The 72,089-nt window shown below is 34.9% G+C and overlaps 2 protein-coding genes and 3 pseudogenes across 4 annotated transcripts in view; 4 read left to right on the plus strand and 1 right to left on the minus strand.

The window, feature by feature from the left end:
- LOC120114376 overlaps positions 1–814 on the plus strand; it is a 1,628-nt gene extending 814 nt beyond the window's left edge. For all 3 annotated transcript variants that reach the window (XM_039135315.1, XM_039135316.1, XM_039135317.1), the window contains exon 2: positions 143–814. In XM_039135315.1, coding sequence (XP_038991246.1) covers positions 169–717 — 549 coding nt within the window. In that variant the 5' untranslated portion in view covers positions 143–168 and the 3' untranslated portion in view covers positions 718–814. The remainder of the gene's footprint in view (positions 1–142) is intronic.
- A 3,064-nt stretch (positions 815–3,878) lies between these two features.
- On the plus strand, positions 3,879–6,356 carry LOC120114405 (annotated as a pseudogene).
- Positions 6,357–27,751: 21,395 nt separating this feature from the next.
- Positions 27,752–30,555, plus strand: LOC120114408 (annotated as a pseudogene).
- Positions 30,556–31,047: 492 nt separating this feature from the next.
- On the minus strand, positions 31,048–45,755 carry LOC120114444 (annotated as a pseudogene).
- Positions 45,756–71,914: 26,159 nt separating this feature from the next.
- The window catches only part of LOC120114378, an 835-nt gene continuing 660 nt past the window's right edge, over positions 71,915–72,089 (plus strand). Inside the window, exons 1-2 of the mRNA XM_039135319.1 lie at positions 71,915–71,989; positions 72,081–72,089. The exon at positions 72,081–72,089 is cut by the window's right edge and continues 660 nt beyond it. Of these exons, the coding sequence (XP_038991250.1) occupies positions 71,930–71,989; positions 72,081–72,089 (69 nt within the window). The 5' untranslated portion in view covers positions 71,915–71,929. The remainder of the gene's footprint in view (positions 71,990–72,080) is intronic.

Consider the following 72,089-nt stretch of genomic DNA (forward strand, 5'->3'; position numbering starts at 1 on the left):
TAGGCACCCAATTGTTCGTTTTCCGTATTATGTTGTGACCTCGCAGATTTCATATTCTAATGCTTGTGGAAAGTATAGCATGATGAGAACTGGTGAGCTATGTTTCTAATCCATGGTTATGGTTCTTTATTGATATTATTAGGTATTTCAGCGTGGGTTGGTTGCAACATGGGTGATTTTTCAATCCAGATTAGCTCCAGTCTTATCAGCCGACTAGCTGAAGATGATGTGAAGCCGAAGAAAAGAACAAAGAAAACTAAAAGCCGGGTGCCACGAGAGCATCCACAGCCGGAAACTAAGGCAGATCAGAAGCAAATATCTGATGATTCTGAACAAAAGAAAGGGACTGCAGACACTAGATGGCCAGTTCCGCCTCCCTTATTTCTGCCCATAAACCAACCTCCTTACTCTGCCAGTGTAGAGTTAGATGCAATTAGATCTGTTGTTAAAGAGAGTGAGAACATCGTTGAAAAGCTGCGGAAGCAGGAAGAGAACATGGTGCAGGAAGTAACACAAAAGGCTAAGGATCTTCATGAGAAGGAGTTCAAGATTCCAGAACCGAAGCCTATGCCTTGCTTGGTTGAGAGTAATGCTTGGATGGCATGCTACAAGGAGAATGCTAATGACCTTACTAAATGTGCTTCTCTGGCCCAAAATTTTGCAGACTGTGCTCGCAAAGTTAGGCAGCTAGCAAAAACAGCTGTTAATAGACTTTGACAGGAACAAATTTCTAGTGATAGAAACGGTGCCAGTTTGAGTTGAATTTTGGCATTGCAAATAAACCAGCAACGGTGAAAACCTACTGATTTGTCTAGTACCCTTATAGGGTTACATTCTCTGTCATTTTGGCCTTTATCATCTGATATTTTTGGTTTGGGTATTTTGCTACCTGAACTTGGTTTCAAGGTACAATTTAGTACTTGAACATTTTTTGTTCCAATTAAGTACTTGAACATTGCTTCAATTTCACTTTGGTAGCTAAAGTATTTTTTTTTTCTAATTAGGTACTTGATGGTTCAAATAAGTATCCAAACTTTACTTTGATCTAAATTATACTTACAATAAATGACTTATTTAAATTATAAAGTTAAATATAAGTACTAATTTGATTGTTTGAACCTATTCAATTTCAAAGATAAGTTGAATTTGTTCTCTCCCCTTTGATTTAGGTCTAGCATCATTCCTGATTTTCAGTAGGCTTTTAGTCTTTTTGCCTTGGAGAAGCAAGCTTTGTTTCTGGTTCAGGGCTGTATGAAGTGTGCACATTTGACTGTCAATCACCGTACACGGTGATCGAGATGTAACTGAACGGAGAGAGAGAGAGATGAAGAGACGGTGAGAAAGAGAGATGAAGAAATGAATACCACTTCAATTAATATCCACAGATTCAAAAACTCAATACAACATGCCCATTTAGAACCCAACTTCTAGGCCCTAATGAGTAATGACTCATCCAGGACAAGTGGACAACTTACTGTTTCGACAACATGTCTTCCATTGTCACACTAAATCTATCATTTATTACTATTTTACTCAAAATTTTAACTTATTATAATTGGTAGAAGTAATTTTTATAGTCTGGACAAGTACATTGACTCTATTGTTGTAAAATGCCCTCCATCCACTATTGTCTCAGTAGATTTCTAGCAGTGGTCAATCCCCAACAATAATAAATTCCTGTTGGCGCGTGAGTTGGTCTGCCGAGTTGACTTGAGTCCCGGTGAGTCATGTTTCCTCTGTCTTCGATCGAGTTACTTCTGGTCTCTCTGAGCTGTTTTCCTTTGCTTTCATCTCTGCTCTTATATAGGTGGTGGTGCTTGAACGTCTCCTGGTAGATGCTTTATCTGCCACAAACAAGCACAACATACAATAATTTGTTTGTTCTTTTGTGCTTTTCATGCTTTGCCTACAAAATATCCGATTCAACCATGATCGATCTGTCCCTTTAATTGTTAATTACACAGTTACTTACTTAATTTTACTCTCTCTCCTATTTTGCTCACCTAACTTTTGATTTTTTTATTTTGCTCACTGAACTTTGGCATTGCTCCTATTTTGGTCACCCACCGTTAAATAATTAACGGCATTATAACATAGAAGACGATAGCAAAACGACGTCGTTTTTAAAAAACTAAATATATACCAAAAGTCGTTTTACATCTATATAAAAATTCAATTTTTCTTCATCTCTTTCATTTTTCTTCTTTCCTTCTCTTATTCTTCTTTGTATCTCTCCATTTTCTCTCAAAATGGTAGAATTACCATTCGTCGCATCCGACCATTCGGCGGCGTTGGCAGTGACCAATAAACCCAAAATTTCCCCACAAACTTTTTTTCTCTTGAATGCTAATATAATGTCCACGCAAATCCAGTCATCACTTTCCTTAAACTGGAAATACCATCTTTTATTTCTTGGGTAATTACACATATCATCACTACACTTTGTTTTATTTCTTATTTTACTTATTGTACTTTAAAACTAGTCAATTTCTTCACTAAACATAATATAATTGACAAATTCGGTCACTTAGCCATTTCCCCTACAAACTGCATTATAAATTTGTTCGGTCAAACTTGTCGGTGTCACCGCTGATGACATCAAAAGTGTCTTCGTGATCCGGTAAAACCTCTACTGACCTCGCTCCTTGAAGTGTCATTGTTCACCGTCGAGGACTGATCAAAGTTTCGTCAAAAACCCCTACCAATGATGGTGTTAACAGATGATTGACCCAAAAACTAATTTTATTAAGTTTAGTGACCAAAAACGCTAAATGTATAAAGTTTAGTGAGAAAATTGATCATTTTAAAGTATAGTGAGTAAAATAAAAAATAAGACAAAATACAGTGATTATCTGTGCAATTTACCCTATTTCAAAACTTATCGGTTTTGACCGCGATCTGCGCTCGTTATGGATAAAACTCGGAAAGCACAAGACCTCCTCTGACTATGTGAATGGTGAGATATATTTACACATAGGAAGAGAGAGTGAGTTTTGTTTTGAACTTGGAAAATGGAGTGGCACTTGAGGTGGGAGTCCTTGGAGGGGTGTTTTTTTTCTTTCTCTTTTCTTCTTTTGGAGGGTCAAAAAATGGGGAATAAATACTGTTGTGTTGTGATCACAACAAGACAACACCAATGTTCACAAACACACTCCATCCTATCTAGACAAATGTTCACCAAATACTGAAAAATGAAGAAAACATTTTCCGAAAAATATTTTATGTGAAACAAACGAACCCTAAGTTATAAGATATATACTACATGTAATTTTCTTTGAACCAAAGAATTAGCTTGGCCTAGTGGTCGAGTTTCCTTATTCTCTCCAAGTGTCTTAGGTTTGAGTTCCCCCCCTTTTGATGCTTTGATTTTATTTCCACCAGAGGGTGACACATGTCACCTTCTGACTGGTAAAAAATAAATATATTAAATTAAAATAAATTTAACTATCAAATTGAATGATGATATATGACATCATTCGATTGGAAGATTAATTTTATTTTAATTTTTTAAAATTAGGATTAAATTGATAGAATATATAAGTAAGAGTGACCAAATATATAATTTATCAATTTTACTAACTGCTACGTCAGCATTCCGTTAACCATTAACAACAAATGGCTTAATTGAATGCATTTAAATAATTGGGTAACTTGATTAACAAAAATTAAAAATGATGGTCAAAATAAAAAGAGACCACTCATATAATTTACTCTTTTTTTCCCCCTTAAATCTCCACCCCGTATGCAGTAGGGAAGAAGATCCGGTTTCCCATATTCCACCAAGCACCAACAGCTGACTTTTTGTCCGCAATAAAACCGATCAAATCATTTCCCTTGATATAAAAATACAACAAATATGCCACTCATTCACATTACTAACTCATTGTTTCTCTTCCATGGCGCTGTTTTTCACCCTTGTTTGTGCTTTTGCCATCTTCTGGTTTACATGGATGTACTTCAAATCCAAGGGGAATCCGGCATCGCCGCCGGGCCCTCGAGGCCTCCCCTTAGTGGGAAGCCTTCCCTTCCTCTGTCCAGACCTCCACTCATACTTCGCTGAACTGGCTCGCACCTACGGTCCAGTTGTCAAACTCCAGCTCGGGAGCAAGCATGGTTTTTAGAATCGGATCGGTTAGCGAACCGGTCATGTTATCGGTTCACTGGTTCAATCGGTCGAACCGGTCCGACCGGTCGGAAGAACCGGACGACGTCATAATTATTTAAAAAATTAAATAAAAATACCAAAAATATTTAATAAAAAATATTTTTTTATGTCACAAGTCATATTCAAAGCAAGTCATAACATATACAAGTTAAAAACCATAAAATCAAGTGAAATAAAATGATTCAAATTAACTACAACATAATATTTAATGTAAAATATATTAAATATTAAATATAATTATATAACTATAATTAAAAAATAAATTTGGGGTTAAAAAAATATAACAAAATTATATAATTATAATTATATAATTATTCTTTCACTTTAATCAAGCTCGAATTTTAGGCTTCAATTGAGCTTTTAATTTTTTTTTGAGTTCAAGCATTTTTCAGTTCAAATTTTAATATTATATTTCGAGTTTGAGTTAAACTTGATAATTTTTAGCTTGTGAGTTTGAGTTAAGTTGAACTTACTTTTAAAGTTTTAAAGTTCGAGTCGAGCTCAGCAATACTCGAGTTCAACTTGGCTCGTTTAACAAACGACGTTGTTTGGTTTAATTTTAAAAAAAAAAAACAAAAATCCCGGTTTTTTTCGGTTTTTTCCGGTTTTCTGTCGGTCCGGTTCGAAAGGTTCAGCGATTCTGGCCGGTTCACTAATAGAGGTTCAACCGATTTAGATTGAACCGGATAAAGCAACGGTTCCCGGTTGAACCGGTTGAATCGGCCGGTCCGGTCCGGTTTTCTAAACAGAGGGAGCAAGCTAGGGATCCTCGTGACCTCCCCATCGGCAGCACGAGAAGTGCTCAAAGACCAAGACATCGTCTTTGCCAACAGTGATGTGCCTATGACCGCCATGGTTTTAACCGGCGGCCGTGATATAGCTTGGAACCCCTACGGTCCTGAATGGAGGATGTTAAGGAAAGTATGCGTCATTAAGATGCTTAGCAATGCTACTTTGGACAAAGCGTATGAGTTTCGCCGTAGAGAAGTACGACAAACCGTGGGGTATTTGTATAGCAAGGCAGAAGAGCCGGTAAACGTGGGAGAGCAAATGTTTTTAACGATATTGAATGTGGTGACCAATATGTTATGGGGCGGCACCGTCGAGGGGGAGGCGAGGGCGAGCCTTGGTGCAGAGTTCAGGCAAGTCATCTCGGAAACAACTGAGCTTTTGGGTATGCCCAATATTTCAGATTTTTTCCCAGCGCTGGCCCCGCTTGATTTGCAAGGTGCAGTGAAACGTATGAAAAAGCCAATGGATAAGTTGAACGCCATCTTTGATAACATAATCGATCAAAGGTTGAAGAAGGAGTGGGAAAGTGGGAACAGTTCATCACTGGAATTCAAGGACTTTGTACAGTTTCTATTACAGTTGAAGGATGACGAAGATTCCAAGACCCCATTGACTATGGATCATATCAAAGCCTTGCTTCTGGTGAGTTTTCCTTCTTCTGTTAGATCAATTATTGTTATTGACATGTTTAAATAGCCATGGAAGAACGGAGTTACTCTCCAAGTGCTCTAACCAAATAAAAAAAATGGATCTTTAAACATAAATTTAATACTTGACAGGATATGGTGGTGGGAGGATCAGACACATCATCAAACTCAATTGAGTTCGTAATGGCCGAAATCATAAACAAACCAGAAGTGATGAGAAAAGCACAGCAAGAACTGGATGAAGTAATCGGCAAAGACAACTTTGTGGAAGAATCCCACATTCACAAATTGCCATATCTACTGGCAATAATGAAAGAGTCGTTGCGTTTGCACCCAGCTCTGCCGCTCCTGATCCCTCAGTGCCCCAGTGAATCCTGCACCGTCGGCGGTTACACTATCCCGAAGGGTTCGAGGGTGTTCGTCAATGCCAGGGCAATTCACAGGGACCCTCGATCTGGGAAAATCCATCGGATTTCAATCCTGACAGGTTCTTGAATAGTGAATGGGATTTCAGTGGGAACGATTTCAGCTATTTTCCTTTCGGGTCCGGCAGAAGAATCTGTGCTGGAATTGCGATGGCTGAGAGGATGGTGTTGTATTCGGTTGCCACACTGTTGCATTCTTTTGACTGGAAAGTGCATGAGGGTAACAACTTAGATCTTACTGAGAAGTTTGGGATCGTCTTGAAGTTGGAGAATCCACTTGTGGCAATTCTAACACCAAGATTATCAGATCCAACCTTTTATGAATAACTCATTTTAAGATTTGTTTACACCTACTCTATACACTTTCGTTTCTACTAATAAAACCTTCTTTTTATGACTAAACTATTTTCTTATTTATAAAAGATGAAATCGAAATATGGAGAAAGTTAATCTAGAAGACGACGAAGAAAATAAGCACGATCAGAAATCAAAGACAAAAAATACAATTTTTTACCCTAAATTATAGGTGATGACAACTTCCAAACTATAAAATTCTGGGTAAACAAAGTTTTTTTTTCTTCTTTCTTCTAAATATCCAAAGAGATTTGATTTTGTGTGATATGTGTTTTTTTATTGAATATTTTGTGTTATATAAGTCAGGCCAAAGAAGCTATCATATTTTAAATTTTGTGCAGTTATCCCTAGAAAGTAGGGTGCATAAACAGTATCAGAGTTTCGTGAGAGTAGGGAGTTGTAAAATGTTATTATTGAGCCGAAAAAAAGAAAGAACAAATTAGTGAATTTGTTAAAAAATCCATAGTGTGGAGCTAAGGTAGTGGATGTAGACTTAGTTGAAAAGTCGAACCACTATAAATCGTTGTACAATTTTCCTATTATTACTCTCCATACTCCCAAAATTTTTATTTGGTCAATTCACCCCCTCTTGGCGGTTTTTGATTAATTGATCTAGCCTAACAAACTCTAATTTTTTTCTTAAAATTTTTTTATGGCTTAATACAAAAATAAGTGCCTAAAAATGCCTCGAAAAAAATGTTTTAGTGCTAAAGAAATTTTTGTTAAAAATACGTGCCTAAAATTTTCTCTGTTATATTTTTAGGTGTTTACAGTTAAAAAATTCATTAAGTGACACGTGTCACATTTATATTTTTTCAAAAATAAAATATTATTTAAAAAAATTAAAAATCTAGACGTGATACATGTCACTTGACGATTTTTTAACGGTAGACACCCAAAAGTGTAACAGAAAAAGCTTTAGGCACATATTTTTAGCTAAAAAACTCTTTATGCACCAAAAGTTAATTTTGAGTATAATTTAGGCACTTATTTTTATATTAAGTTTTTTTTTATTAATCTAGGATAAGTACAAGGCAGTATTTGTTCAAAGATAAATTCTCAACCTTTTAGCATTAAATGCTCACACCCCTAGCAATTATGGTACTAAAACTCGGGTCCTCAAGGAATAACAACAATTCATTTACCACAGAGGCCACTTGTAATTCACACTCATCTTATTCATATACTTTTAAACTGATATGGGTGATTTTTTTAAATATCATATATATAAATTATTATCATAAGGATGATAATTACCGTTATTAACTATTTAGACTAGAGGTGTAACACCCTTAACCCACATTCTTACCCGAATACAAGTTAAAGATGTCACAAAGATTTTGTATAGAATTTCATGTTTGAAATCGATAAAACGTTTTTCTATTCAAATCTCCTAATTTAACATTTTTTATCAGACTATTTAACCATATGAAATCATAATATAATATTTTCATTTCCAATTTACATTCGATCTTGCACAATATCTGGACAATTTAATACTATTTCATATCATAATTTAAAATTGCCTAATTTAAAATTTAACCGATTAATCTTTATAATACAATATTTTACTACACCCATACATAACCACTTAGTATCGTATCATATTTTTCACATTTCTTTATTACATTTCTTATATTGTATTATCTCTCATTTGAGTCTAGTTTTTGAAATTATCTTTCTATAACATTATATATAAAATATTTGTAACATCTATAATCAAACTTATTTTAAAACATGTTTCTTTGGTTGTTGTCTACCGCCACACGACCATCCACTGACAACAACTTTTATTATATTATCCTCGTTATAGAGATATACATATCATTCATATGTAAATTTAGACCAATATAATTCATAGTCTATAAACCATTTAGTGTAATTTACACTATGTTTATAACCTTTAACTGTAAAATGTAATAATTAAACATGTACCGTTCTTTTCCATACTTGCTCTTTTCCTGTACCAATCCTTTCACTATATTATTCTTTTTCCCATATCGTTCTTTTCACTATACTGTTCCTTTTTTCTATACTGATTTCTTTATTGTATCCTTTCTTTTATTACACTATTTCTCTTATTGTAATTTAATTTTTTATTGTTCCGTATCTGATGGTGTACAGTTTCATATAATATGCCATGCACTGTACTATTTCTTTAATTTCATTTTATAGCCCAATAGATAATCACGAAAATGTATAATACTCGAGTCTCATTGAGTGTACACTTGTATGCTCTTAAAAGTGTCTCGTAGAATTGCACCATAGGTGTCATATAAACATGTATCATATAGTCACTCCACCTTATGCACCACAAAGGTACACAAGTCTTGTTGAGTGATCTTTGCAGTATTCAATAATCATTCCACCTCATACACCACAAAGGTACATGAGTCATATGAGTGATTTGTGCAGTATTTAATTATCATTCCATCTCATGCACCACAAAGGTACATGAGTCATATGAGTGATCTGTGTAGTATTCAATTATCACTCCAACTCATGCACCACAAAGATACATGAGTCAGAGTAATATGTGCAATATTCAATTATCACTCCACCTCATGCACCACAAAGGTACATAAGTCATATGAGTGATCTATACTGGTGTAGCTTGTAATCTTATACTTGTTCACTCCACCTCTTGCATCATTGACTCTCATGTCTTATACACTAGGCTTTTATTTAAGTCTTATATCCTTTATAATATAAAATATTTATAGAATAATTATCAATTTCATATATTATTTTAACATATATAATATTTTAATTAACTTAATAACTCATGTTTGTATAAATATTTTAAAAATAATATTAACTTATATTCGATACTAATTTCTTTTACCAAATCGAAACTAACTTTAATTCTATCAAATTATCCTTCTAAGTCCCTTAAATAATCTTTCTTATTTATTTTTACAACCATTCACTTGACTTTTCAATATTTCACATTTAACCACTAATAAATTTTTCTTTCAATTTTAAACTCAATATTTCGAATATATCCAAATTTGCTCCTCAATTTAAATCCATATCAATTATTTTCACATTATATCAAATCTAATACATTAATTTTATCTAATTGTCATTTCACCAGCAACTTTCCTAAAACTTACGAATTTGATCTCTATCTAATACAACTTTCCACATTGAGCCAAATTCCAATTTATCTATTCAAGTACCTCTAATAATTATTTAGACTTTATACATCTTCTCATACTCGAATTCCTACTTTAATCCTTAATTTCTTTATATTTATAATTTATTTCGTTAGCTTATACATTCTTCCAAATTCGATTCTAAATCCATTATATCATAATTTTAAACGTAAGTTAAATTCTTTTAAATTTGCATTTCAACTTTTCTATTTTGTTTAATTTAGTCATTTTTTCCATTTAATCCTAAATTCAAGCATCGTAAAACAAATTCAAATATTCCAACAACATGTTCAATTTATTTTTATTAACTTATATCAATTTCCATTTCAAACCCACAGCTTATATAATTTATAATTTAGTCATCAATCTTAACAATTTTACAAATTTAACTTTAATTCAAGCTTCAATTAATATAACCGAAATTTCCAGCCTTTTAATTAAAAACATAATACCTTAATAATTAAAAAAATTCACTTAAGTCCCTACCTATTTTCATAATTTATGATTTAATCCTCAAAGTTTACCAAATTTCCAAATTAGTCCAATTTCACATTCTAACATTGAATTTAATATTTTAATAATAAATTATAACATAATAATCATCTACTGAAAATTATTTCTTAATTTTCTTAATTTATGCTAATAGATCCCTATACTTTCACAATTTTCCAATTTTGACCAAATCACATTCAAAGCATGTAAAATCATTCATACATTATTTATACCCTTGTAAAATTTTACCACCAATTTTCCTTATTTCTTTCCCTTTTTCTGAATACTTTTAAGTTTCCTAGCTTGGATTTCATTTTTATTCAAGCATGAATTCATCTTCTAAACAACATTTCCATGAAATTCTCATAATTTCATCATATGATAAATGTCATAATTATCATGCTAAGATAATAGAGTTGGATCATCTCAAACAATTAAGATAGCTTAAAACATAACAATGTCATAAATGCATACTTTGCCACAATTTCATATTTTGACAGTTTTGCAGCAACTTCAAAGAAATATTTTTCTGTATTAAAATAGAAACTTAAAAATTATTACATTTATACCATTAAAAACTAGACTCGAATATGAATCCAACTATATAAGTCACTTCTTCTAGTTCAAATTGTACAATTTATGGAAAAAATTTCAATCCAGCTTACAGAATCTGTTTTGAGCAGAATTTGCTGCTCAAATATCTGACCTTTCATCGGTTAAAAATTCATATTTTTTGTATACACTTCCAAATCAGTAGCCGTTTATTTTAAATAAAACTAGATTGATATAATAATACAATGGTATAAAATTAATATTCTAATCATTCTTTTAAAATTTATGGTGAATTTATAAACTTACTGTTCAGATTACCAAATTAGACAGATTTCACTAATTTGCTTTTCTTAGCTTATTCGCTAATTCCATAAGCTTATCAAAGGAACAAATATACATAAATTCATGTTCCTATCATCATTTCCATGCCATATCAATCAATTCCATTAGCTTATCATTTCCATACCAAATTCATCCTTAAACATTTTCAATTGATTTTAATCATTATTCAAGCATAGAATAAACTTTATAATATCAACAACACAACAATCTATCCTTAAATCATTAAAATTCAACTTATTAATCATCCACTCTAACAATCAACCCAATGATTCAAGCATGCAAACAATGAAATATTAACACAAATGATAGAGAATTTAATATGGATCATTTTTCTATTTCATAACATAATCCATAAATAAAAGGAAAACGGACTAAATTGAAGAAAAAAGAAAGAAAGAAAATATACCTTGATTCCTCTTGTATCAATGGTGCACGAAAATTATAGAGAAAAAGAGGAGTTTTCTTGATTTTTCTACAAAAATATCTATGTACACTTGTTAAAATATTAATTAAATGAACATAAAATTCATTTAATACATAGTTACAACTTTATCCTTTAAAAATCATGATAATTACCATTTGCCACAGTAATATATTTTATTTTAGATTTTAGTAATAAAAAAGTTAAAGATGAACAAATATAATTTTTCACTTTCCATCTTTGCCCTTTGTAATTTTCAAAAATTACAATTTAGTGGCTAAAATTTACAATTTCAACGTATCATGGAAAACTCATATAAACTGGAAGGATCCATGTCAAATTTCACCATTCTAAAATACATAAATAATTTTTAACCATTTTACATCTTCCTTCAAATTTTTGTAAACTTCTATTCGATTATTCGAATATTTCACTGTACTTTATTGCTTCATAACTTTTCATAAAAATTTCAGATCAAAATATAAATTTCATAAAGAATCTATTCTTAGGGATAAAATATTTATTTAAAGCATAAAATTTCTCTTTTGGGAAAATTACTTTTTGGTCATTGAACTTTTCCCAAATTTCTACTTTGGCCACCAAACTTTCAAAAATTACATTTTAGTTACTAGTCAAATTTTGGAGTATTACTAGAGGTGGCTATAAAGTCATTGGTTGTCACATCCCAAAATTTGGGTTAGTGTTTTTGAGACAATTTCATTTGGTTTGGTGAAACTCGTGTTAGTAAGGCCTTAATTGAAATAAATGTGAACCTTGATGATGCAATTATACTATTTTCAAAGATAAGATTCTGGTATAATGGGGATCAAAATAAAAAAGAAATAAATTTATGAGGCCAGAGTGCGGACTCTAGAAACTATAGGGGCACGCCTTGTAATTTACCCATTATCTTGGGTACAAATAACTTTAAATTCCGTGGCAGTTTTTGGGTACAAATATTTTACCCAATGAAACGTGTAACTGCGAGTGAAGAAAATAATTATAATACTATTATTTCTTTTATTCTTTTGGTAAGGTGCTATATAGATTTCGTGTATATATATATATATATATATATATTTATATATTGAGATTTTGCTTTAAAACCCTAAGGATATATTATCATTCTTTTATAATAATAAAGGTATCAAGAATACGGTATCATGTCGGCCTTTAGTGCAGCTTAGTTTGACACAGTTTGATATGCGCTTGTATCCGAATTAAACTCGTACATTTATATAAACATATGATATGGTTTGTAATGTTGTGGCATGAAATTTGACTCGTTTGATAAACTTGTATAACGTACTTCTCTCCAATAGATTCACACCATCTCGTTCAACTTAGTTCAATTTCATACATTTGACTTGAGGATCTAGTGTTACTGATCGTTGAAAGCTTGAGTCTTAGCTAATACCATTTAATTGATATAAGTGTGTCTCCTTACCTATTCGATATATTTAGTATGTTATGCTATTATATTGTGTGTTGCTATTGATGAGCATGTTTGTGAATTGAATTTATATATGTATTTGGGTTATGTTTAACTTCTGAATAATGTTGCATCACATTTAAAATGTATAATGATGCATTCTTAATTCTGCATGAGATTACATCCCCGTCTTGATTCTGCATGGGATTATATCCCGTCCTGATTCTACATGGGATTACATCCTTGTCCTGATTCTGCACGTGAATACATCCCCATCCTGATTCTACAAGGGAGTACATCCCCGTCCTAATTCTGCATGGGATTGAATCCTAATCCTGATTCTGCATGAAATTACATCTACGTCCCGATTCTACGTGGGATTAAATCCTCGTCGTGATTCTGCATGGGAATATATTAGCGTCATATTTCTGTATATGATCCTCTAAAAAGGGCATCATCCCCTTCATGTTTCTGATTTCAGATTAGTTCCTCCTTTGAGGTTAACTCGGGTTCCTCTTCAGAGGATAATGTCCCCATCCTGATTTTTGTATTCTACTCTGGATCCACCTTGGAGATCTCAGGTACCTCTCAACAGGTATTGTTTTCCATGTTGTTCGTCTATGACGAGATGTAAGGCTATGAGAAATTTTGAATGATTTTCTAGTAATAAATATATGGTATAAGTTACTTGATTATTTTATTATGTTTACATCTATGCCTAAAATATTTGAATTATTATTTGTATTTAGATGGCACACTAAGCTTTGTAATTTACTCTGTTTCTGATTCTATTTTCAAATTATCCAAATGTATAAACGGTTTGGCTATCGGGGAGCAGTCTCGATTTTGTACTTGCAAGGTTAAATGTTTATTTTCAACTCATTTTAACTGTGGCATGCGTTTATTTTTTATTTTATAATCAGTAAATGTTTTTAACACGATTTATTAAACTAATATTGTTCGTAAACCATTTCTATGATCAACAAGGCTACCCTAATTCAGTTGTAACTCCTAGGTCGGATCTAGAGGGTTACATTTGTTTCGAGTTTAGACCAGATTTAGATTATATTCGGTTTATATTCAATTTAAATTGAATTAAATTTGGTTAAGATTTGATTCGATCCAATGGTAAGTTACGACTTGGGTAGAATTAGTATTGAATTGCTCAATTTTCAATTTAGGTCAACATCATATTGGACAATTTTTGGGTTGGGTCCATATCAAATCGATTGAATTTCAAGTATGATCTATTTTAGATTGGTCAGTTTTTGGCTCGATTTAATATTAGATTGATCAATTTTCAAGTAGGGTCAATATTAGATTGGTCAGTGGGGTTGTGTCAATATCAGATTAATTGAATTTTTAGTCAGATCATTATAATATCAAATAATTTTTAATTTGAGTCAACTTTTAGATCTTCAGGTCAATTCAGATTAAGTTAGAAACTTAGGTATGATTACAATCGTGTATATATAGAATTATTGATATATTTTTTATAAAAATATTGTTATATATATATATATATATATATATATAATGAATCAATTCAAAATATCTATTGAATTTTAGTGATTCAATGATTTAAGATAATGAGACTCTGATGTCACTTGCTAAAACTAATACATAATTGATATGAAATTAAACTTAAGATCTAATTATACCAAATTATCAATAATAAAATATTAGAATTATGAAAAAGTACTTGAATTCATAGTGAGAGATTGCTTAGAAGGTTGACATGTTCCAAGAATATATGTTTTCATTTTAGTAAAACCTCTCTTACGAGATAAGATAAGTTAACCTATTTCTTGGTGACTGATTAATTTTTGAATCAATATAAAATATCTATTGAATTTTAATGATTCTTAATGATTTAAGATAACGAGACTCTGATGTCACTTGCTAGAACTAAAACATAATTGACATGAAATTAAACTTAAGATCTAATCATGTCGAATTATCAATAATAAAATATTAGAATTACGAAAGCATAATTGAATTCATTGTTGGAGATTGCTTAGAAGGTTGAAATCTTCCAAGAATATATTTCATTATAGTAAAACCTCTCGTATGAGACAAGAAAAATATAAGTTAACATATTTCTCGGTGACCGGTTAATTATTGAAGACCACTACCTCTTTACATAAAATGAATATTAGGTCTATTTTTTTAAATATTTTATTTATTTCACTCATTTAATTATAAATACAATTTATAATATCTACAATTTATTTTCATGACACATATGATATAATTGATGACTTGATTTTATATTATACTTTATAATAGCATAATATATTATGCATGCATGTCTACAGCTATGGATTAAAATCCGAAAATATAATTATGTCGTTTACTTTCATTTTAACCTCTGGTTGTGGCTATGGCTGTGGAAACGAGGGGTGCATTTGCCTCTTGTCGTTATTGAAGTGGAATCTGTATATTTTATTTTGAAAACGGAGATGAAAATAAATTTGAAATTAGGATAAATTAATATTTAGTCATAGTTAAAACATCATCGTTTCAAAGTTTGTTATTTTTTTTAATAACTTGTATCGATATAAGATAATATATATTCAAAATCTTTTTTAATCATAGACAAAGTATTTACACTTTATAAATATAACTATTCGAAATTAAAATCTCTAAAGAAAATAATATGTCTCCCTTTTATAACTGTGATCATTTGATAAGTTTAGCGTCTATTATCTATGTTTAATAAGTTGTCTTATTGGTACAGTATGAGCAGATTGATTCTTTTTCTCGATTCTCTAACTCTCTTATTTTGAACTTCTTTATCCCTATATGTTTCTTCCAGAGATGGATATAGGGGAACGGTGGGAGGCGGTCGCCCCTTTTAAAATCTAAAATTATCATATATTTTAATTTTTTTTTTATGTTTTTTCTATTAAAAATCTGTTTTTACCTCCCTAAAATTTCAAAAGTTCAGGTTCATTCCCTAACTTAAAAATTTACGTCCATCCCTAGTTTTTCCTCATTTTTTGGAATTAATTTATTAGAATTTTAAGGCCCAAATATTATAGAAGTTGAGGCATGCACAAGGAATGTTGTTTTGGGTTTCCAACAGATTATCAGCCCAATGGAATTATACTTTTTAGTTCCCATTTTTTTCCTCCATGGTTCTGAGGTCATTTCATTTTTCTTTTATTTTTATTTTTTTTGATTTAAAAGGAGACCATTACAATGAAATACTAAGAGCGAATAAAAGCAGGACCATGAAGGTCAAGAGCAAGATGAGGTATTATCTCCTGGGGAGGTTCAATGTATATGCATGGTTGATCATTTGAAACGAAGGTAGATTTTGCAAGGAAGTCTGCTGCAGCGTTGGCTTCACGACGTATGTGAATGAAATCAATCTTCCATTGTTTTGAAATAAGGCTCACAATAGATCTGACAAAAGACACTGGGCTGGATGCGGCTGTTGGAGAAGTCGCAAGTGCTAGAGCTTCCGCACAGTCCGTTTGACATTGAAGGCACTCGAGTCTTTGGGACCACGCTAATTGAAGTCCTTCAAGAATCCCCCAGAGTTCGGCTTGTAATGGGGAGGAAATACCAACCGCTTTATTAAATCCGACGATCCAATCTTCATCTTTGTTCTGGATGAGGCCACCTGCCGATCCTAGAGAGGAAGTATGATGAACTACGCCATCCGTGTTGAGAGTAAACTAGCCAGCAGGCGCTGATCTCCATTGAATAAGTTCCGGGCGAGGAAAAGTAGTACCAGTTGAGGAATCAGGTGTCGTAGTAATGAAATAATTAGCCCAGTTTTTGCTGTGATTAAGTAATTGATCATTAGAGAGGGTCAGATTGGAGAATATGGATGAATTTCTTCACTTCCAGATCTGCCACGCTAGGGAAGCAAATAAAGTTTTCCAAGGGATTTTAGAACCTGCAAAAAGTCGATTGGAATCAAGATTCATCATAAGCCATTCATTAGTTTCTAGAGTGAAGAAATCCTGAAGTTGTTGTTGGTGAATGATCAATTACCAAAGAGAAGCAGTTTGTTTGCAATCTCGCAACACATGCAACAAAGTTTCATTAGTTGATCTGCATATTTGACATAAAGGATCATCAGTAAGGTTTCACGCACATCAATTGACGTTCGTTAGTAATCGATCTCGATAGGAAATCCAAAAGAAGTGTTTGATATGCTCCGGGATAGGAAGACGCCAGAGCTTAGTCCATTTAACGTCTTTAGAACTCCAAAGTTCTTTAGTAATAATATTATAAGCGGATTTCACAGAGAATTCACAATTCTTGCCGTGAAGCCAAGAACAACGATCAGTTCTAGCATTGGGATCAGGGGGCTGGACATTCAAAATATGCTGGAATGTGGAAGGCTGAAGAGTCTATCGAATGAAGTTCCAGTTCCAGCTACTATTCGATTGAGCAACGTCACAAACCATCAAGTTGTCTTCAATAGTGATGCTCTCTTGCTTCCAGTTAGAGAGGCGCCCAAGTTTCGGCAGCCAATTATCGTGCCAAAATCTTATAGAAGCACCATCACCTACGGACCAAGAGATGAAGCTATAGAAATTATCCCAGACCTTAGATAAAGACCTCCATAAATGAGAGCAATTAAGCTGCATGATTGAAGGTGGGCACATAGATGTCACCTTATATTTTTGTCGAAGGAGTTTTATAAGTATGTCTCTGTATTCGAAGCAACTGCAAAACAAAGCTTCATTAGGAAAGTCGAATTATGCTGCTGTAACCTCCTGATGCCGAGACCTCCATTGTGTCTAGGTTGAGATAAGGTGTCCCAACTAACAATTGGGATACCAAGAGATTGGTCGTTAGAAGTCCATATGAAGTGTCGAACGATTTTTTCAATGTCGTGACAAACTTTGGAAGGGAACCAACAAGTTTGCATGAAATAGGTGGGAATGGCCATAAGAACGGAGTTAACAAGAGTAACCCGGCCAGCAAAAGAGAGGGATTAAGCCGACCACCCTTGGAGCTTCGATTTAATTTTATCAATTATGAAGGCATAGAATTCGCAAGTGGCACGCTTATGCATAAAAGGCATTCCGAGATAAACACCCAAGTTAGAGACTTGTTTGATGCCAAGACAAGAACATACTAAATTTGCTGATTCAACACTAGTATTTGGCAAGAAGTAAATATGAGATTTTCGTTTGTTTACTTTGTGACCAGAATAGTGGCCAAATTTCGCCAGAATATTGTCAATCAAAATTGCTTGATCAGTAGTTGCCTTGGCATATAAGATTAGGTCATCCGCAAAGAATAGATGACTGATAGGAAGGCCACCCCGTACAAGCTTGAATGGTTTCCAATCACCCCTTTCAGAAGCAAGCTGAATACGGTGACCTAGTCTTTCCATAGTAAGAACGAAAAAATAAGGAGAGATTGGATCCCCTTGCCGAACTCCTCGTTGCGGTTGAAATTCAGAACTAAGGCCTCCATTAAACTAGATCTGCATCATAGAGGATGAAATACAATGCATTATGAGTTAGTGATTGTAGGGGGAAAGCCTGCTTCATACAGAGTGTCAGCTATAAAGTCCCAACGTAAACGATCAAATGCTTTTTCCAAGTCCACCTTAATAGTCATCCATCCATCTTTATCTTTCTTGTGTTTCATGGAGTGAATGACCTCCTGGTTAATGATGATATTCTCTGAGATGCTACGACCTTGAATGAAACTTGTTTGGTTAGGAGAAACAAGTCTAGGCATAATGTGCTGAAGGCGCCTGCTAATAATCTTGGTGATCAGCTTATATAAAACAGTGCAAAGGCTGATGGGTCGAAAGCCTTTGAAAGTAGAAGGACTTGGTACTTTAGGAATGAGAGCAAGTATTATTTTGTTCAAGGAAGGCTCAATGCTGCTTCCAGAGAAAATATCTTGGATTGTAGAGAAAATCGAAGCGCTAACAATGTCCCAATGTTTTTGATAGAAATGTGCATGTAACCCATCTGCTCCCGGGGATTTGAGAGGAGCCATAACAAATAAGGCTTCCTTTATTTCCATGGGATTTGGAATAGAGTCTAGATTTTGCATATCTTCAGGAGGAAGGATTGGAAATAGGCCAGAAATGGGAAAAGTGTCATTCACCTCATCATCAAGGGAAAATAGTTTCTGGAAGTAAGCATTGGCTTCTTGCCGAATAACATTTGTGTCTGAACACCAATCACCAGTGGAAATTTGGAGAGAGTAAATCCGGTTAATCCTTTTGTTAAGAATGGTTTTTTTATGGAAGTAAGCCATATTATTATCGCCAAAGTTAATCCAGTCCGATCGGGATTTTTGTTTCCATAGGATTTCTTCCTGGTCAATGATTAATTCCAGCTCATTTTGAAGTTTAGTCTCGAGCCTAGACAAGTAGGAGCTTCGATTTTTATCGAGATAGTGTTGGATGCCCTTGAGTCGAGCCATAACATTGCGCTTGCGATGGGAGAGCTGTCCAAAAATAGAGCGATTCCAATTATTTGCAGTGACACTAAACTTGGAAATAGCATCTGATATTGAGAGAGAAGAGTCCCAATTTTCAATCACAAACTTATGGAAGTCTTTGTGAAGAGTCCAACCAGCAAAGTAACGGAAGAGACGCTGTTCGGTTTATTAGGATTCTTTCCAATAGCTAGCAAGAGAGGCCTGTGATCGGACTTCATCCGAAGGAGATGATAAACCAGCGTATCAGGATATGATACAAGCCATTTATCATTGCATAAGCAGCGATCAAGACGAACTGCACAGGTTCTTCTATACCAGGTGAAGTCTGGCCCTTGGTATCCCATATCATGTAGCCCTGAGTCAAAAACTGCTTTGCTGAAAGCTTGATCTGAGGAAAGGATGGTGGCACATCCTTTACGGTCATTTGGGGACATAGCAGCGTTGAAATTGCCTAAGACAACCCAAGGCTCATTAATATGACCAGAGAGCAGTTGAAGATACGACCAGAGCACCTTTCTTTTAACAGGATTCAGACTTGCATAAACGAAAGTAACAAGAGCAGAATGGTTGTTGGACTTACTTTGGATCCGACAGTGAACGAATTGGAAATGGCTGAAGAGAACATCAACCTGAATATGATCGTACCAACAGACCCAAATGCCTCCAGAAAATCCATCAGCTTTAACTCTGAAATAGTTAGGAAAATTAAGCTTACCAATAACTTTATCAGCAGTATGATTACTTATTCGGGTTTCAACAAAGCTCACAACGTCTGGAGAATGGTCGCGTATGTACTGACATGCAACGCGAATAAAATTCTGGTTACCACAGCCTTGGGCATTCCATATAAATATGTTGAGATACATAAATAAAATAATTTAAGAAGGATAGGCAGAACAACCCATTATTCGACCATAGCATCACTACCCTTTCTAGCTATAGAGGGAGCTAGAGCTTCGGTTGGAATACTTGGATTATCCCCATCTATTAATTTCACAGCTTGGTGCTTGTTTGGATCAAGGTTTTCACCCAAGCTCGACCGTGGCATTTTAGAGGAAGAAGCATCACTCACTGTGGTATGTAAACCGTGCATGGGGATTTTTACTAATGCATGAGGTTTAGTTGCTTTGACTTTAATGTTGGCCTACTTCTTTTTAACATGTGGGACAAGTGTCACCTTTTTTGGGTGAGCTATGGTCTTTCCCTTAGAGTTGTTTTTTTCTGTAATAATATTCTTTGAGGCAGGCAGTGGAGCAATTACATGAGATGATTACGGCACAGAAGGTGGCATGACGGGTTCTTCTTCGGTCACTATAGAATCTGGTTGTAATTCCTGATTGTTAGGAATTGCTTCAAATATGGGATTGGATTTGGCAATAATGGGGCCAAAATCCTAAGTAGTTTGTTTTGTAATTTTTGGTTCCTAGAATTACGTTTTTTCCGTTCCACCAGCATCCAAGGTCTGAACGTTTCATCCGAAGCTGGGTTTTCGTTAGCCGGGGCCAGGGCCGGTGGCGGGGGCGAAGGAGCCTTATTCACTGGTTGATCATTTCTCTGCACTTGAAGCTTCGGACACAGATCATTATGATGACCATATATGTCGCAGTTAAAGTAAATAATAGGTAGCAATTTATATTCAATGATTTGGAGTCGACCATTGATGAGAAGTTTGGATACCAGTGGTCGATGAAGATTGAGGCTAATAGCTAGTCGAGCAAAACGTCCCCTGCAACCATTATCCGTTTGGAAATCAATTTTAACAACAGAACCAACTTGGTTTTCAATAGCTTCAATGATGCTTCTTTTTATAAAGAGTGATGGGGAGTCCAGGTAATCGGATCCATGCCATTAAGCGACTAGGATAAGCTTGAGTCGCCTGAAAGTCTATAGACCATGGTTCCACAGTGATGTAGTGGCCAAAAATGGTCCAAGGTCCTTCTGTGAGTACCTTAAGGTAATCTCCATATCGCTAAATTTCACAAGGAAAAAATCATTCTCAATATCAATTAATTTCAGAGGGTGAGAGGGTTTCCAAATACCGTATATGCGATTATTGAAGGTGTTATATCCAGCTCTACGTCCAAGGACTTTGACGACAAGCGTTAGAACCATGCTTTTGACAGCAAGAGATTGAACCCGATCTGAAAAATCTATGATTGGAATGCCATTGTATGATCCAAGAGCGATGTCGTCTTCAAGAAGTTTGATATCATCATCCTCTAAGTCAATGGCTTTTGATTCAGATTGAGAAGCAGTGGTCTTTGACACAATGTCCTTGTAGGATAAAGCGGGTGGGGAGCCATCGCACTCCATCAGAGAAGGAGCACCCTCACGAGCCATGGCAGATGGATCAGGCGGTTCTTCATCTCTTCTCCTTTGCTTTTTGGGTAGTCTGGGATCAACACTCGAAATTTCAGAGGGTTTTTCCATCTCGTGGTCAAGGCCCATTCTTCTTTTATTTTAACGTCATTTCAAGGTTTGATTTATGGCGGACCATTTCAACAATTCTTTATTTTTTCCGAAAACAAAATCATTGACTACCTCTGTAAACGAACCGAACGCACACGAACGGATGTATGTTCATGTTCGTAAATGAACATAAATGAACAATTTTTTTTGTTCATGTTCGTTAATTAAGGAATATAGGTTGTTAATGTTCGTTCATTTAAATGATAAACGAACATAAACGAACACAAACGAACATAAACGAACAACACAAACACAAAAAACAAACTTATTCGAAAGCAACAAATGAATGTAAAAAAAAGTAAACAACAAGAATAACGACTTAAAATTCATTAATATAACTTGCAACTTTAGAGTTAATTTGTTCGAATACGATAAAAATATACATAAATCATAAATAAGCTATATGAACATAAAGTCTTAAAGTTAATTTATTCAACAAAACAATCTTTTTGAAATCCAAACAAATTCAATTATCTTCGTAACATATTCAATTTGCCCTCTTTTCGAACATAAATGAACGAACATAAATGAATATAAATGAACGAACATATAATCGAACGTTCACGAACGTAAATGAACGAACGAGCCCTTTGTTCGTGTTCGTTTATTTAATTAAACAAACACAAAATCTTATTCATGTTCGTTCATTTAATAAATAAATGAACATAACGAACTTCCCGCCGCACGGTTTATGAACAATTCGTTGAACGTTGAGTTCATTTACAAGCCTATCATTGACGCTCCCTTTTACTTCACAAAGAACCCGCCATTACGGGCGATGCTTATGGATATTATTACACGGGTAATATCTCTTTGCTCAGTTCAGTTCCTTCTATTCATTCTGAGTTATAATTCGTTCTGTAATTTTTGGGTCAATTTGTTCCGTGATTCTGGACTATAGCTTGTTTCATAATTTTTTAGATGGATATACACTCAAAAAAATATTTTTAGTGATATTAAGAATAGTTACTAAAAGTATTAAATTTTATTACCGAAGATTATAGTGATAATTTTTTTTAATGATGATTGATAATTTCATTTTATTTTATAATTTCGTCACTATCATATTAGTGATGATTTTCATAAATTTCATCATAATTATTTATATTTTTTGTGGTTAAATCTTATAACACAAAAGTTTAAGGTAAATTATAATATTATTCGTTGAATTTTATTTTTTTCTTATTTTATTCATCGTAGAACTAAGCACATTGATGTACCGTACCGTAGGGGCAGCCCCCGCACCCCCAACCCACATAATCGTAACCCCCTCTACGAGACTTTCTTTGTAAGGATAGTTGATGTTCGCTTCGCTCACTCCACTCCATCCCCTGTCCTCTTTACCGGTATATTTATGAGCCATACCTTACAAATCTCTACCTTGGCGAATATCCTGCCCTTTAGGAAACATTCAATGTGGGTTGGGTTACCTTAGTTCTTTAACAACTTGAAACATTCAACAAGTCCAAGCAATGCTTGAACTTGTCTGTCGTAACTGGCTTGGTGAACATATCAGCGGCATTCTCATCAGTGTGTACCTTCTGAAACAAAATCTCTTCAGATGCAACCAAACTCTCTGATCTTGTGAAAACGTACATCAATGTGCTTAGTTCTAGCATGATATACCTGATTCTTAGCTAAGTGAATAGCACTTTGATTGTCTCAAAGCAGCTGAACTCCACCTTGCTGAACACCCAACTCCTTCACTAAACCAGTGAGCCATAAAGCTTCTTTTGCAGCTTCAGCCGCTGCCATGTACTCAGCTTCAGTTGTAGATAGTGCCACTACAGATTGAACAATAGACTTCCAACAAATAGGTCCTCCACCAAGAGTAAAAACATACCCTGTCGTAGATCTTCTATTATCCAAGTCACATGCATAGTCTGAATCCACATATCCTACAACCAAAGGATTATCTCGTTGACTACCAAAAACAATTCCATGTCCCACAGTACCCTTTAAGTATCGAAAGATCCACTTGACTGTTTCCCAATGTTGCTTACCAGGTTTAGACATGTACTTACAAACTTTACTAACAGCATGAGCTAAATCAGAACAAGTACATACCATTGCATACATCAAGCAGCCAACAACATTAGAATACGGAACCTTTGCCATATCTTCAGCTTCCTTATCTGTCTTAGGGCACTGTTCTGATGAGAGCTTAAAGTGGTTCGCCAATGGAGTGCTAATTGGTTTTGCGCTGCTCATCGCAAACCTTTCTTGCATTTTTTCAACATAACCCCGTTGAGATAGCCACAGTCTCCTTGAGTCTCTGTCCCTGCAAATTTCCATTCTAAGAATTTTCTTTGCAGCACCTAAATCTTTCATATCAAATTCCTGACTCAATAAAGTTTTCAAACCGATAACATCATCCATGTTATTCGCAGCAATCAACATATCATCAACACACAGTAATAGAAAAATAAAAGAACCATCATCAAGGCTCTTAACATAGACACAACAATCATACTCACATCGGTTGTAGCCAATCTTGATCATATAGGAGTCAAACCGTTTATACCACAGTCTCGGAGACTGTTTCAACCCGTACAAAGATTTCTTCAATCTGCAAACTAAATGCTCGTTTCCAGGTTGAGTGAAACCTTCAGGTTGCCGCATGTAGATCTGCTCCTCTAAATCACCATGCAAAAAAGCAGTTTTAACATCCATCTGCTCTAAATGCAAATCCCAACTGGCCACCAATGCAAGTACTGCTCGGATTGAAGTGTGCCTGACCACAGGAGAAAAAATTTCATCATAATCAACTCCTTTCTGCTGTGAAAAACCCTTTGCTACCAAACGAGCCTTGAACTTGAACTTCTCCCCCTCTTTTTCTGTTACTGCTGGTTTCTTCTTATACACCCATTTGCAACCAATCAGCTTTTTACCCTCAGGAAAGCGAACCAACTCCCATGTACGATTGTGATTCAAAGACTCCATCTCCTCAACCATGGCTGTCATCCACTTGTCGTTTTCCTGACTAGTAACAGCATCATGAAAATTAACCGGATCATTGCTAACAATAAGTGCAAAAGAGACCAAGTCTTCAAAACCCAATTTACTCGGAGGCTTTATATTCGTCCGTCTCACCCTATCTCTGGCGAGACTATAATCCTGCAAATCATCCGTAGTGGAACCACCAGAAGTCGGTTGAAAAGTTTCTGGTTTCTCAACTGGAAACTGCTCGAAATCCACCACTGTCGTGTCTTTCTTCTGTTGCAACATGGATTGTTCATCAAAAACAACATCTCTACTGATCACAATTTTCTTCGCAACTGGATCCCAGAACTTGAATCCTTTAACACCTTTCTTGTAACCCAGAAAAATGTACTCCTTCGATTTTGCATCAAGTTTGGATCTCTCATCAGCAGGTACATGCACATAAGCAGGACAACCAAAAATCCGTAAGTTATCAAAACTAACATCATGACCAGTCCATACCTCTTCTGCAACTTTCCCAGCCAATGATGCCCTTGGCAATCTGTTGATAAGATAACACGCCATGTTAACAGCCTCGGCCCAGAAGTGTTTGGGAAGCCCCGCATTCAACCGCAAACATCTGGCTCTTTCATTCAACGACCTGTTCATCCGTTCCGCAACACCATTATGTTGTGGTGTCTTGCGCACTGTAAAATGTCTCTTAATCCCGTGCTCCTTACAAAAGTGTAAGAACTGTGAATCTGTGTACTCCGTACCATTGTCAGACCGCAAACACTTGATTTTTCATCCTGTTTGGTTTTCTACCTCAGCTTTCCACAGCTTGAACTTCTCAAAAACTTCAGATTTCTGTTTCAAAAAATACACACAAACTTTCCGTGAAAAATCATTAATAAAAGTAACATAATACCTAGATCCACCCAAAGACGATGTCGTGGAAGGCCCCCATACATCAGAATGCACATAATCAAGAATCCCTTGAGTTGTGTGCCTCGCAGTCTTGAAACGGACTTTAGTCTGTTTACCAAGAACACAATACTTGCAAAAATCAAGCTTACAACTTTTGACACCATGCAACAGATTTCTTTTGTGTAATTCTGTCATACCACGTTCACTAAGATGAACAAGACGCATATACCACAGTTTTGTAGTATCATCACAGGACTCAACAGAATGAACTCCACCTACAACGGTACTCCCTAACAATCTATAAATATTTCATGCAGTCATCTTTCCTTTCATCACAGTCAAAGCACCTTTAACAATCCGAATGGTTTCCCTATCCTCATCAGCCTTAGGGATAAAACCATTCTTGTGCAAAGTACCCAAAGAAATCAAATTCTTCTTCAAATCTGGGATATGTCGAACACCACTCAACGTCCGAACAGAGTCATCATACATCTTAATTCTGACATCACCAATACCAACAATATTGCAACATCGATCATCACCCAAATAAACAGAACCAGAATTAACCGACCTGTATGTCGAAAACCATTCCCTATTTGGCGTGATGTGATAAGAACATCCAGAATCAAGAATCCACGCATCTGTCAATTGAGTCGTTGAAATAGAAAGCATATCACCCTCACTGCAATCAGAATTGTTATCCTCGACCACGTTCACAGACTTGGATGAAACATCACGCTTCTCATCAGTCTGTTTTTTCAACTTCGGACAGTCTCGCTTCATATGTCCCGCCTCCTTGCACTTGTAACAGTGAATTGTCTTCTTATCCCTAGATTTGGATCTGGAATTCCGCTTGCCAGACCCTGCCTTCTCTGACTTCCGTCCACGGTCTCGATTACCCTTGACATATAAGCTATCGACTTGAGAGTTTTCCCCTGCATTCTGCTTCCGCTGGTTGTGAGCCAACAAGGCTGCAGTAATCTCCTCAACGTTGATAGTCTCTTTCCCATATGTAAGAGTAGTCACCATGTGTTCGTAAGAGGGAGGCAACAAACACAACAAAATCATCGCTCTGTCTTCATCCTCAATTTTTACATCAAGCTGAGCCAAATCAGAAAAGATTTGATTGAAGGCATTCACGTGTTGCGCCAAATCATGATCGTCCTGCATCTTCAGCCCATACAGCCGCTGCTTTAGATACAGTTTTGTCGTTAAGGATTTGGACATAAACTGACTTTCTAACTTCCTCCAAATTTCATCTGGAGACGATAGATGCATGACGTGATACATAACCTCGTCCGCCAAGCATAATCGTATGGTTCCTGCCGCTCGTTGTTGCAATTCTTCCCAATCTTCCTCCTCCATCGACGCCGGCTTTGTAGGTCGCAAAGCCTTCAGGATCCCCTGCTGCGCCAACAGATCCTTCACCCTCATTTGCCATAATCCGAAGTTACCCATACCATCGAATTTCGCGACTTCGAATTTTGCTCCTGACATCTGATACCAATTGTTGATAAATCGGGCAAAGTAAACGAAAGAACACAAGAATTTTAACGAGGTTCGGCAATGTGCTTACGTCCTCGGTGCCTAGGCGGCGCTAGAAAATTTTATTCAATTCTCATAGGTTTAGGTTACATCTCTATCTATAATAGAAAACCCCTGGTACATAATTACAAAATTAACCCTGTACACTCACATAATCGTAACACCCTCTACGAGACTTTCTTTGTAAGGACAGTTGATGTTCGCTGCGTTCGCTTCGCTCACTCCGCTCCATCTCCTGTCCTCTTTACCGATATATTTATGAATCATACCTTACACCATGTTTTGTTAGGTTCCCTGCCCCATTCCAATTGACCTCAACAACAGTTTTCAAATTTCATGGAGACAAGACAACTGCAATTCAGAATATAAAGGAACATTTGATTACTAAGATCCCAATTTTGAAATCTTATTTTTATTTTTCTTCAAATAAAAAATTATTTTTAACATTTTAAAAACTTAATAATCTTCCACAACATTCCTTAAATTCAAATCTGTCAAGAAAATTCATCATCATCATCAAAGCCGGTTTCTTGATGATTAGACCCACACTCGAGAAAAGAAATCAAAGGACGGGAAATGGTTTCCTAGGGTCATAGTCATGATAGCTAGCTGTAATCACGAACCCCGTTGCCCATACATCTTTATCAACTATTCAACTCAGTATTAAATTTTGGAATGGGAACATGTTGCTTTGCTCCACAAGTCGCTATTAGTTGTGCATTCTGTGTTTCAACTTTGGCATGCACTAAGCTCTACACTTCTGTCTCTCCCCTGGTTACCTCTCTGTTCTCACTATCTTGTTCTTGATTTCATTAAAATACTGGACTGGAGTTGCTACAAACTTCTACAGGAACAGGCAGAGCTCTTAAAGAATCAGATATGGGTTGTTTTCTTTGATCTTTCTTCATCGTTTTCTTAAAAAGAGAGGAAACCCTGGAATATTAGAGCCGAGGGAAAAGATGGGTGTCTTTCGGTTCTCTTCTTTCTTCTTCTTTGTTCACACGGTGTGTTCATGGGAACACGGAGCTTAGAGCTCTAATGGAGCTGAAGGCTTCTTTAGACCCAATAAACAAGGTGCTGGAGTCGTGGAAAAGTGACGGTGACCCTTGTGGTGGTTCTTTGCGGGTGTGGCTTGTAACGAGCACCGTAAGGTGGCTAACATTTCTTTGCAGGGAAAGGGTCTTTCTGGTGAACTCTCGCCTACTATTGCGAGACTCAAGTGTCTCTCTGGTTTGTACTTGCATTACAATTCATTGTCCGGAAAGATACCGGTAGAGCTTTCACAACTTCAGGAATTAACTGATCTTTATCTTAATGTTAACAATTTGTCTGGTAACATTCCTCCTGAGATTGGAAACATGGCTGCTTTACAAGGTTAGTTCATCTCAACAAAATTGTTTGAATCTTACTGTTTGTTTGATATTGAATATTGATGATATTATTTGCCTTGTAGTTCTACAGTTGTGTTGCAATCAGCTGACAGGGAACATACCTACGGAGATTGGTTCTTTGAAGCGACTAAGCGTTCTTGCTCTGCAATATAATAGACTTGATGGTCAAATCCCAGCCAGCTTAGGCAACTTGAGAATGTTAAGAAGACTTGACTTGAGCTTCAATCGCCTCTTCGATATAGTTCCTCGAACGTTAACCGACATCCCACAACTGGAAATTCTAGATATCCGAAACAATACTCTATCTGGAATTGTCCCTTCGGGTAACAATGTTTCATACGCTAACAACTTCATAGATGCCTTGTGTGATTCTTTATGCTAACTTGAGGCTGATTTGTGCCTGTAAAGGTTTGAAGAGATTAAAAGGAGGATTTCAAGGTGACAACAACCCAGGTCTCTGTGGAACAGGATTTCCAACATTGAGAACTTGCGGCCCTTTTGATAATATGAACATTAACCAGTTAGAACCATTCAGATCACATCTAAATAACACTGCTCCAGCACCAGGAGCTACCTTGAACACATCAAATATCCAGGGAAATTGCAACACCACTCATTGCCAACATCGATCCAGATTCCCAGAAATACCTGTTATTTCAGGGGTTACTGTACTTACTTTCATGTTTATGGTTGCTGGATTCCTCGCATTTGTTCACTGCCGTAGGCAGAAACAGAAGATTGGAAATACATCTGGTCCTTCTGAAGAGAGCATTAGCATTGACCAGGTAAAAGATTTTCAAAGAAATGGGAGTGTTTCACCACTCCTTGATCTTGAATACTCGTATGGGTGGGATCCATTAGGTGATGGATGGAAGGGCATTGGATTTTCCCAGGAAAATCTGAATAAGTTTAGGTTCAACTTAGAAGAAGTTGAGTCAGCAACTCGATGCTTTTCCAAGTCGAATTTACTGGGAAAGACCAACTTCATGTGTGTACAAAGGGATTCTGAGAGATCGTTCTCCTGTAGCCATCAGAAGCATAAATGTAACCAGCTGCAAGTCCGAAGAAGCGGAGTTCGTCAAGGGGTTGTACTTACTAACCTCGTTAAGACATGAAAACCTTGTCAGACTGAAAGGCTTTTGCTTCTCAAGGGGCAGAGGTGAATGTTTCCTAATTTATGACTTTGCTTCCAAGGGAAACCTATCCGAATACCTCGATCTAGAAGACGGAACTGAACCAATTCTTGACTGGACAACAAGGACTTCCATCATCAATGGCATTGCAAAAGGTTAGTTTCAGATCAGGTTTATGCTTCCATAAAATACAAGCAACAATCATATGTTCCTCTTTGACTAAATTTTCTTTTATTTGCTCTAACAGGCATGGAATATTTGCACAAGAGTGAAGCAAACAAGCCGCCAATAGTCCACCGCAACATATCCGTCGAGAAAGTTCTCATCGACCAACAATTCAACCCATTGATGCAGATTCTGGTCTCCATAAGATTCTAGCAGATGACATCGTCTACTCAACTCTGAAAGTTAGTGCAGCCATGGGTTATCTAGCACCAGAATACATTACCACCGGCCGTTTTACAGAAAAGACTGACGTGTTTGCATTTGGGGTGATTATTCTCCAAATCCTGTCTGGTAAACTTCAACTCACAAGCTCAATTCGGTTGGGGGCAAAATCTGGCAGGTTTGAAGATTTTGTTGATAAAAATCTCGGAGAATTTTCAGAATCCATGGCAGCTAAGCTGGGGAAAATTGCACTCGACTGCACCCATGAAGAACCTAATAACAGACCAAGCATGGAGACAATAGTTAAAGAGCTAAATGATTGCAGTGTCAGCTGTTGAAGAGCACTCTTTTTTCCCAACTTGAGAATCTGATGATGACGGGATCAAAGAGATCGCTGAAACTTGCTTTTTGCTGGTAGTAGATCTTTGACTGGTATAATGATTATTGAGGTGTTGAAAAGATGCAATATCGTGTAAAGTGGAGTTGCAGATAGCTGGAATGCTTTGGGAGGAGTCTCCCCATTGATAAGTAGCAATAATTAAAAGCAAAACCTAAGGAGATATGGGGAGAAATAACTTTCTAATCATACATTTCGATAGCATACATTTTCGTATCTCTATAAGCAGTAGCACTGGGTCAGCAAAACGAGCCTCAACTACTGACAGTGACATCAAGGTTAATAAATCTCTCTAGGAGAACATCCCCTTGTTTCTTTTATTTTCTTTAGTGATGAGAAAAAAAAATGTAAAAAAGTTGTAAAACAAGTTCTGAAAAGTTGTACCATTGTGTGCATGAGGTGCCAAAGCCAATCAATGGCCTGAACGACTATCGAATTCAGGCAAAGCGGTTTATGCCGTGGCGGTATGCTGTTGATCTTGAAACCATTCTGCAGGTCACCAATCTGGTCTAATTGCCTTATATCCTCCTGCCCCTGTATTGCCAATGAATCTTTGAGGCATTGTCAAGCCGCAAGACACCCATCCCACGAAAGCCTAGTGCAGTGGTCACACTCCCTAGCTTCTTATTTGACACGGTGTCAATCACCTCTGAACCAGGGATAATTTTCCCCTCAAACCTCTGAAATAATAGAAGTATCAAGATGTGTTGTTGCAAAAATAATTAAAATTATCAAAGCCCAGTGGACGGAGACTACCTTTTCCATTATTATCTAGAAACTTTAAAGGAAGCAATCGCTTGCGAATAACCCCTTGTGGTGCGTACGAGCTATAAGTTCTTGCCCGACATAGCACCCTTTATCAAAGCTGATTGCGTTTAGCCCAGCAAAATTGTACTCAAGTGGAATTGCTTCCTGTTGAAGAATCGGGTAAAGAAAAACGAAAGAACACAAGAATTTTAACGAGGTTTAGCAATGTGCTTACGTCCTCGGTGCCTAGGCGGCACTAAAGTTTTATTCAATGTCTCATAGGTTTAGTTACATCTCTATTTATAATAAATAACTCTGTTATATAATTACAAAATTAACCCTATATTGTACCGCTGTCTCTTTACGACATATTTATGAGTCATACTAACAAATCTCCACCTTGGCGAATATCATGCTCCTTAAGAAACATTCAATGTGGGTTGGGTTACCTTACTTCTTTAACAACTCGAAACATTCAACAAGTCCAAGCAATGCTTGGACTTGTCTGTCGTAATTGACTTGGTGAACATATCAGCGACATTCTCATTTGTATGTACCTTCTGAAACAAAATCTCTCAAGATGCAACAAACTCTCTGATCATGTGAAACCTTACATCAATGTGCTTAGTTCTAGCACGATATACCTGATTCTTAACCAAGTGAATAGTGCTTTGATTGTCGCAAAGCAACTGAACTCCACCTTGCTAAACACCCAACTCCTTCACTAAACCAATAAGCAAGAAAGCTTCTTTTGCAGCTTCAGCCGCTGCCATGTATTCAGCTTTAGTTGTAGATAGTGCCACAACAAATTGAACAGTAGACTTTCAACAAATAGGCCCTCCACCAAGAGTAAAAACATACCTTGTCGTAGATCTTCTATTATCCAAGTCACTTGCATAGTCTGAATCCACATATCCTACAACCAAAGGATTATCATGCTAACTACCAAAAACAATTCCATGTCCCACAGTACCCTTTAAGTACCGAAAGATCCACTTGACTGCTTCCCAATGTTGCTTACCAGGTTTAGACATGTACTTACAAACTTGACTAACAGCATGAGCTAAATCAGGACGAGTACATACCATTGGATACATCAAGCAGCCAATAGCATTAGAATACATAACCTTTTTCATATCTTCAGCTTCCTTATCTGTCTTAGGGCACTGTTCTGTTGAGAGCTTAAAGTGATTCGCCACTGTAGTGCTAACTGGTTTTGCGCTGCTCATCGCAAACCTTTTTAGCATTTTCTCAACATAACACTGTTGAGATAACCACAGTTTCCTTGAGTCTCTGTCCTTGCAAATTTCCATTCCAAGAATTTTCTTTGCAGGTCCTAAATCTTTCATATCAAATTCACGACTCAATAAAGTTTTCAAACTGATAACATCATCCATGTTCTTCGAAGCAATTAACATATCATCAACATACAGTAACAGAAAAATAAAACAACCATCATTAAGGCTCTTAACATAGACACAACAATCATACTCACATCGCTTGTAGCCAATCTTGATCATATAGGAGTCAAACCGTTTGTATCATTGTCTCGGAGACTGCTTCAACCCATACAAAGATTTCTTCAATCTGCAAACTAAATGCTTATTTCCAGGTTGAGTGAAACCTTCAGGCTACCGCATGTAGATATGCTCCTTTAAATCACCATGCAAAAAAGCAGTTTTCACATCCATCTGCTCTAAATGCAAATCCCAACTAGCCACCAATGCAAGTACTGCTCGGATTGAAGTGTGCCTGACCACAGGAGAAAAAATTTCATCATAATCAACTTCTTTCTGCTGTGAAAAACCCTTTGCTACCAAACGAGCTTGAACTTTTCCCCCTCTTTTTCTGTTACTGCTGGTTTCTTCTTATACACCATTTGCAACCAATCGGCTTCTTACCCTCAGGAAGGCGAACTAACTCACATGTACGATTGTGATTCAAAGACTCCATCTCCTCAACCATGGCAGCCATCCACTTGTCGTTAATTTATTATTATTCTTTCATTTGTCTTTCTTTTATTCATTTTATTTTATCTTCTCCATTTCATCAGTTTTCTATTTTGTTAGTTTTTATTATCTTTTTTCTAACACGTTTATTGACTTTTCTAAGAGTACGCTTTCAAATAAATCAATTGTAAGTAATTTGAATCGAGTCTGTTAAATTTTAATTTTAATTTCGAATTTTCGCAACTAAGACAACCGGCAAATTAATTGGTACCGAAAGGGCGGTTCAAGGGTGCTAATCCTTCCTTGACCGTAACCGACTCCCGAACTCGACACGTTTCTGTTACAACACATATCAGGTAAGATGGTGTCCGACCCACCTAAATTCGTTTTAAAATGGTCGGTGCGACTCCAATCCACAATTTTCAAGTTGAAGCCCAATTCTAGGGCCCAACCGAAAGACGGTTACGACAACTTGGCGACTCCACTGGGGACAGGTAAGTGAGTCAAGCCGAAATTAATTTTCGGTTGTCTTTTTATACGAAAATGGTAAATTTTAATTTTAATTTATTTATTCGATTCCAATTATTTATATTTGATTATTTTTTTTAAATAAATAGTTGTACTGACGTTTTTTTAATGATTTCAGATTTTTTAAAATTTTCATCTCAGGCTCTATACCCGAGCTCCGAACCCTTTTAAGTGGGGGTGAAAGCGACGCCTTCGTGGGAATTTATTCTCCATATGGGCCTAGCAAGTAACCTTCAGGATGCATATACCTTATGCCTTCGTGTGAATTTATTCTTCGTATGGGCATAAGGGAATGTTTCCTCTCGAGTTTAACTTGTCCACATAAGCTTGTAATGGGCTTAGGACTAAGGGTCTGGCAAGCCCAAGGGGGCACCAGCAAGGATAACTCGAGGACCTTTCTAAAACCCAAATCGGGAGTACAGGGAATTAGAACCCACCCCAAAACCTCATTTCCAAACCCTAGATTGCTTTGTTTCCTACTTTATTTTCTATTTAAAGCATGTGAACTAGACAAATATGCGGTTAGGATTTGTTTGAAATTAGCATGCGGGATATAGATCATGTTCAGGTAGGAATAATGAGCATGTTGGGTAGGATTTTTTTATTTACCTCACTAACTCTTTTTGCTCTCTTTTATTTCGTTTTCATCATTTGCATCATTTAAAAGAGGTGTTGATCCACCAAAAAACGTGTTCGTTAACCATAAATAATTTGCATTAATGGACAAAGGTGTTGTAATACAAGAGATGAAGAATGTAGGGGTCCGACTATGGTCAGAAAAGACTCAGAAGAAAAGGAGGACAATCTGCAAGGCAACTATGTGTCACATTCGATCAAGAAGACGTGGTGTCCATAATCAAGTACATCAAAAGTTAACTTTTCAAAAATGGGTTGACAAAGGTGGTAGGGGCAAGACAAGAAAAAGGTTACTAACCTCGAGAGTCCATTCAAAGATAACAAGAACAAGATGGCAAGTCACTGTCGACAAATTCAAGAAACAAGCAAATGAACTTCAGATAATCCCTTTGATGGAGGATTTCAATGGAGTTTCTGATTCAGCAAAAGATGAAAGCCAAAGATACAACCATTCGATTCTTTTGGGAACCAGTACAAAAAACAACTCAACATTTTCACGGTTCATCCAGAGAGGCCGGAGCGGTTCGACAGTTTATTCAACCGATGAAAGGCGAAGGCAGAAGACTAGTCAACTTGTTTCAGGGTGTAGAGGATTTAGTCCGGATATACCTTTAAATATGTTTATTGTCTCTTAAAAGATAAAACACTTTTGTCCCAATAAAGATTATTTATAATAACATACATGTTTTTGGATCAATACCTCCAACATTTCATGTATTTTTGCATTTTGCATCTACATTTCATTTTTTAAGCATTTTCATGAACATGAAATTTATTCATGGAGAATTCGATAAAGTGGTTTTAACCACATGACACCACATGGAAGCAAGATTGTAACATCAAAAGAAAAAAACTGAAATCACAACGAATGAGCCCGAACAGTTGGTTGTACGACTAAGCTTGCCAGGATGATCTGAGAAAAGAGTTCACATATCCTAAGGGCTACGATGTTGAAGCTGTTTACAGTTGTCACATAGGATGCTCCAAACATTCCTCTGAGAACTATAAGGCGCTGAAGCGCGAGATCAAAAACCTGATGGATTCAGGGGCATGGACAGCCGAAGAAGGGGGCATTGCATATAAACATTTGCACTTAGAGGATTGTTTTGCTTGAACACGTCTTTGGTCTTTCATGTTTGTTTAATCTTTTAAACGATTGAATTTATGCTACTTTCTAAGGTGGAGCAATTGAACAAATTTTAATCTTTAGTTCTTCGAATATTAAATGAATTAAGGATTCTTTTAATTCTTCAAGAATTATAGATTTTTGACATATGGCAAGATTAGAACTTTCTTATCCTGTTTCAAACCCCAAAATAAAATACCTTGATTCTTTACCCAAAATAACTCATGGTCATTACCAAAAAGACCAAATTTTGACATTACCTCCCTTTGATATTTTTTAACAATGCCTTTATCTTTTTGACACACCCATACCTTTCTTTGAGTCAATAAAGTCACACCATTGTCTTTTTAGACTCAAAATTGACATTTTTATACCATTAAAACCCAAGGCATTGAGTTGTTCATTTGAACATAAGCGTTCTTCTAAGGTACAACTTGGGGCATCTCGCAGGGAGCCTGAACATTGAGACATGTTGGGGGCAAGAAGCAGAAAGAAGAATTCACTCGAAATAATTCTACCATGCATTAATTACACTTTTTTAATGTGAATAAAATTAATCCTAAAAATCTATCCCCCTGGGGATACCTCTTCTGTGAGGACTTCCATATATGAAATGATGAACGACTTTCTTTCTTCATCCCTTCACAACAGGAGAAAATATATATATCCCTTGTGTCCCCTTTTGAGCCTATAGTATTTTTTTTCTTATTCAACCCTAACCAAGGATCACCCTCCATACTGGGGGTAAGGTGGAGAAAATCTACTCGCATGAGTGAAGACATTGATTAGGATGAGATACCGAAAGGTGAACCAAATGCCAAGTGCGAAGATTCAATCAGAACAAAAAGAGAAAAAAAGCAAAGAGAAAATAAAAAGAGAAAAAAGGGAAAATTGGAGAAAAAAGAAGACAATATGCATATGCAAATATTTTCTCGATTCAAACAATGCATCGAGATTCAAACTATGAGATTGATCAAGCACAATCATTTCTGAATCACTGAATCACTTCACTCAATGATCATAAGGCATCAAATGAAATTGATCAAGCATAATCATTTATGAATCACTGAATCACTCTACTCGAATATCATAGAGCATCAAGAGAGATACACATACGAGTAGATTCAAATTGAGCAAGATATGATTGAAGACATCAGAATGAATTGATCCTTGGTTCAATTACCCTTAAACACTTGTTTGGGCCTTTTATCTCTTTCTTTCATAACCATGAACCATGACCTACGTTACGTGCCTTAAAAGTCCCTTCTGATCATACATGGATTTCTAAACAGAAGAGACTATCTTCAGATTTCATCCCGCCTATCAGGATTAATCGTTATTTGCAAAAAATAGTGTAATTAATGTATAATAGAGAAAAATAACAAAGGGAGTTCAAGACGTAAATTACAAATGACTTCTTGAAACCAAAGGAGGATTCGAGTTGAAAACCTGAAAAGGCGACTCGAATACAAAAATTGGGCAGCTAAGGCGATCGCACAAATTCCTTGATAAGGCATCGCACAATCCGAGCATGACCATGAAAGCTGGGAATCGGAGAACACTTCCAATAGAAGAACATGCAAGCTACCCCATCAAACCTTTGAGCATCAAATAAACAAAAATGCCAAACCTTTGATCAAACACAATAACCTGAGACTTTTTTATCCTTTCCTTACTTAACCATTTCTCAAAAATAGATTTGATCTTTGCACGTGTCAAATAGCTATAATTTATTGAAGGATTAACAATGTAATTAATTCTTTGATATCCAATGAACTCTAGTTTTATGATTTGTCTCAATTTTAAAACCGTGAAAAGGGCAATATTTTTAAAACTCTTGATTAAACATTTTTTGAAACTTTTTTTTGATGTTTTCAGAACTTTGAAAATAAAAGAGAAAGAAAAACATTTTTTTTTCAAAACAAGACAATCTCCCTAGAGTGGATCTTGGTAAATGACATGTGGCTCTCAAACACAAAGCTCATGCTTAAAATCAATGTTGAAGCAAGAAACGAGGAACAATGAGGGCATCTTTGAAGATTCAACATCAAATGCTGGGGCATTTTTTATATTTAACATCAAATGTTGGGGCATTTTTTGAGATTCAACATCGAATATTGGGCCATCTTTGGGAATTCAATATCCTGATGTGAATTATCAGATCTTCCGAAGGTCTTTCCTCCACGTGCAGGAAATAGCAGACAAAAAAATGAGATTCTATCCGATGAACAAAACAAGAACTAATTCATTATGCATGCATTTTAGAGCATTATTTTTTTCACATACATAATTTTTGCAGCTTTAGAGTCAAGTTTCAACATCAAGACGAAAGATACTCGATTCAAAGCATATTCAAAAAGTGATGGTGGTTGCTCAACTTCACAGCGAAGGGGCAATTGTCTGTCGACAAATAACTTTCCAATTTCATTCAGAGTCAATTTCAACTTCACAGCGAATGATTTTGGACTCGAAGCGACACAATTTGCTTGAGAGTAGATTTCAACTTCACGACGAATGATATCTAGCTCGAAGCCAAACTTCACAATAAAGGGGTCATCCACGATTTCAACTTCACGGTGAAGGGAATCGTGTCCACCCGCAACATACAATACTCCACGGTTTCAACTTCACGACGAAGGATATCCAAGTCAAGGCTCAACTTCACGACGAAGGGGCCATCTGCGATGTCAACCCCACGACGGAGGATATCGTACCCACACATCCACGATTTCAACTCCACGACGGAAGATATCGTACCCACACATCCACGATTTCAACTCCACGACGGAGGATATCGTGCCATTTGAAGCTCAACTTCACGACGAAGGGGCTTCCCAATTTCATAGCCAATTTCAACTTCACAGCGAAGAATATTGGACTCGAGACAACACAAGTTCAACTTCACAGCGAAGGGATGGCTGGTTGTCAACAAACAATTTCGTAGTTTCAAAACCAATTTCAACTTCACATCGAAGGATATTGGACTCGAGACAACACAAGTTCAACTTCACAGCGAAGGGACGGCTGGTTGTCAATAAATAATTTCTCAGTTCCAGAGCCAATTTCAACTTCACGGTGGAGGATATTGGACTCAGAACAATACAACTTACTTGGATTTCAACTTCACGACGAATGATACCAATTCCAAGGCTCTACTTCACAACGAAGGGGTCATCATCGGTTTCAACTTCACGACGAAGGGAATCGTGCTCATCATTGTCTCTCTTGAGACAATTTCCAAGTTTTATCTCTCTTGAGACAGTTTCCCTTGAAACAAAATCTTTGAATATCTTTTCCTTGAAACAAATTTCGTCTCCCTTGAGACATTTTCTTTTGGAACTAAGTTTTGTCTCTCTTGAGATAGTTTCTCTTGAAACATAAACATTGAAAACATTTCCCTTGAAATGAATTTTGTCTCTCTTGAGATAGTTTCCCTTGAGACAGTTTCTCTTGAAGCATATTTTGTCTCTCTTCAAACAGTTTCTCTTGAAGCATAAACTTTGAAAACGTTTCCCTTGAAACACAAAATATTTGAATCAGTTCCCCTTGAAACAAGTTTTGAGATAGTTTCCCTTGAAACTTCAATCTTTGAATACAATTTCTCTTGAAACACAAAAAAAAAAACCTTTGAAATTGTTTCTCTTGAAACACAAAAAAAACCTTTGAAGATGTTTCTCTTGAAACACCAAACCCTCAAGTTCGATTACATTCAGCTTTGAGGGCACATCATTTACAGCATAACTCAAGGCTAGAAGGGTTAGCTGCCAACCAAAGACCTTCGAGTTCGACTGCGCTCAGCTCCAAGGCACATCATTTACAGCATAGCTCAAGGTAAGAATGGCTATCTGTGAATAAAATTGTCGAGTTCGATTCCATTCAGCTCGATGAAACCTCAATCACACTACTGTCTGGCTACAATCGAGGTTTTCAAGCCGAGAAGAAGATATGGGTTAGCCGTGCCTTAGTAGCAAGAAGTCTTTTTCCGGCAGCATAGCTTAAGTCGAGAAAAGCTATCTGTCAACGAAGACTTTTCGAGTTCGGTTTCATTCAGATCGAGAGCATATCAACCACATTGTAGACTCAAGAGATTACTTTCCAATCAAATTTTTAGCCAAGGTCTTTAAACCGAGAAGAAGACCAAAGTGGACTACAACGAGAAACCACATTCTGATTCAAATCATTTCAAGATGAGCTCGACTTCGCGACGGAGGAGCTATCCGCAATTCAATTCGACAGGGAGTTATTCTTCAACTCCACTGAACGAAAATTTGTGTCTTTTTATCTTTGTCCTATTTTTTGTTCCACGAAAAAGGACAAAGAGGTGCAGCTGTAGACACCCATTTTCTTAAAAGATAAAACTAGCAAGAGTTCCTCTCATATAAAGACTTTTCCACCACCATATCTTTTAAAGCAACATCTACACCAACAAACGTGCAACAACCAAGCAAGGAGTCTAGTCGCATTAGGATTCTATTGTTAATAGGATTCCAAAAATAGTTATTTTTTCCCTATAAATACATGTAATCCTCCCCATTTGTAACACACGATTTACATACAAAAATACAGAGGAAAGCACGAAAAATACAAAGGTAAAGCTATTCTAAACGATTCGAAAAGGAAATAAAAGGTAGCATTTTTTTTACTTTTGATTCGGTCCCTTACATTTACTTTTTAATTATTTTTATTTTATTTATTTAACTTTATTTATACGCACATTTCCCTTGTTACTCATTTTATTTAATTATTTTGTTATTATTTTTTTATGTAATATTTTTTTACATTTTATGCATTTTCTTTTTTACTTTAGTATATATATTGTTTTAGATTACATATATATATATATGTTAATTTTCATTATCTGTTTTATTAATTTATATATATATTTACTATTTTTTATGTTTTTATTTATTTTATATATATACATATTATCATTTCGTTTATTTTATATCTATTTTATTTATTTAATTTAATTTTATATTTTTTCCTCTTGCATTTATTTATTTATTTACTATGTATATATTATTTTCACCATTATTTTCTAGTGTTTTATTTATTTCATTTGCTTTTATGGAATTTATTTTTTTATGTCTTTTATTTTATTTTATTTATTTATTTCGTTTCTTTATTTTTATTTAATTTACTTGTTATCGTTAATTTATTATTATTCTTTCCTTTGTCTTTCTTTTATTCGTTTTATTTTATCTTCTCCATTTCATCAGTTTTCTATTTTGTTAGTTTTTATTACCTTTTTCCTAACACGTTTATTGACTTTTCTAAGAGTACGCTTTCAAATCAATCAATTGTAAGTAATTTGAATCGGGCCTGTTAAATTTTTAATTTAAATTTCGAATTTTCGTAACTAAGACAACCGTCAAATTAATTGGTACCGAAAGGGCGGTTCAAGGGTGCTAATCCTTCCTTGACCGTAACCGACTCCCGAACTCGACACGTTTATGGTACAACGCAGATCAGGTAAGATGGTGTCCGACCCACCTAAATTCGTTTTAAAATGGTCAGTGGCGACTCCAATCCATATTTTTCAAGTTGAAGCCCAATTCCGGGGCCCAACCGAAAGACGGTTACGACAAAAGTCTTCAAAACTCAATCTGTTCGGAGGCTTTATATTCGTCCGTCTCACCCTGTCTCTCGCGAGACTATAATCCTACAAATCATCCGTAGCGGAACCACCAGAAGTCATTTGAGAAATTTTTGTTTTCTCAACTAGAAACTGCTCGAAATCAACCACTGTCGTGTCTTTCTTCTGCTGCAACATGGGATGTTCATCAAAAACATCTCTACTATTCACAATTTTCTTCGCAACTGAATCCCAGAACTTGAATCCTTTGACACCTTTTTTGTAACCCAGAAAAATGCACTCCTTCGATTTTGCATCAAGTTTGGATCTCTCATCAGCAGATACATGTACATAAGCAAGACAACCAAAAATCCGTAAGTGATCAAAAGTAACAACATGACCAGTCCATACCTCTTCTACAACTTTCCCATCCAATGATACCCTTGGCGATCTACTGATAAAATAACATGCCATGTTAACAGCCTCAGCCCAGAAGTGTTTGGGAAGCCCCGCATTCAACCACAAACATCTGGCACATCTGGCTCTTTCATTCAACGACATGTTCATCCGTTCCGCAACACCATTCTGTTGTGGTGTCTTGCGCACTGTAAAATGCCTCTTAATCCCATGCTCCTTACAAAAGTGTAGAAACTGTGAATTTGTGTACCCCGTACCATTGTCAGACCGCAAACACTTGATTTTTCGTCCTGTTTAGTTTTCTATCTCAGCTTTCCACAGCTTGAACTTCTCAAAAACATCAGACTTCTATTTCAAAAAATACACCCAAACTTTCCATGAAAAATCGTCAATAAAAGTAACATAATACCTAGATTCACCCAAAGACGATGTCGTGGAAGGCCCCCATACATCATAATGCACATAATCAAGAATCCCTTCAGTTGTGTGCTTCGCAGTCTTGAAACAAACTTTAGTCTGTTTACCAAGAACACAATACTTGTAAAAGTCGAGCTTACAGCTTTTAATGCCATGCAAAAGATTTCTTTTATGTAATTCAGCCATACCACATTCACTAAGATGAGCAAGACGCATATACCACAGTTTGGTTGTATCATCACAGAACTCAACAGAATGAACTCCACCTACAACGGTACTCCCTAACAATCTGTAAATATTCCCTGCAGACATTTTTCCTTTCATCACAGTCAAAGCTCCTTTAACAATCCGAATGGTTTCCCTATCATCATCATCCTTAGGGATAAAACCATTCTTGTGCAAAGTGCCCAAAGAAATCAAATTCTTCTTCAAATATGGGATATGTCGAACACCACTCAACGTCCGAACAGAGCCATCATACATCTTAATTCTGACCTCACCAATATCAACAATATTGCACCATCGATCATCACCAAAATAAACAGAACCAGAATTAACCGACATGTATGTCGAAAGCCATTCCCTATTTGGCGTGATGTGATAAGAACATCCAGAATCAATAATCCAAACACCCGTCAATTGAGTTGTTGAAATATAGAGCATATCACCCTCACTGCAATAAGAATTGTCATCCTCGACGACATTCACAGACTTTGATGAGTCATCACGCTTCTCATCAATCTGCTTTTTGAACTTCAGATAGTCTCGCTTCATATGTCCCGCCTCCTTGCACTTGTAATAATGAATTGTCTTATTATCCCTAGATTTGGATCTGAAATTCCACTTTCCAGACCCTGTCTTCTCTGGCTTCCATCCACGGTCTCGATTACCCTTGACATATAAGCTATCAGCTTGAGAGCTTTCCCCTGCATTCTGTTTCCGCTGGTTGTGAGCCATCCTCTGTCCTCTTTATCGGTATATTTATGAGCTATACCTAACACTTCCCCTAAACAACATAATAACAATATCACAACCAAGACTGGCATAATAGGTTAAAACTTTGGAAACAGTATAATATATTCAAGAAACTTAAGTACACACCATTGGCAACAAAGCAAAAAAAAACACCTTTTGGAATGTCAGTTGAGCCCTCAGCAACTCCCTTCTCTAATCTCCACATAAGGTAATTCTCTTCATCTCTCAACTGAAGGTGCTGCAAGAAACAAAAGAATAAGAAGTTACGTAAGCAATAGGTGAATTTGCATACACAGATTTCTTAAGAGACAATACGATCTTAAATCGATTATAATCTTGAGGCAATGACTTGAGTTAAAAATGTAGACAATAATACATTTCATAAGCAACAAAAGATTTATGGACTCACGTGTTGTACTAGACGGAAAAATCCCCCTAAAACCTAGACAATCTAATCTAGGATCCTTGAACCATCGACATCCAACATCACTGCTATGAGAAGCTGACGTGCTAGAACCATCAACACCACTGCCCCTCCCAACTGAAGATGCCTCTGGTTCTTCAACAACAGGGGTCTTTCCAGAAAGGTTACCACCGTATCTCTGCCAGTAACAGAAATCGTCTGCCACATTCTCGATATCTACTTTAGACCTCAACCGGTATCTGCAATGGCGAATACAACATATACCATTTAGCATTACCATAAAGGTGCGTTTGGTTCACGGAATGTAAGATTACCAGTGGGAATATAAGATTACCAGGGAATAGGATTATTGGGAATGTTGTATTTTGTGTTTGGTTGGCTTAGCAAGAATGTAAGATTACCGTGTTTGGTTAAAGGAATAAAAGATTATTAAAATGTATATTTGACTAAATTGTCCTTATTATATATTTATTTTTTTAACAAGTTGAAAAATATTTATATATTTTCTTTAAAAAATTTAAATTCATATAAATTTTTTTACAAAAATAAAAATATAAAAATGTTTAATAAAAGGGTAAAATTTTATTTTTACCCCTGAACTTCATATAAAGTTTTAATTATAGACTTTTTTTGTAAATCTAAAATAGTTTAAGGATAAATTTGTAATTTAACCTTCATAGAATTTTTATTATTCAATGACAGAAGAAGAATATTTTTGAAAAAAAATTAAGAGTATTTTAGTCTAAAACGCCGGTAATCCAACAATACCTAAAAAAATAGAGATAATGACATTTCCGGTAATATACCCAAAAAATCCACTATTAATAATATTACATTACCGGAAATTGGATTTCCGAGCTAACCAAACGGAGGAATGTGGATTCCATTCCTATGGGAATCCCACATTCGGAATGAAATCTCCATTCCCCCATTCAAACACACCCTAAAAGACAAGCATCCATCACTTAACTACAGTCAAATGTCGTAAAGAAACAAGAACGTTTTCAGATATATCTCTTCAATAAATCATTTCTGGAAGAAGCAGCAACACTGCATAATTTATACAGATTATGGATTTAACAAACAACAGAACTCTGAAGAAATGCAAAAGATGTAAAAGTTATCAGACATAGAACTGACCACCAGTGTTTTAGGCATATTCTCAAACGGAATTTCTAATGTCACAAGCAAATCTATACATGGCATTAAGGGTCCATCCAGAATTCGGAAACATGAAAGAAAGCTGTTCAATATAAAGCCAACAACAGAAGAAAATTTGACCATGAAATTTAAACTCAGAATGGGAGATCCCAAGTAAACCAAATGCAGAATATATAGACAACAGAAAATCATTCTCACGAAAGCAATATTAAAAAAATCAACATTTTAGAAAATAATTAAACTAAATATACTCACGTCTTAAGAGTTGCCAATAACTCATCCAAGATCGACATATCAACATCAGCCAAAATCTCCACCGATCCATCAGATCCGCTTCCTGGAGCCGACCCTGTTCTGTCCAGCTTCTCCTCAGGCTGGGGCGGCCTATACAAGAACAATTCATACAAAAACCTCTCTTGAGGCGTCAAAAGGGCTGCATACAGAGGAGGAACTACGACAGAGGCCACGTTCGGTGTCGGAAAGGGGAAGTTCCCTTCACTTGGGAGTTCACCAAACCTCCGTACATCATTTGATAAAAGACCCTGAAGGAATTTGATGGTGTCGGGTCCCGGGAACCCGATTACGGACCGGTATTTTAAGTGAGAGCACAGTTGACCGGCGTTTTGGAGGTTGTGAAGGCAACGATGGTGGAAGAGAAGGTTCTCAAACGGTGCATTTTAGAGTCGTTTTGGACTGGAGATTGAGATTGTTTCTATTAGGGGTATGCAAAAATACACGACCCAGTTAATCCGACCCGCCGACCTGAACCTAAAAAATCGGATAATTTTCTAAAAAAAATACTTGACTGGGTTGGGTATCCAGCCTGACATTTTCCAAGTCGAGCCCGAGTCACAAAATTGAGTTTTTTCGGATACCCGATTACCCGAGTACCCGATTAGTTTATATATATAATCAAATTACTAAACCATTAACATGATAATTTGTATAAATATTGATATTATTTGTAATTGGATTATAATTGGATTAAGTTTTGATAGTTTAGTAATTGGATTATGATTATCAAATATGATATTAATTTAATTGGATTAATTTGTAATTGGATTATAATTGGATTAAGTTTTGATAGTCTAGGTAATTAAATTATATAAATGGGTTGTGATTATAGTTTAATATCATAATTGGATTAAGTTTTGATAGTTTAGTAATTGGATGTTAATGACTATCATAATTCATATTTACCCTAGTTAGCTATGAATTTTTATGTTTTATTTATATTATAGATTATTAGATTTTGTATTTTGAACTTTTAAATTTTATGTTCGGATGTTGGATTATGTAATTCGAAGTTTCGAATATTTAAATTTGTGTATATTTTTTAAATTAATAATTTGAAAATGAAAAAAAACGGGTACCCGCAAAATTCAGGTACCAGATTATCGGGTACCCGCAACATCCTAGTCAGGACACTGGCCGAAAATCAACTAACCGAGTCGGGTACCCAGATTTGAACACCCCTAGTTTCTATGATGGTTTAGTATTAGTTCGGCATGGGAGAGTAGGATGATGAACTCGTGGCGTCGCTAGATTTTTTTTAGTGTAGAGTACATAAATGATCTTCCATTATAGATATTATTTTGTTAAGTCCTTAAACTATTAAAAATTACAAAATGATCTTTCGACTATAGGCGTCGATTTATTGAGTCATCCAACTATTAAAAGTTACAAAATGATATTCAACTATTCATATGCTTCAAACTCATCCTATTCTATTAAAAAATAAGCGGTCATTAAAGCAGGACGCTAACTTATTGATTAGGATATAATAAAATTTGATCCTAGAACCATTTCAGTTGTATTTTATGACTTGAATTTCAATATATATTTGAGCCAGTGCTTGAAACATTATGTTATTTAGCAAATGCTTGAACTATTAGTCGGTGCCAATATATATCATTAAAGTATAATTTTATCAATCTCAATCAACAAGTTAATGTTCAACACATATGACCATCAATTTTATAATAGAAATGACGAGTTTAGAATATATGAATAGTCGATGATTATTTTGTAACTTTTAATAGTCGGGATTCAACAACACATTATTTTATAGTCGGGCACTATTTGTGTATTTTACCCCTTTTTTATTGTATATACTGACATGTTCATGTTGTAGTTATGGTTGTAAACGAGTCGAGTCGAGTTTGAGTAGTGTTGAGCTCAACTCGACTTGAAAAGTGTAAAATTGAGGTCGACTCTACTCGAAAATTCATGAGTTTAAAATTGTCAAGCTCAACTCGAACTCGAAATAAAAAATTGAAGCTTACTTGGAAGCTTGCCAGCTTAAAATTTCCAAGCTTAACTTGAAATCAAAAAATGAGGCTCAACTCGAGCAAAAAAAAACTTGAACTCAGAAAATTCCTGGGCATGGCTCGATTGAAGCTCAAACTTGAGCCCAAACCTAATCCTTAAGTACATGAAAACATTATATTGTATTTTACAAATATATATATATATATATATATATATATATATATGTTAATATTAATAATAATTTGATTAAAAACTTAATATATTATTTTTTATTTGCTTACAAGCTTTTTGAGTTGGATATTAAGTAATTCATTTCAGCTCGTTAATAATTTGAGTTGAGTTCGAGCTCGATTCAAATCTATTTAATTCAAAACTGACTGAATTTTGACAAAATTGATCTTGAATAATTCACGATATGTCTTGTCCAGGCCCTTTTTTAAATTTTGCTTGCCCTGGGCGAAATAAAAAATTAGGCATCTAATTAGAGGTTTAAATTACAATTTGTATTTGTCTTCAATCGTGTTGTGTTTATCGTTATTATGAACATAACAAAAGATATTGTGGTCATTGCAAATATCGTGGTTGTGGATTCTTAATAACATATACCATTGTGGACATAATGATTGTTGATATCGCAGTTTTGGACATAACAATCAGTATTGAAAAAATATTAAGGGTAGCTTCATAATAATTATTGAAAAGAATGAGTCCTAATAACAAATATTAAAAATAAATAAACTTTAAGAGCATGCTCGTAATAACAAATATTCAAAAATTGAACCTTCAGTAAAAAAATACTGAAAAAATTGGATTCAAAACAATAAATAAATATTAGGAAAATATTGAATCTTAAAAGTATGTCCCTAATAATAAATATTCAAAAATATTGGACCCTTGAAAATAAGTATTAAAAATTCGTCCTTTAGTAACAAATGTTAGAAAAAATATTGACAAAAATTTACACTTATACAAATATTAGAAAAAAATAAATTATAAAAAGACCCACAATAATAAATATTAAAAAAATAAACCCACAATAATAAATATTAAAAAGATAAGCTCATAATAATAAATATTAGGGAAAATTGAAATCATAATAACAAATATTTCAAATAATTGGACCTTATAATACATTATAAAAGTTTTGGGCCATGGGCAGGTGCCTCTCTGCCCAAGCCTAGATACAACACTGGTCTCGTCTCATTTACGACCCTAGTTGTAGTTAGGGGTGTGCAAATCCGGGTACCCAGATTTTCGGGTACCCGATTATCGGATACCTGCAACATCCGAGTTGGTGATTTCTCGGCTCGTGTCCCGATCCGGACTGGGTACCCGGATTTTGCATGTAACACCCATAACCCGTATAATTATACATATACAGATTATAAATGTCACCCGAATATCTAAAACCATTTCCTCTTCAGAAGTGATTTAAAATTTATTTTCTTAAATTGGTAAATGATATTATAAAAATATCATATCATATGAATATGTTTCATTATAACAAATTTAAGGCAAAAGATTTTTTATGAATAGTACTGTGAACAGTAATGAACAATATCGTCAATAGTACCAATGCACTGCTATAGTACCGTGAACATTGTACCGATGCACAAAAACTTTGAACTTAAAATGTGTATCGATGCACTGCTACAGTACTTTCAGCAAAATATATATATAGATAAAATTCATAAAAACTTAACCTTTCATCACTATAAAGTTACAATTTTGTTTCCAAATATGTTCAACAAAACAAATAGAAAATTAATAAGTACATGCCACTAATAAAGTCAACATTTCATCATAGGATGTCTTACTGATATTGAAATATACTCCTTGATGCTTTATGTCGCTTTGAACTCTTTATTCCACTACTGGCTTTTTACCTACGCGTGAAAATCATCACACGTTAAGTATATACTTAGTGAGGCGATTAAAATAATAAACAGTGCAATACAATTCATGCATGAATTTCCATGTCAAAAATCAAAACAACATAATATAATAAAATCATTTACATTGACAACTATTGCCCACAATTCTCAATCTATGAGGAACCCGGTATATGAGTCAAATAGTGCATAAAAGTGCTGAGGTCGAGCATCGCTCACCTAATAATGCACCGTAGTGCTGAGGTCGGGTTTTACCCACCTGACTTGTACTATGTATCTTATTTGACACTATAGTACTACTTAATTCTACAGCTGCTAGACTCTATGGCATGTCATTAATACCACTGAACCTCAATAACATATTTGGGCATATAGTCATCAATTAAATCATCCATGGAAACGTATAACCATGTATAAACATTAGGGCAGTTCATACCCAAAATAACATCCATGTCTCATGTTGATAAAACAAGGTCGACTTGTCGCAAGTCTTCCAGATGATGTATAAAACATCTATGTACACAATGTATAAAACATCTATGTACCATGTCATGCATGTATTGCACTCACCTTGACACTTTATATAATCTAAAATATATGCCTCACTACGGTCCACAATAACTCTTTTATACTTGATTTGCTTCAATCACAATTCAATCACAATCTGTATTAATCACAAATTCATAACGATACATATGTTAGTATTGTACTAACATAAACACATCCCATAACAATTTCATAATATACTTAGAACTCATTTTCTAACAAACTTTAACACTTAATAATTCCTTTTAACATTTGCATCAACTTTTCCAATTACATAAAATGGTTCTTCACCATTTTATCACTTAGATACATCATGATCGAATACTTTATCCTTTAAAACTATGTTTTCATGATTTTGCTCGATTTTGATTCGATTCAAGCATGAAATAAACTTTCAGTCAGCCTTTTAACATCTTTACAATCAAGTCCCTAATCAACTTTCATCAGAACACAAAGTTCTCCAACTTATAATTTGGCCGAATTTTACATAATAATCTCTAGAAATATTGAACATGTTTTAACCATAAATCAAGCTTGAAAATGAATCTACAACATCTAAATAATCAAGATTTATCATCAATTTCATGAATCCTATCATTAACATAAACCCTTATATTTGAGATCTTTGAAATCCAGCAAGATTAGAAAGAAATATTGTTATCAATTGATAGTGTTTTTCGCGTAAATCACTTTCATATTTCACGGCATAACCCGAATTCCAAAGGAATCGACTCAAAAATGGAAAACAAATATTTTTCCCTTACCTTGGTATATCTCACGTCCATGGAGAAGAGATGAACACTTTGGCATGAAATTTCAAATATTTTTCATGCTTATATATCTTTAAATTATCATTTAATGAATATTAAATTCATTAAATTGAGAAAATACCAATCAATATACTATTAATGAAACTTCATAATTACCATAATACCAAGATTCATATCCTTATCATCTTCCAAATCATATCATCTTAACCTTATCTTCATCCATAAGTCAAATATGAACAAATTATATCTTAGTTTACCGATTTGCCCTTGCAATTTTCCAAAAATTACAATTCAGTCACTTTAATCAAACAGTTAAAATTAAACATGGAATTAAACCATTAAATATTATTTTACAACATTTTAAAATGTGAAAATAATATTTTTATTTTCTTATTTTCGTGACCCATTTGTAATTTTTCCAAAATTATATTTTGGTCTCTAAACTTTTAAAAATTTATACTTTGGTCACCAAACTTTACCAAATTTATAATTTGGTCACTAAATAAATCTATTTATGGAATAAAATTCTTTTTGGAAAATTACCACTTAATTCCTTAAACTTTTCCCAAATTTTCTACTTTGATCATCAAATTTTCAAAATTTGCATTTTGGTCATTATTTAAATTTTTTGGGTATTACATTGCAAGTACCCGGTAATTGGGTACCCTTTTTTCATTTTTAAATTATTAATTTAAAAAAATATACACAAATTTAAATGTTCGAAACTTCAAATTACATACTCCAATATCCGAACATAAAATTTAAAAGTTTGAAATACAAAATCTAATAATCCCTAATATAAATAATCCATTATATTATATATATATATATAATAAAAAAATAAAAAATAACCGGGTACTCGGAAAAACTCAATTTTGTGACCCGGACCCGACTCGGGAAATGTCAGGCCGGGTAATTTTTTTAGAAAATTACCCTTTTTTTTAGGTCCAGTCGGCAGGTCGGGTAATTTTGCACACCCCTAGTTGTAGTTCATAGGACAACACATATGTTGGAAGAGATTCTTGTATGAAATGGGTTAAGTTCAAATTGTGGAGAGAAATTTGAGCTTTGAGTTTACATATGTATATATATATATATCTATTGAGCCGCTGACATGACAATATGTTGGGCCTTTGGGTATCAGCGTATGGCCACATTTCATTTTTTTCTTTATTTTTAACCAGTGTAGATCCAGGAAGAACATTATATGTTTCGTCAACGAATCATGAAAATTTGTCATTAACTATGTCTGTATATGCAATCATTCGTTCCATACAACAATTAATATTTCAATACGTCTACTAGACTACTGCTATGCAGTAGAAGGTAGTAAAGGACAAAGAGCATAAGTTTGAAGTGTCGAGCAAAGTAATTGGAATTCTATAGAGTAGATGATAGTAAAGTTTAGTATCGAGTAAAGGGGTTGAAGGTCTAGTACTCTATGTGATTACAACAATGAGAGCTCAAAGATTACTAGGATTGTGAAATTGTTTTGACATATATCGTTGACTCGAGAGTTTCGAGTCCAACATTATAGGATATTCGTGTTGTAAAAAAAAAAAATTGAATGTGTTTTTCCAAGGAGTTGTCATGTTTACCGTTGTATAGAGTGTTAGAGATTGGCTCAAGGTAATATCAGGTGGGAATTCAATGTACACCGTATGACACCGATATAGGTGAAAAAAATTAGAAGTTCGCTTCAAACGTTGCTTGATCGTGGTTTTATTCTCCCCTAGTATATCTCTCGGGAAACACATGTTTTGTATGTTAAGAATGTAACACCCATTTACCGTATACGTTTTCGTACACAAGTCACAAGTATCACATGACTTTAAAAATTTTCTTATTTGTAAATCCATAAAATTTTGTTTCGAAAATAAAAACAAAACATTTTAATATAAAATGAAACATTCATTGTAACATATTACAAAAACTATTACTTTAATACATTCAAGAGCATTTATCTTAAATTAATATAATGTCATCTAGTTATCAAAAAGAGACATAAAAGTCCTACGGTTACTGATGAGTCAACCTTGGATTGATAATCGTTGTTGCACTTCGCACTCCTTACTCAGCTAGTCTTGGCTCTTGCCTACGCGTGAAATCAACAACGCTAAGTATTTACTTAGTGAGGCATAATAATGTAAATGAACTGCAATTCATAAATAAGCATATCATGGCTATTTAAATACGAACTATATCGTATCCTTCATAAATATCAGGTAACCATCTCAGTTAATCCAAGTTTCTTTCATATGGTCATTGAAACTATTATCAGTATGCTCAACATACCTATTTTTCTGTATATTTTTCCCAATTATCCTTTATTTTGCCCAATGTATGTTAAATAAGAATATAAGGTACATGCAATGCACTGAAGTGACGAAATGATCATTCACCTTTTTATGAATACTATGAGTGACACCTTTTATGCTGAAATGCACCGTTATGCATTTAACTTTCATTAGTGGCACATTTTACGTCGAAATGCACCTTTATGCATTTAATTTTCATTAGTGGCACCTTTTACGTCAAAATGCACCTTTATGCATTTAATTTTCATTAGTGGCACATTTTACGTCAAAATGCACCTTTATACATTTAATTTTTATTAGTGGCACCTTTTATGTCGAAATGCGCCGTTATGCATTTAATTTTCATTAATGACACCTTTTATGTCGAAATGCGCCATTATGCATTAAATTTTCATTAGTGGAACCTTTTATGCCGAAATGCGTCGTTATGCATTTAATTTTCATTAGTGGCACCTTTTATGCCGAAATGCACCGTTATGCATTTAATTTTCATTAGTGGCACCTTTTATGCCGAAATGCACCGTTATGCATTTAATTTTCATTAGTGGCAACTTTTATGCCGAAATGCACCGTTATGCATTTAATTTTCATTAGTGTGCCGAAATGCACCGTTATGCATTTAATTTTCATTGGTGGCACCTTTTATGCCGAAATGCACCGTTATGCATTTAATTTTCATTCATTTTAGAGCAGTTAATACTCTAAAACTTATTCATAATATCATTTTCATACACATTATAAGAATATATCAAATATTGTAAATCATACATTAAATGCACTCACTTGATATGCTCAGCCTTTCGGTAACTTTATCTTTTCCCTTTTTCTTGCTTGACTCTGGAGCTTGGTTATGATCTACACAAGCATCTATTATTGCACATACCATACAATTGTTAGTATACTTTCTAACATTTATTTTTTTGCTAATACTTAAAAAGTAATGTTATTTTCAATTTCTATTAAAATTCATCATATCTTAAAATTTCAGGCTTAATAGTATCGTTACCCCTACCATGGTATCGATACTTCTATACTATGGTATCGATACTCCCTTTCGGTATCGATACTCCCTTTCAGTATCGATACCATTTATGCATTCTGGAATCCATAATATCAATACCTTCCTCTTAGTATCGATACCCACAGCAGTATCTATATTGTTCATCAAATTTCCCCAATTTTAACCATATAGTATCGGTATTGTTCTTCCAATACCGATACCCTTACCCATATTTCCATTTTTCAGTTCGATTTTTACACCAATTTTGTTTAAATCTCTTACTTTTACTTCAAACAATACCCTTAAACTTAACATCACTTAACCCAACTAACTTTCCTCCATTTAGCTTATCATAACATCTAAATTCTCTAAAGAACACTCCTAACCAAGAATCACACTACTTTTTCCAACATGTTTTTAATCATATCCAAGGCTTCTAATCTCTTTTTTACTTCTTTGACAAGTCAAATCTACTTGTAAACCTCAATAAAAACTCATTTTCTTCAATCTCAAATAATTTACTACTCATTTAGTTTTAATCATCCTTGAACTTTCTTTAAACCCCTATAACACTCAAGGTTTCAAAACCAACCATTAAACTAAAGGAAAAACCAACTTGGAGGAAACTCACCTTTGGCTATGGAGAGAACGGGCACATGGGGAGAAGGAGAAGAGAATATAACTTAGCTTTTTTTCAACTTTCCCCTTCTTAAATACCCTATTTAAAATAATTTTAAATCCACCTCTCTTCTAAAAGACCAAAATGTCCCTTTCATTCTTCCATTCTTACTAGTTGGTCTTACACACAAATTCTAAATCATTTCTTATACTTTACCATTTATTCAATTTAATCCCCCAAATTTCAAATTCTTTCAATTTAGTCACTGACCCGATATTCGGGGTATTACAAAGAAAAATGATAAATCTATGAGAATGCATTCATTATCGTAATTAAATAAAGTAACCATAAAGAACAAGTATTAACTACCTATCATTGATAATTTATTTGATCCAATTAAAAGAGATTGGGTGTATCTATGATTGATTTGAGGTTAAGATACTATTAAAGTTGATGTTTCAGAAATAACTTTCAAATCATATATATATATATATATATGTCCTTTTTGAGTTTTTGGTAATTGTGTTTGGGCTCACTAATACTAAGGGTGCGTTTGGTTTACGGAATGTAAGATTACCAGTGGGAATAAAAGATTACCAGGGAATAGGATTACTGGGAATGTTATATTACTGTGTTTGGTTGGTTTGACAGGAATGTAAGATTATCGTGTTTGGTTGAAGGAATAAAAGATTACTGGAATGTATATTTTACCAAATTGTCCTTGTTCTATATTTTTAACAAGTAAAATTCTAAATATTTAAATAAAAATTATTTATATAAAAATTCTATCTATTGATAATATATTACATGAGTATTTAAATATATCATGTATTATTTTAATTTTAATTAATATTAAATTTTACATAATTTATGGTTATGTGAATTGCTCATTTTTTGTTATCCTTTTTCACTATCATACAGTGTAATTTTCACTTCTTTTGACATTGTTTCTAAATCTGTTTTGATATCTGCTCATTTTGAACCTGAAATGACTCGAATGTGAATTGCTCATTTTGAACTTGAAATGAATTGATTTAAACAACCTAAAATGATATGGACTCAACGTGATACGACTTGAAAATCCAATTGAAATCCAAATGATTAAGATCCCAATCCTGAAATAACATAAATCCAAAATCAATCGAGCTTACATTGCTATTTTTTTAATGACGATTAGGTTTCGGTTGACAATACAATCAAGCATATGTTAGATACATCAATCAGTATTATTGGTATTGTTGCATCATTTTTTACCCCTTCAATAAAGCTTAAATTGCTATTTGCTTTATTTCATTGAAAGATGATCGAGTCGTCCAAAAGATTCCACTACAATTATAAGAAATTACTGTCACCTCTATCAACTAAAGGTACTCCTCAAATAAGTGCAGATGGGGGGAGAGTTGGAGAAATGTAAATATGAAAACTAAGCATATTTGAATAAAAAGCAAAGAGGACTTACTAAGCACGACAATGATACAGACAAGGTTAATTCAACATTTGAACAGAAAATTTCCTGCTTATGAATACTAGCGATCCCACCCAGAGGGTCTTCGTCTTTCTCTTGGTCTATCTCTAGAACTGTAAGAAAAGGGCCATGTATGAGCGTAATCAGCATAGAAGTAGTAAAAAACAATAAAGCATCACAGAATGGTGTCATAAAATTTCAATTGAGAAAAGGGGACCTCTCTGAGCTCTTTGGTTAGTGTTTTGTCCAGCACTTTGTGAAGTGTTCGATCCTGATGTAGGAGCAGTGCCGAATGAACTGATCGTCTGAGACCTATTTATATCCCCACCAATGGTGCCGCCGGATACAAATCCAGACAAAGTTGGTCATCTGATACTTGAACTGCTATTGAAACCTTTACTATTATGAGGGTTTGATGAAGCAACAACAAAATTACTCTTCATTTGTGCCATCATACCAGTTTTCAGAGAATTTACAGTAGCATTCTGACTTTGAACAGCCTGGGAAGAAGCATTACTTGATTGCGGATTATATCCAATGCCCAGACCGTAATCAACTCCATGCACACCTCGGCCACACCCACCACCACCCCTTCCTTTGCCTTTCTTCCCTCCTGCATGTTATATAGCATACATCACTTCAGAGTTCAAGGGGCTTTCATAAATGCAGCAAACATGAATTATCTTGGAAAACCATATAAAGAAATGGTGATTAACTTTTTGTCAGCTGCCTTATATTTTGTCACTTCACAAAAGCTTAAACAAAGCTTTACTTGCATACAAAGTTGCATGCAATCATATCACATACATAACAACTACATTATATGTCAAAGAGAATCGTACCTCCTTTCCTTGCATCACGCTTGGACCTAAATCTCCCATCCTATTTATAGACAAAGCAAGTATCAATACACCATTATCATACACATAGATCAAATCTACAGATTTCAAGAATGGAGAGCTTGTTAAGTGTTTAAGATAGTGCCATTAGTTATAGCATTGTTGCTTGAAACTGGAATGCAACATAGAAGACGACCAAAATTGAAGCAAAAAATGGGGTTTGCCTATCACTTTCTATTAACTTTAGTGAAAGGATGAAAGTCATTGGCTACAAAATAAACACATTCTAAAAATTATTAATCAAATCTAGAATGAACTTGGCCGATTTTATAGGCCAACGACCTTGCCCGTTAGAATGTCTGTTATTTGCCTTGTTGTACGTCCAAGGCCTCCACAAAAGCGTCGGAATGGTATGACCTGCTTGTGAGCCATAAAATCTTCCAAATACCTCTTTGCCTTAACCAAAGACAATTTTCTAATGGCAAAAGATGTTTCCCTTGTGTTCTATAAAACAATAATCGGGTATGAGAATCATCGAAGACAACCAACATAAAAAAACACCCGAAAATACATCATAAAACCGATACTTTGACAGTTCATAAAAGTAGACCAACCAAACATCAAAACACACCACCAACAACAACAACTGAGAAAACTCGTTCTTAAATCACAACTAATTCAAAAACTAACTTATTTATGAAGGATCATGAAATGTTGTATCCTTTAATGATTCTTATGTTACCAATAACAATTCACTAATTTCTCGAAATCTTATTCGTATCTGAACATAATAAAAAACATCCATTTGTAGAGAACTACAGACGCTAAAACTACAGCTAAGAATTGCTCGACATCAATAACGGCAAAGACTAAATTTGCTTAATTACCTTGGAGGGTCAACTGCTGAGCAGTTTAACTTGGATATTACTTCTTTTTCCAAACCATTCACTAATTTCTCTAAATTCTTGTACAAGGAAGAGTAATTTCCACTTGTTTCTCCCTAACATAGTCATCAATACTGCAACAGTCAATGAAACTCCAAAATACATTGATTTAAACCAAAAAAATTAAACAAATAAGAGAGCAAAAGAGAAGATAGTTACTCGATTTCAAGGTGAAGGGGTTGAGAACTGTTCTCAGCCAAAGTCTCGACAAGCAATTTTCTATTCATAACCAGACATTTCACCAAAACTTTCTTCGACCCTTTTTCGGGATTGGTATAGACAAACGCATAATGGTCTTCGAGTTCGTTCCAATTATCGATTCCTACCTCGTCTAAAAACCAAAAATATTTTTTAAGGAATTGAAAAAAGTAATAGTAGCAATCAAATTAGAAAGAGAAGAAAAGTGAATACCAGTAGAGGTAGAAGAGAAAACGTTGTCACCCAAAGCAGCAGGCCCAGTGGCAGTGAGGACGAAACCAACCGAAAGAAACGTCGCATGAACGGCGAACGCAACCTTGTCGTGGTCGTTCCTAAAAGAAGAAGAATGAAACAACTCTCTCCGTAAAGCTCCAAAGCAAACTAACGGAGAGAAGCAAGATAACGGGAAGCTCTCGCCAAATCGAAGAAGATGCAATGTTTTCCTTTGTAGAAGCAAGCTAACGGGGGGAAGGGTATTTTAGCCAAGGGGGACGGGAATGTTAAAATACCTAAGGAAGCTGAGGGATTAACATTCCCAGTAAAACAGGGGAAAAATTAATGTTGGTATTCAATATTTACCCTTACTTGAGAATAACATCCATCCAAACGTGGGTAAGTTAAAAAGGGAAAAAAATATTCATGCCAGGAATGTTTTAATCCATGAACCAAACGGGGCCTAAGGGTGTGTGTTTGGCTCATGGAATGTAGCATTACCTCCGGGAATAGGATTATCGGAATGTAACATTACCTAACACATTACTGAGAATGTTGCATTGTTGTGTTTGGTTCGTTTAGCAGGAATGTAAGATTACAGTGTTTGGTTAAAGGAATAAAAGATTATTGGAATTTATATTTTACCAAATTGTCCTTATTATATATTTATTTTTTTAACAAGTTGAATTTTAAATATTTAAATGAAAATATTGGAATGTAAGATCAGTGAAAATATATAATTTTACTATATTTAATTTATATATTTTCTTTAAAAAATTTAAATTCATAAAATTTATATTTTTTTTTACAAAATTTAAAAGATGAATAGGTTTAATGAAAGAGTTTAATTTTATTTTAACCCCTGAACTTCATATAAAATTCTAATTATGGACTTTTTTTGTAAATATAAAATAGTTTAAGGATAAATTTGTAATTTAACCTTCGTACAATTTTTTATTCAACGACAGAATAAGGATATTTTTGGGAAAAAATTGTTTTAAGGGCATTTTAATCCAAAACGTCGGGAATGTAACAATACCTAAAGGAGTGGGTGGAATCACATTTCCGGTAATAAGCCCCCAAAATACCACTGTTGGAAATGGCTTATTACCGGGGGTTGGGAATCTTGCCATCCAAACTGGGAAATCACATTCCGGAAAAAAATATTTCCCTCTATAATCTCACATACCACGAACTAAACGCAACCTAAAGACATTTATGAAATGAATTAATCAATTCTTTCAACCTTATTTAGATAAATTTAAGGGATAAACATTTACCTAAATTTGTAATCATGATGTTGTAAAACCTTGACCTAATTTCAGATATTTTGGCATAATGATCTTCTAAGATATGAATAATTGGGGTAAACATATTCCAATATACAGGTTTGACGAAATGCATGAAAACGACCATGTAATTATCACCCGCACTCTCTCCATCTTATTTTATTGCTTCCACTTAATTACAACAATGCTCAAACTTTCAACCCACTTGTTTTGTCCCCCAAAATTGCATTCGCTGACAAAACTTGGATGATGAAATACTGGGAAAGTGGAAATGTAAGAAATATGTAAATTAAAAAAATTAGGTTTAATTTATTTAATTTTTAAAATGATATAATTTAATAGATAAAATATACTAATTAATTTAAATAATTTCAAGATTGATAAACCTAGAATACATTTAAATCTGAAAATAGACTGGAGTACATCCTAAACTGTACATAGGGCCATCATCAATTGCACTCCAAGCTCATTTTATTTTATTTTTTGAAATGAAAATGGTCCTGTTCAAAAATTTTCATACTTTGAAATCAAATTGAAATACAATTTTATGTAATGAAAAGGAAAAAAAAGAATATTTCTAAAATATTAAATCAACAATTAAAATAAAATTAAGTATGAATCAAGCGACTTCAACGACTAAAAGGAATGATGTTATTCTTAGAGGTCCTGCGTTCGAACACGTCATTTGCAAAGGTATTTGAACGTTTATTGTCAAATGGTTAAGAATTTTTTGAACAACTATTATATTGTAATTGCCTTATATTAATAAAAAAATCAAATTCAATAGGTTAACTTAAAAAAAACTTACCTAATATTCAGCCTATATTAAAAGACAGCTATACTCAAAAAAAAATAAACTTACATTACTCCTATCATATCATATAGGCTTCCACATCTAATATTTTACTCTTGATGATTTTACATAATTAAATTTTTAATTCTATATCGAATAAGTTTTGATTCTATCGTGGTTTACCCTAAATATTATATATTAAATTTGGTTACATGTTGGAATGCGTAAGCATATCACAATGATACGGACGAAGAAGGAATTTGTAGGCCTTTTCTGAGTTTTGACTTTTGTTATTGCATTCTTTCTTCTCTTGTATGCAAAACCACCTTTGATGAGCAATTGAAATCGACAATTCGGAGGCACACGATAAATGTGCGGAAATAAAAGTTAACCCATAACTTGGGGGTTTTCAACTTAATCACTAAAATAATATTAATGGGACATTTCACAATTCTACATGTGAAATTCAAAAGTTGGTTGACAAGTGACAACCAACAATGGATGAAGGCATAGACGTAGAAGGTATGGATTAGTCCATAGGACTGTACCCTCCAAAAATTAAAAAATAAATAAATAAAGTTGTTAGTTTTGATACGGTATTTCGTATTTTTTTTTCAACACTTTCGATTTCGGCTGTTTGAATATTTCGTATTTCGATTCCGGAAATTGGTATTTTTGCAATCTTGAACCGGAAGCAGTTAACTATGTGTTGTGTCACTGTGATGTTTGGCAAATTTGGCAACGTTAGTGTAGTGCGTGGAAAGTAAATATTGTTTTCCCCATGAACGTTAAAGAGTTATTAGAGGTATGATTTTCTCAGAAAATAAGAAGGAAATTTCGGACATTATGGCAACTTGGGTTTTTCGGTTTGATTTGGAAAATATGGATGTGCATAAATAAATCCAGGATTAATGGGAGCTCCTTTTCAGTGGATCAGATTTTTAATATTGCCATGTTTCAGATAGGGGTTTGGACTAATAATTTATGGTCGTCATTGATTCATATATTCAAGATTTTGTTCTAAGCCCGGATTCTATTATTCTTGGTTGTTGGTAATAGTGAGTCTAAGTTTATGTGCAGAAGTTCTACGGTTTTCATCATAGCATGGTAATCTGAAGCTCTCGACCTTGAGCTGTTATGAAGTTAGCACTAGCTATACTTCTCTATTGGTCCAGTTCTTGTCATTTTCTTCTATCTTTAATGGGTGGCTGCTAGCAATCTTCGTTCAGCTCAGAATTGGTTTGTATGAGGATAGGTGTATGGGTTGGGGTGTTCCCTGTTTGATGTAATAGTAAAAATTGTATATTGTTGATTATCCTTTTTCCTCAAACTAAGTTTAGGTAAATTTTTTAATAAAGTCCTTGAAGTGATGTACTTTGTGATCATATTAATACAAAGTACCTTTTCCAAAAAAAATTAATGCTTAATAAATTATTCCTGCTAATAAACAATTTTAGTTTGTTTAACTCTCGACTTTAGATTGTCAAATCGATTAATCGAAATATCTAATTCGTTTCGGTTCAATAATGGATTTTCATTTCATTTGTTAGAAATTTAAAAATGATAGAAAATCAGAAACATGATCATTAAGAGAAAATAACCTCGGTCACCAAAAATCCCATATAATATACGATTTTAACCAACTTTTTCCGGATTTACCAAAATGACCAACAAAATCGCAATGCGATCGCTAATTCGCAACGCGATCTCCATTATCGCAAATCAGTTTCCAGATTCGCAACGCGATTATGACTATCGCAATGCAATTTTCTAATTTCGCGTTGCGATTTTCCCAATTCGCAATGCGAATAAGTAAATCGCAACGCGAATTGGGAAAATCGCAATGCGATACTGACTATCGCAACGCGATAATACAAAATCGCAACGCGATACTGACTTTCGCAACGCGATACTTACTTTCGCAACGCGATACTGACTTTCGCAACGAGATAATACATAATCGCAATGCGATTTTCAAAGCGTCATTAGTATCGCAACGCGTATTTTATTTTCAAATTCCAAACACGAATATTAATATATTGGAACACTGAACCGTCCACAGTATATCCCGTAATCGCAACTCATAACCTAAAACCTAAAATCACAACTCAGTCCCATCTCCATCTCTCACTCTCTCACCCATCTCCGATGAAATTCGTCCCCATCTCCGGCGAAATCCATCTATCTCCATCTCTCAGAGCCACCCTCACAATCAGAAATGGAAAATCAACCAAATCAACCACCGAGGGTTAGTTTTTTTAATTATTTTCTTTTTGAAATTTTTGCATTATTATTAGGTTTTTCATATTGAAATTGATGATAAGTTTACTGGTAATTTCAATAATAGATTAACCATTTCACTTAGATTGCTTATTAAATCAACCGAGAATCGCAACGCGAAATGAAAATCGCAACGCGATTTTAGTTTCGCGTTGCGATAGTCATTTTCGTGTTGCGATTTTCATTTTCAGAAACTATTCTTCTTCTGCAAATTGAAACTTGAATGAATTGCATTACTTCAACCAAAAAACAAAGACAAATATGAAATTCACAGTGTTGCAAATTTAAGTTTGAAGAATAAACTACTACTCTTTATGTTTATTATTGTTTTTGGTATATCTAACTTAGTATGTTTATTGTTTTTGTAGAACTTTTATTCGGCTCAATTGACCTTAAGAAATAAAGTCAGCCTAGCCAAAACAATTGCATCGAAGCTTTCACCTGCACAAAGAAAAATGTTTGAGGATACTTGCTTCGGGCCATGGTTGAAAGTACAACATCCCGGTGGAGATGCGATGTTGACACACCTGTTTCTTCAAACCATGACTAGCGATCTACCAGATACTATACAACGTCATGATGAAGAGATATGGTTTGATTTTCCACCGACGTATACGTGTTTTGGGCGGGAGGAGTTTTGCTTAATCACCGGTCTACGCTTCGGACACGATGATGTAGGTCGGTACACTAGACGCATTACCCGCCCATCATGGTTATCCCGTGTTTTTCCTAAGCTGGAGAGGCCGAATCTACACGTGGAAGACCTGACGAGATTATTGAATAAGAAAGATGGTTTTACTCGGATGGATAACGTCGATGTTGTCCGAGTATGCCTTCTAATACTTTTGCATGCCGACTTTTTAGGCAGAGAGGCCAGACAACCTATTCCGAATGATCTAATCAAATTGGTAGAAGACCTAAATGCGTGGAACCTATTTCCGTGGGGCTCGTATTTATGGAAAGCTACATGGAATAAGTTATCGTCTGCCTTGGATTATCGAAAAAGTTTGCATGGCGATGGTTCCAAATACACTTTGACAGGCTTTATTTGGGCCTTTAAGGTAAGAATTTTTATATAATGTTTCCAAAATTATGAGTAATTATTTAACAATTACTAATGTTTGTTATTATATTGTTTGTAGATTTGGATATTTGAGGACTTTCCCGCCATGAAGACATATGCAATAAAAACTTCAAATGATATTCCCAGGGCTATTTCCTGGAAGAGGAAACGAACCTTGCAATGGGAAGATTTACTACGGTATACGACAATAAATAATGTAAGTTAACATAAATACTATCATATGTTTATAAACAAGTTATTACTAGTACACGTTTAACTTTGTTTGAGCTTTTATATTGTTAGAAGGCTAACACTCCATTACAGAGGCTGACACCCACGGAAACTGAGCTTGCCACTGATTGGTGGCAAGCTAGTAAGCATTTTTTTGATGGCGACAGCCATCACCTATTCTGTCACATCATCGAGCCTCTTCTCCACCATCACCGCAAGATAGGCGACCGGCAAAGATGCCACGACGTTTATCTCCCTGTTCTCCACCTCCACGGGATGAGTTAGGGGAGTTACGTGATGAGGTCAATGTCTTGCGTGAGGAGGTCGGTACTTTACGCAAAGACGATGGTGCATGGCGTGTTGAGGTGTCTACTTTACGCGGTGAGGTAGCCGCTCTACGTGAGATGGTAGCATCGTTGTAGAATGAGGTTCATACTCTACGCAACGAGGTAAGTTTAAGATTTTTCATATTTAACTTGATGATAAATTTACTCGTAATTTCACTTAGATTAACCATTTCACTTAGATTGCTTAATAAATTCATTCGGTTGCTGCCAATACTGCTAAACTATTTTTGTTAGTATTTGTTTTTGGTTTTGTTTTTGTCTTTTGGTTGAAGTAATGCAATCCATTCAAGTTTCAATTTGCAGAAGAAGAATAGTTTACTTTCGCAACACGAAAATGACTATCGCAACGCGGAAATGGCTATCGTAATGCGAAATGAAAATCGCAACGACAAAATCGCAATGCGAAATGAAAATCGCAACGCACAATGAAAATCGCAATGCGATTTGTGTTTCGCGTTGCGATTTTGTCGTTGCGATTTTCATTTCGCATTGCGATTTTGTCGTTGCGATTTTCATTTCGCATTGCGATTTTCATTTCGCGTTGCGATAGCCATTTCCGCATTGCGATAGTCATTTTCGCGTTGCGAAAGTAAGTTTCGTGTTGCGAAAGTAAACTATTCTTCTTCTGGAATGTTTATATATGGTGTCCTTTTAAATGTTTATATAAGTGCTTACTTCTGGAATGTTATCTGATGCATTTTGTTAACTATGATAGAATAATGACTTGGGTGAATACAATGCAAGTTTGAAACATATTTGTCTTTGTTTAATATCATGTATGTTTATTTACTGATTTATGTATTAATTTTTTTAGCGGCCCGATAAGGTGGATGCTTTACGTCGGGTTTTCCTTGCACGATGGAGTTCACGCATCAGACGGCGTGCACGTGCTATTACGTCTCTGTTCACCCCAATGGTGCGAAGACTTCGCAAGAAGAAGCCCGACTCACCTGTCATCCCTCAAGAGTCCCATCCAATCGTTCAAGAGGACCCTATCATCCCTCAAGAGTCCCCCCCACTGTTCAAGAGGCCACTGTCATCGTTGAAGAGGTCCCTCCCACCATTCCAGAGCCCGATTCACATGGGGTAATATATCGAATTATTGAGAAACCCCCACTGTTGCCGGACATGATGGATGAGAGTTGGCTCTCGTATGAGTTACCGGCTAGTACCCTTCCGGTATCTGAAGTGGAGAGGAGACAACTACCAGAAACAATTCTGGATAATACCCTTTGGGCTAAGACCGCAGTTGATTTTTATCTACATGAGCGGAGCCAAGGGTGTTACACTGACATAAGCAAACTCAACGATGAGATGTATTTGTTGCTTAATCGGTCTTGGTGGGGTGTGTTATTAGGGGTTGAAGAAAGTGGCTATTTCGATGGGGAGGTAAGTCTTATATTTGTCTTATATATGATTTTGATTAATTTTTTTAAAAATAAATGTAATTCACTAATATATGTCTTTTTTTGTAAAACAACATATAGATGTGTGGGTGTCACGTCTTCTAATAATAAGGAAGCTTAAGAAAAATAAAAAAAATTTGCGATATACAATAATGCCGGCGGCTTTTCACGCAGTTCACTTGAATAATCAACGAGATGAATCATTTTCGTTGGGCAATGGACAAGCTAAACTTTATCCTGCATGGTGGGAGGTCGATAAGTTTAGTGTTTATTTTTAAAAATTTTTAAAGGTGTTCATAAATAACTGCGCAAATAAATGAATTATTACTTATGATTGCAGGTGTTTATCCCTGTTTTGGAACGTCGTCATTGGCTTCTCGTCCAACTTCAGCTCCCATCCCTGAAGATAATAGTATATGACAGCATGATAAATTACATATCACTGTCTGATTTGAGAGATATTATCAAGGGATGGAGCTCTCATTTGGCTAAGTTCTTGGATGGGATTAATTATTGGACTCATTCTGGACACAAGAAGCCAAAGAAGTTCAATGTCATAGTTGTCAGAGACGAGACCGCGCCACAACAATCGCCGGGAGGCAGAGGGGATTGTGGTCCTCTTGTATGCATGTGCTTGGCGCGTTTGACGACGGGAAGCACAGAGTTTCTACCTCCCACCGATAGAGATAGAGTTGCAGTAGGCTTGTGGTTTCGACATTATATGGCTAGAGCGATATATTCGAGACGCTGCCTACCTGCATCCGCGTTATGAAAGTATCCATTGTTAATTGGTAAGTCAAATGCAAGTTTTGTTAACAAATATACTCCTTTTGGTTTGAAAATGTTTGGTTAAGTACCTAGAATTCAATAATTTGTTGTTTGTAGGTTTTAGATGTGTAAGAAGTCTTGTTTGAGCAAATTTTTGGTTTCTGTAGGTTAATCCTTAAGTGAGCTGCGTGAAATGGATGTACGGGTGCAAAAGTTGATTCATTGATTCAATAATTGATGAGGAAATAAGAATTATTATTATTTTTTGATTGTTTAATTGATTTGTAAAAAATGATTTGTAAATGTTGATTTGTTTAATTGATGTGTACATAATTCTTTTTTGTGCTTGTTTAATTGATTGAAATGTAATAGTTGATTTGTTGATTTTCAATCTGCATTATGTTGAAGGCAAAACAGACTATCGCAACACGAAACTGACTATCGCAACGAGAGAATCGCAATGCAAAATGAAAATCGCAATGCGATTTTCATTTCGCGATAGCCATTTTCGCGTTGCGATTTCCCCGTTGCGATAGTCAAATGAATGTCTAATAAGTGATAACAACTGAACAGATCATAGCAATGTTCAAACTCAAGTTACTAATACATGCCTAACTGAAAATATTAAAAGTGCACACATAAAATACACATAATACAACGTTTGCATTTAAAAATCACCTAAGTTAACAGTCCCAAAAGGTGAAGCCGATTGTGATTGGGATTTTGAAGATGATTGCGATTTTGATTGCCTTTTGCTTGACACCATATGAGCTTTGAATTTTGATGAGGATCCATATTTTGGTAGAGGAAAAGATGATTGTGATGGCACTGGTGAACCACATGTCAACCTTGTATGACCACTTTCCTTGCACCGACTACATGTCGATCTCTTCTTCTCTTCACCCTTAGACGGTATACGATTGTGACTTTTTGGTCGGCCAGGTAGCCTCCTGTCCATGGCTGGTGGCAAAACTGTTTGTAAGTCATCTGGTATGTCCCACTCAGAAGGATGTGGAATAGGGTAGACAATCTCGACATAAGTCTGTCGATATACTTCTGTAGTGTAGCAATCCATAGCGTATGTGCTTGAATCATCTTGGTTTAGATGAAAAGCAACTTTTATAACATGGCCACACGGATAACCAGATGTTTGCCATTTCATACAACTACACGTCCTTGCATTTAGATCGACAAGCCCATTTAAGTTATTTTCCAGTACTTTAAACAAAGTGTTTGAACATGGTTCAACTCTCCATGACGTTGACTTCACAACACGTTTCGTTATCTTTTTTTCAGTCCATGGTGTAACACGATGTTCCAATGTTCCTGTAAATTTAAATAAATAATACTTAGTAAAATATATGATAATTTACGAATTCAAAGAAATAATACTTGCATGGTTTCTTTTCTTGTAGTACCACTGTTGAATAGAGGCTCGAAAAAACTCCATTAACATAGTAATGGGTAATTTCCGGGAATGACGACTTAGAGCGTTGATTGATTTTGCACTATTAGACGTCATGAAACCATATCTTGCTCCAAGTTAATGTACTCTTGACAATCTTTCAAACCCGACATCTTCTAGTGTTTGAGCACATTGAGGCAAAACACGTCTTAAATAGTTTATATGCTTATTGAAATCCACTTCCCGATAAGCTTTTACAGCCTTCCAGTATGTCCATTTGTGCTTTTTTATACCAGCAGACCTTGATTTTAGATTTCTATACAAATGAACACCACAAAGTCCATGAAAAGCATCTGGGAAACACCTTCTAACAGCGTTGTCAATTGAGTTTGCCCTATCGGATATGATTGTCAGATTGCTAATAGGACCTATGCAATCCCTAAGATGCCCCATAAACCATGTCCATAAATCAGAGGTTTCAGATTTGCCAACCCCGTAAGCTATTGGCAATATCTCATTGTTAGCATCCATGGCTACAGCTAACAAGTTTACTCCAAGGTATCGACCTTTCAAATGTGCTCCGTCAACTATAATAACTAGGCGCATGCAAGTAATAAACGAACGAATCTACAAAATAATATACACAAGAAATATAATCATTTAAATGTGAAATGCATGTAACTAACAAAAATGAGTCAATAGAATTATATTGATTTACTAACCGCAGCACCAATGGCGATAAACAGCAACTCAAAGCGTCCATCTCTATCTGTTTTGATATGAGTTACCGACCCAGGATTTTTCAGCTTTAAATTATGACAATAAGCTGGCAGTTGGGCAAACGATGCTTCTGGCGACCCCCTCAACAATTCCAAGACATAACATTTGGCTCTCCAAGCTTGAGAATATGATATACTAATCTTGAACCGAGCATTCATGTCAGTCATAATTTCATGTCCCCGATATACCCTGCCATTCAAAAACATTAACTCAGCCAGAAAACCACCCAACACCTTTTTGTTTGCCTGTCTATGGTGAGGAAAAACTTGGGTTCTTAAACACATGTATGTTTATCAATAAAAGTCCTAACTTGAAACATTTCACAATCTTTTATCTTCTTTGCAATCATACGCCACGTACAGTTTTTGTCAATCATACACCTTGTTTCGAAACGATCTTTGCTTGATTTGTTAACTTTTAGTTGATAGCCATCTTCCACACATTTCGTATACAAAGCTATCTTCAAGTCTTCCTTTGTATCAAAACAATCATCTTTCTTGATACGAATAACTTTTGTGTAACAATCAACTACTTTCTTTACCAACTCTTCTTCCGGTATCTGAAGCAATTCTGGCATATTCCAATTATACTCCCGTGGCATTTTCTTTTCTTCGTGGACTTTTTCTTCTTCTTTTTCTTCTTCAGGATTATATGAATTACAGAATGGATGTTCAACATGTTCATTCACAGTCGTAACTTCCTCCTCATTATCATCAACAACATCTTCCTCGGCAACGGCTGTTTCATCATCAAAATTCGGGTATTGAACAATATCAAAATCATTACACGCATGGTCTGTTTCTTCTTCTGAAACATCATCAAAATCCGAGTATTGACCAATATCAAAGTCTGGGTATTGACCAAGATCAAATTTCGAATACTGACTAGTACTCACAATTTTTTCTGTTGGCTCATCATCGTCTAATTGGTCAATACGAAAACCGAAATTTAGTGCTGAAAGTTGATTGGGATTTGGATTAGAGAAAGGTTATGGGTTTTGAGAAAAACTTAGTTGATTACTACCCGCTACTGACCCAACAATACTACTTCTAGGTTCAACAACATACAATGTAACATCATCACTTGAAACACTAATGTAAGCAATGAATCGTTCAACATCTTCATTGTCAGTTAACAAATAAACTTTACCATTTCTCTGATAAGATAGCCTAAATCCACTTAGGGGCTCTAAATTCAATTTCTTTGAAACACGTAACATTAGAGTTTCATAAGTTAACTTTTTTAATGACAATTTTAGTTGAAGATTCATGGGTAAAGGCATATATTGTAAAACACCATGAACATTCTCCCATGACCCTCCAAAACACAAATATATCCAAACATGATCAACATTAGATGATTTCATGGTTGTAAATTAATTTACTAAACAAACGAGCTGCGAAACTAAGACCTGTTGCCAGATGGGGAATGATGTAGGAACGGATATAGGAACGGATGTCGCCGGAGAGAGTGATAGATGGAGATGGAATGAGTTGCGATTTAGGGATTTAGGTTATGAGTTGTTGCTGCTGCGTAGATATATACCCAAAATATTTGTGTTGCGAAACTAAAACCTGTTGCGAACTTTGAAAATCGCATTGCGATTATGTATTATCTCGTTGCGATAGTCAGAATCGCGTTGCGAAAGTCAGAATCGCGTTGCGAAAGTCAGTATCGTGTTGCGATTTTGTATTATCGCGTTGCAATAGTCAGTATCGCATTGCGATTTTCCAAATTCGCGTTGCGATTTACTTATTCGCATTGCGAATTGGGAAAATCGCAACGCGAAATTGGAAAATCGCATTGCGATAGTCATAATCGCGTTGCGAATCTGGAAACTGATTTGCGATAATGGAGATCGCGTTGCGAATTAGCGATCGCATTGCGATTTTATTGGTCATTTTGGCAAATCCGGAAAAAGTTGGTTAAAATCGTATATTATATGGGATTTTTGGTCACTGAGGTTATTTTCTCTAATTTGAAGTCTTTTGACTTGGAAAGAATTCTCGAATTCGATGATCAATAATCATTATCGTACGTCCAAAAGATAAATTTTATCAAATCAACACATAATAACCAGGAAAAAAAATCAAATTATTAATATATCCGGATGACATAACGATTAAATAAAATTATATATTGAGTAAAGTGTACAACTGATCTCTCGATTATAGAGTACTGTTTTATTAAATCAATTAATTATTAAAAGTTATAAAATGATCATTCGATTGTGTTTTGATAAAATGATTATCATATCTCAGTTATCATGTTAACGTCAAACTTAAACAACCGTCATTTTTAACAGAAAATGACAAGTTTAGAACATAGTGAATACTCGGGTGACCATTGTGTAAATTTTATTAGTCAAGAGACTTAATAAAGTAGTGCCCTATTGTCGAGGATCATTTGTCTACTTTACCCTTATATTTTATTATTTAATGACTATACATTTGATATGCATTATCTTTTTTATATATCAATAGTCAAACATTATTTAAATTATATATATTGATATAATGGCTTTACTTATAAATGTTGGTTAAGATAAAATATATTGTGTTTTATATTTAAATTTAATATTACAAATATTATTGAAACGAAAAATCAAGAACCAAAAAACATAAATTATACAAATAAATTTTGATATAATTATATGTTATAACTACTTTATTTTTAAGGTTAATTACATGATTGATCATTTATATTTGTGTTTTTATTTATTTTTCTTCACTGATTTCAAATAACATAATGCATCTTCACTTTAGTTTTTATTTAATTAAGATATTATCACTTTCATTTTTATTTAGTTAAGATGTGGTCATAACAAGTTAACTGTCGTTAACTAGGTGACGTGATATTTTGGTACAATTACATAGTTTGTTTATGTCATTTACATATTCTCTCAATTTAGTCATATTTTTAATAGATTAAAATAAATTTAATCTTCTCATCGAATGATGTCACGTGTCACCATTCGGTTGGAGAACTAAATTTGTTTTAATTTAATATATTTATTTTAATTTATTCGGTTGGTGGAAAATAAATATATTAAATTAAAATAAATTAAAATAAAGTTAGTCCTTCAACCGAATGGTGATGCATGTCATCATTTGATCGGATGATTAAATTTATTTTAATTTATTAAAAGTATGATTAAATTGAGAGAATATGTAAATAACAGTGATCAAATATGTAATTATATCAAAATATTTAACGACATTTAACTCGTGTTGATCATATAATTAAATAAAAATGAAAATAATCGTATACTATATTTTTTGAAATAAAAAAGAAAAAAATATAAAAAATCAATGATATAGTTAACCGTTATTTATATTATCCTTTGTTCACACGAACAAAGGATAATAAACGGTGCAAGAAGATCTCAGCTCGAGATCTCCGTTGATATTCTTGTGGATGTTTCATCTGGACCCAACACTCCAGCACTCAAAAATGCTTTTTGTTTTATTCGTGGTACTTGCCAAGTTGCAACCCATTTAAGCATTTTACATTCATACCCCAGTTGTGATTTTTACAATATGTTATGAATGGGTCCGATGATTATAGGCATGGTTGAAGATTACGTAATCACCCCCTTAAGATAATGATTTTTTTAAAATTCTAAAACGTAAAATATTAATTATAATTTAGCTATAAAAAGTAACATTTCTCATAAGAACATTAGAATCCAAATTTATTAATTACTGGAATTAAAGCTGACAAATTAATTAAGGACAACCTTAAAGTTTTTTGAATAGTTCTGCATTTGGTAGGTCGTGGAGCCGAGTAGACGGTCCAATCCAATTGAGTAATGATTCCATCTTAATTAACAAGTAAAGGAGATGTATTGTAATTTGAGTGGACCACAACAAATTTATTAACGAAATTGACATTCTGAAAGAGTAGAAAAACCAGGGCATTGGAAAACAAGATTGGGTCCACGTTAATCCTAATCCGCCACACGTTGGATTGGTCAGCCCAACGATGTCAACGCTCCCACAACACAAAATCAAATCAATTTCCGCTCTGTCCCAAATATAAAAGCAACACCCACCGAATCCTTTTTCATTTCAACTTGTCAAACAAGAAAAGCACAACCCCCAAAACGAAAACGATCGCGACAGAAGAATCAAGATAATTTTAAGGAAGAAATGAAGCTGGTTTGGTCTCCGGAGACAGCATCCAAGGCTTACATTGATACTGTTAAATCTGTAAGCGTCCATCAAACCCTCTGAATTGTGATCCCCGGATGATTATTTCTTTTGATATTGATGATGGGTTTCTCTTCTTTCTTTTTTCTAGTGCCAACTT

This window comes from Hibiscus syriacus, unplaced genomic scaffold (genome assembly GCF_006381635.1).
Source record: "Hibiscus syriacus cultivar Baekdansim isolate YM2019G1 unplaced genomic scaffold, ASM638163v2 tig00110223_pilon, whole genome shotgun sequence".
NCBI classification, from domain to species: domain Eukaryota; kingdom Viridiplantae; phylum Streptophyta; class Magnoliopsida; order Malvales; family Malvaceae; genus Hibiscus; species Hibiscus syriacus.